The following is a 71,848-nucleotide window of genomic DNA, read 5'->3' as shown; positions in this document are numbered from 1 at the left end:
CTTTTTTTTTTTTTTTCGTTCTCTCCCTCTACTTTTACTAAACAAGATGTCCTTCTAGAGGGACTGGTCTCTATGGACAGCACAGCTGAAGTACGGACGGGAAAATCTGACCATCCTTCCCTCTGAGGACCACACTGGCTGTACTTCGTGAAAGGCAGATTGATCTGTCCCTTTCGCAGTCCGTGATATGTTCAATATTCTTGGTCAGCACACTTTGCATGCACTTACTCTTCTTTGGTTTCCAACTCAATGCCCAATTTTCACACGCATGTTAAGCAATTGAACATATCAGGAGTTGAGTCCGGCCCATCTGCGTCCTCAAAGTGACACCCTTGCTTTCGATACTCTAATGAGGAATTGTGCAGCACATTTACTTAATACAGCTCCCTTTTTGATCTCTTGACTAGTGCTTTCATCAGCAAGGGGATCTCAAGTGGCAGACAAATGGGCTTTGGGTCTGCACTGTGCACTACCCGCTCATTCACTATGGTAAGATTTTTTTTTCCTGATGATTCCTTTTATCTGATCCCTTCAACACCTCATGATTGCACAGGCTGGTGTGCTTCTTCCATGTGCGTTTTGTTGCTTCTGAGCTAGATGGCAGCTTGTTTACCTTCAAGTCTTTAAGACTGCAGATGCTATAACTTCTGATAGCCGGGAACCATCAGCGTTCTTCACCACATTTTCTTATGCACCCATTTGTTTTCAGCGATCGTATCATGGAGGTGTGCACCCAATGATATGATTTTTTGTTCTTTGATGCCTGATAACTGATTCCTTCAGCATCTTGTGATCACAAAGGCTTGTTTCGTCTTCCATGTAGACTTTGTTGCTTCTGAGCTAAATGACCGCTTGTTTACCCTCAAGCTTTTAAGACCCCAGATGCTATATCTTTTGATAGCCGGGCACCATCAGCTTTCTTCACCATATTTGCTTATTCCCCCGCTTTGTCTTCAGCAGTTGTGCTGGGGAGGTGAGCATCATAGAATGCCAATTTAATAGAAGAAAGTATTCTTGCACTGAGGGAGTATTTGAATGGAAGTCCAATGTCATTCTGCTACCTTAATACTAAACCTATAAATATAGACACATAGTTCTATTCCCCCATCTCATGTATAAATATATTTGCATATGTATATGTCTTTATCTAGACCTATATAAATGTCCTTTGCCTCCCATGTCTTTCCTCTATTCCCCCTGATTTTCCTCCTGCCCCACTATCATGCTCAGTCCCCACCTTGGTTTCAGCAATTCCTCTTGGTTAAATTACCCTTGATCATGCCCCTCCCCCCAGAAGTATTTATTTCAAATGACTGCATTGAATCTGAAGCTCCGGGAGAGGGAAATATCTGATTGGAGCACACGGGAGCAGATGAAGGGAGAGGAGGAAAGAGTGGAGCACATCCTGGCCCACCAGGCCTTGAGGACAATGACCCAAATTAGAGCAGCCAGTCCACAGAGAGGATCACATGGCCAGCTGCACTATGAGTTATGACGCCACTCACTGACCTATGGCCCTGCGGGGGACAGCATCGGAGACACTGTGTGGGAATTGTGCCCGATCTGAACCTGCCACACTGAAGCAAAACACTGGGGGAGTGCAGCAGAACAGCAAGGGAATGAAGTGGCGAGGTCCCCAGGGAATACTGAAGGTGGACTTTGCGGCCAGGGCGTGGTGCCCCAACAGACTGGACTGGAAAACATTCCTAAAGGCCAACAAATAATCTTTGAACTAACTACAAGCTTTTCTTTCTTGTTTTGTTTTTTGTCATTGGTTATGGTGTAGTTATTGTTGTTGTTGTTGTTGTATATTGTGGCTTGGTTTTGCTCTGTCTTGTTTTTGTGCATGTTATTATCTCCGCAGGTCTGTCTAATTGAGATAGGCTGGATGAACAATCTGGAAGAGAAGACAATGGGACCAACAGTTCCTGGGGGACATGGGAGAGGGGGAGCTGAGGGGAGAGGAAGTGGTGTTAATAAACCCAGGAACAAGGGAACAACAAGTGATTCTTGAAACATTTCTGAGGTTATTCCATAGATTCATGGAATCTTGTTTTGTTCCAAGACTCGCAGAGCAGCTTGTACTTCTTCCTTCAGCACCATTGTTGTTGTTGTTGTTTTTGCTCATATTCTACCTCCTGAAATGGAAGGAGTGTCACCTAGTACTTTTTTGTACTGTATGTTCTTTCCATCTTTTGTTATGCTTCGCTCATCATTCAATATTTTGCCCATATAATATTTCCACATTGCAAGTCAAGGCTTGACTTTTTTCTCAGTTCGTTCAGTTTAATATATCCTGAGCTTATTTTCCCATTTTAGTTTTCTAACTCTATATCTTTGCATATTTTATTATAATATTTCACCTTGCCTGCTTACCTGTCCTTTGAAATTTTCTGTTAAGTCCTTTAACTCTATCAGTTCTCCATTTGCTTTAGCTACTCTATAATTAAGAGGGAGCTTCAGAGTCTCATTTGACATCACTTGTTTTTTTCTTTCTTTCCTGTCTTTTCAATGGCCCTTTGATTTCTTAATGTGTAATGTTATTCATGTCATCCCACAGCTCCTCAGGTCTTCTGACATTAGTTTTCAACGTGTCAATTTGTTTTTGAGATGTTCTTGAAGTCCAGGTGGGATACACTCAGGGTCATAATTTGGCTCTAGTGAATAAATGTGAACTCATAGCAACCCCTTATGGGTTTCCAAGGCTGTAGCTGTTTATGGGCATGGAAGGCCAGGCTTTCTGCAACAGAGAGGCTGGTGGTTTTGAACTGCCAAACATGTGGATCACAGCACATTCTCCTCACTAAATGAAAAGCACAAAAGTTATCTGTGGAAAAAGATGGAGAGAATCAATAGAATTAGTTGGAACAAGGCCAGGGATCAACCACCAGACAGATTGCTAATTGTTTATATAAAATTTCAAATTGAAGCTAAGGAAAGTTATAGGTCAATAAGAGCAAAAGTATGACATGGAGAATTTACACATCATCTCAAGAAGAGAGTTTATACACTGAACAAAAATTTCTGAAGACCAAATTGGTAGGCAGGAAGCTGAGGGAAAGGGGAATTGCACCTCAAGGACCCAACAATCAGCAAAGAATAGCAAGGCAAGCGCATAAGGAGAAGAGAATTTCCTGAGATGTGACGTGTTCTAGAATGCTACAGAAATGACATGAACAAGAGGAGCCAATTATTTCATATACATATTTACACACAACCACTTGAATCTTGAAGGTTATATGTAGGTCCCTATAATGGGATCCCCCTTTGCACACCACCCTCCCTCCACCCTCCAGGTATTGCCATTCTCACCACTGGTACTGAAGGGATCTTCCGCCCTGGATTCAGAAATCCTGATTTTTCGTGGGTGAGTAGAGCAAAGAGTGGTCTGTGGCATATGTTCTGTACCTCAAAAACTTGAGCTAGTGAGGAAAATTGGTGTCATTTTTTTAATCAGCAGGTCAAATATACCCAGAAACCATTTTAACATTTTAGGCAACCAAATGTGTATTTTCCACCGTTATATTTATAAGTCTGGGTAGCCAAGAAGCTCCAGAGAGAAGCACTATTCCAATCTTGTGAAATTGTTCATTAGGTTGCTCTTGTTACGTGCCTTTGAGTTGGTTTCCAACTAATCACCACTGTGCAATAAACAGCAACAGAGGGGCCATATCTGACCTCCTGCCTTGCCTATGGCTATAAGGTAAGGGTCAGATAAGACTGTCTGGCAAATCCTGCATTACCTATTTTGACACCAACCCTTCTCCTATTCTACTCTAGGTCTATGCTGGGTTTGGGGCTGGGTCTGGACCAGGAAGCCCCTTGTATCAGCTTCTCCAGAAGACAAATAACCTGCTGAACTTCAAAGCACCTACCTCCAGCATTTCACAAAGCTTACCTCCCCGGGAAGAACACAGTCTCCTCTCCCTGGCATTCCAGGAAGCAAGTTTGCTGACAACTAAATGATTTACTGACAGGTCATCTCCTGACCCAAAACTTGCAACCGCAGCACAAAAATCCCCTTCCCCTTATGGGCCCATATGCCTTTAAGCTCATACCCTCTATATATCCTGTCGCCCAGTACCAAGTGGGACTTCCCTGACCTAACTCTTGGGTCTTGGAATCTGCCTGGGGGCTCAAGATGCCCCCATCCTTTTCTCTGCTCTCCCTTCCCTCCTGGGAGTTCTTTCCCTGCCTAAATAAAATCTTTCTCAACTTCACATAGAAATCAGTGGTAGTCACCTAATTTGATGTCAGTTTTAGGATTAAGAGTATATGGGGTGGTGTCTTGGCTCTCAATCTAGAGAAAGCCAATGAGATTTCTGTGGGCATGGCCTTCTCCTGAGAATTCTCAGAAATCTGGCACTTCCTCCTTGTAGGCAGAAGACACTTCTCTCTCTCTGCTACTCCTTGGAAGACCTTGCAGAAGACAAGCCACATGGACGCAACCAGACCTCGGAAGCCGGAGAAACCACAGAGAGACCCCTGCCAGCACTGGGATGTTCCAATGAGACCGGATCCAAAGACTTTCTACGCACTGGCCTGTGATTTTCTGCTTTTGGCATCATTGCATGTGTTTTGTGATTCTGAAAAGGAATTTATAGATTGATATTGGAAATATGGGCTAATATCAGATTTATGGATTTGATCTGGAGTAGCCTGGGATTTTTTTCTCAAAGTTCAATTGCTCTTGTATACAAATCCTTTCTTATACGCTTATGTGTCCATGGATATGTTTCTCTAGTGTACCCGGACTACAGAATCACAGACAATACTCACACTTAGGACTTACTAGAGAAGTTAGGAGGTTAGCACAAGTCAAAATCAGTAAATAGCCAAGATATAGTCATTGGTCTCCTCATCCATCAGTCAAATGTGTCTCTTGGTTCTTAGCCGTCCAGCCACGTGGTAGCCAAGTCTATCTCCAGTTCTTAATTTCTAAGCTACATGCCTTCCTGGGATTTACCTTCATGGACCAGTGAGCCAACCCACCTGTCATTCTGTTCCCCAGGTCCATAGTCTTGGGCCAGATAAGTAGAGGCAACCACAAAGTCTTGGCTCTAAACTCTGAGTCTCCATGCCATATTTGTCATGCATCTGGTCTCAGTGGCCTTTGCCATTCACATAGAGATCTTAAAGAGGGAATTGAAGCATGTTCTTCCAAGGTCTTAAGGATTCCTCTCTTCTCGTCTTTCAGAGATGTCTTGACCTTATAGCCAGTGGGTAACAGAAACTGACCAAGACTCTCTATTAGTGTTACACATGCCTCCTTTGCAGAGTGCCACCCAATCATTTGGTGGGAGTTACAGAATCTTCGGTAGAAGAATCCTTATTTAGAAACTTCACCACAAACCCCATGGGAAATTGGATCAGAGAGTTGTGATTCATAGAGTTCTCACTGGGTGAAATTTGAAAGTATATCAATAGATCTTTCTCTCTGGGCTGTTTTATTCTGGAAGCTCTGTGCAGTACGACAGCAACATGCAAGCGTCCATTGACAGAAAATTGTTGGCCTATCGGTTTATTGGCCAGGGATTGATGTAAGGGCTTGTGTACGGAAGGAAAGGATTCTATGACTGAGCCATCCCTACCCTCCTTCACTCCACAAACATCCTCAAACAGGTATCCCAGAATAAAAGCTGGCAATGTCTCTGCTCACAAGATATGTGGAAATGTGAGCTGCCCATAGAGAATGGTCGTCTTCCAGTGGACAGTTCTAGCTGGCTTCCATCTCAACATCTTCCTGTAAAAGAGGAAACGTCATTGTAAAATTGAAATAAGCTGGTCAGCACTGCCATCTTTAGCTGCAGATTTCATGGGTGTTGATAATGGCGCCAAAAAAATTTGTCATTTACAAATCAAAATCTTTTCTCAGTGTATCATGATGTTGATTGTTGGGCCAGTTATAAGGCTTCTTTTTTCCCTCCATTATGCTGAGATGTAATCCATAGTGAACTGTAAAATATAATCTCCATCAGAAAGTGCTTCAAGTCCTCTTCCCTGTAAGCAAGCAAGGTGGTGACACCTGTATGGAGAGGTTGTTAAAGAGCCTTCTTCCAGCTCTGATGCTGTATCCTTCTTCATCTGCTTTATCTGCTTTGCTTGCTTGCTGATCATACAGATTGCATAGTGGGGTGAAATGATATGAACCTGGCACAAAGCTCTCCTATTTTTAAAACATGCATTAGTCCCTTGCTCGTTAGGAACATCTGCCTATTTTGGTAAGTGTAGGTTCCTCATGAGTACAATGAAATGTTCTGGCCTTGTGATTTATCTCATTGTTATCTCTAATGAGTGCCGTGTTGTCAAATTCCACTATTAAGTCAATAACACACAGGTGAACATCTCTCTCTACTTTCAGCAAAGTAGTAGCATGCCTCAGTGAATCAGAATCTCCCAAAAGCACTAATCTCCTATAGTCAATCTTGACTTTTCCAGTTTTACACCCCCCTCAAAAAAATTCCAGAATAGCAGAAAAATCATTGGTGCTTTCTGGGAATGCCATTGAATGCTTGCCACCTATAAGTATTCCATGAATGTGTCACAAAACAAATAGATTCTCAGGCATTTCTGGAAAATTTGGTTATACAATTTTGGATAAGATGTGACAGAATTGATGTATATTAACAAGAGCCCCAGTTGGTTATTTTGATAAAGGCAAATTTAAGAAATGCTGCCTTAAGGCAGTGACTCTCAAAGGATTGTTCTCAGGACCATCAGCCACATGTCTCTTGGAATTTGTAGAAACCACAAATTATCAGGGCGAAACTCAGACCTTCTGGGACAGAAACTTGGAGATAAATACCAGCAATTTGTGTTCTAAGAAATTCTCAAGGTGATCTTGCTTCAGTCTAAAGGTTGGGCACCATTATCCTAGTTGATCCTGGAATGGTTTACAGCCACCTATCTGAATGAGAAACATGCAAATCAGAATAAACTGACACTTGTCCCCAGTAGGACATACAAGCAAAGCTGGAGTCTTTTCCCCCAGAGGAAAGGGGCCCAGAAGACAAAGGCCCAGGTGGACCCACAGCTGGCTCCAGGGATAAGAAATTAGCAGGTCAGGAAACCTTTTATCTCTACTATCTGCCCATTAGAAATCAAACTGATCAGGGATGGGAAGCTCCATTGACTAATTTCTCTAACAAGCTTCAAAGGGGATTCAGTCTCTGGTGCCTGAAAACTTGTAAGACAGCAACTTGCAATCACGGAAACCCTAATGTGTCAGGCCCAAGACACTCATGCCTTCTCCAGGAGAAATCAGCCAAGCCTCGTACCGCATGCATGGTTCTTCCTCCCTGATCGTCTGGAGGACATTATCTACCTACCGTCTTTATCATCCCGTGTCCATGAGAGCGCAAAATTCAGGGGGAGTTTTCCTCTGTGGTGGATCCGCGCTGAGTAAGTCTTGTGGAAACGGGACGGGAGAGGGTGTTTGCCTTGATGGAAATTGCATTGGCTTTTGTAAAGTATAAGGTGGGAGAAACCCCATTCCAAACACGAAGAAGGTATTTCGAGGCTATTTGTTTAGCACAGAGAATGGCTAGACTACTTACATGAAGTTACCATTGTCTAGAGAGCTCTCAATTTATTTTATATTGTTGTATGACTGCCAGAGGTTATGAAGGGGGGTGGCAGCCTCCCAATCACTCTTCGACACCATAGCACTGCTATGCACTTCACCATCTCGTGATACTGTTACCATGTTGTGTTGCCCTCAAATAAAAACCACTGCCAGACAGTTGATAGTGACTCATAGTGACCCCACCGCAGGGTCGCTGTGAGTTTCTGAGATTGTAACTCGAGTAGAACACCTTCTCTTTGTCCTTCAAAACATCAGGTGGCTTGTGGTTAGAAGCCTAATATGTACCCACTGAAGCATCCGGGCTCTTGACCCTCAAATACAGATAGAGAAGTCTAGTTCTCTTCTTCTATTACCGAGCAACAAGAATGCCAACACCTCTTTCTGATGTCATCTTTGAGATCCTCATTAGTTTAGGAATTTATCTTTGTTTTCTCAAAATTACCTTCCCCAACTGAATCTTTGTTCCTTCTTTCACTTTCTTCCTTTACTGTACCGGTGGTTCCAATTTGAGTTCGTTAAAGTTTATTGTGCCAACCTGGCCGATAAACACATGTGGGGTGAATGGAAGGGCGGAGAGATAATAGCTCCATGAGCCTCGCCTTCTAGTTCTCTGGTCTCTTGCTTCATGATAGTTGGACCAGGGTGTAGCTGCCTTAGCTGGTTCCCTGCTTAAACTGGAGAGGCTCACTTCCTGCAAGACATCCCCAAGGAGAAGCTGCATTGGACCACCCCAATGCAGCCCTGGGTGCTGGAACAGCTGTGTGGAGACCCCTGCCAGTGCTGAGGTGCTTACACATTCCCTGATTCGGCTTTCTTCCTGCAGTCAGTGTCAGAGAGTGTGTTTTGGGGGGGGGGGGGGGAGGAGATTTTGTGGACTGGTGTCAGACATATGGGCTAATGTTGGACTTGTGGGCATGGGCAGCACTGTGTTGGGATGTTTTCTTGATGTGCACTTACCCTTTATATAAAACTCTCTCTTATACATGAGTTTCTGTGGATTCATTTCTCTGGAGTACCCAGATTCACACACTATTACACATCTCTAAGAGTGTCCCTGGTAGCTGAGGATTGAGTGTCTAAAGACTGGAGCAAAGCCGGAAGAAGAGGGAAAGGCATAGAACATAGGCAAGCCCAACATTATCTCTCTAGGATTCTCTTATAACTTCCATACTGCTTATGCATTTTTTGGGGGGGGCCAGCTGATGCTGTGTTGATTCTGTCTCATGGTCAGCTCATGTGTGCAGAATAGAACTGCTCCTTATAACTTTCAGTGCTATGACCTTTCAACAAAGAAGGTTTGAGGAAAGGCTCAGGAATCTACTGTCTAACATCCAGTCTTTGAAAGTCTTGGAACACGTTTCTGCTTGGACACACCCTTGGCTGCTGTCAGAGTCAACAGTTTTCTTTGTGTCCAAAAAATAAGTATTGGGATCATGCAAAGTCAGGGGTCACTTAAAAGGTGTCATTGGTGCCAAATCTAAAATGATGTTAGGAGGTCAAGGAAGAAAACAGAGATTTTTAGGAAGCATCAACAACTCTTCAATAAGTATGGAGACAGAAGAAAATATGAACTATCAGGGGGAAAGGAAGATTTTCTGAATTATAAGAATTTGGATTTGAGATCAGACAATAACAGGTCAGGCTTGGTCTAGTTTATAGAAGGTTATCCTCAACACTGTAATAAATTTGCATTATATTGGAAGTTGGTAGGATACGACTGATGATTTTACTTAGTGGAGTGATAGGATTAGCTTTTCCTTTTTGAAATATCAACCAGGTAACTACGTTGGGAATTAAAGTGAGGCTTAAGACCAGGAATGAATCCATTTGAATGGACTAGCTAGGAAAATAAATGGTCATTTTCCCAACCCATCAATGATAGGAGCATGCATTTCATACTCCATGAGATACCCAAAGTCTTGGGTATTGGCCATGCAGTGCTTCATATTGTAGGGATCTGGGCAGTGCAAACATTTGCAGTTGACTATTAATCTAAGGCTTAATGGTCCAATGGGCCTGGTGATTGGCTTCTACAAATAATTCAGCCAGGAAAGCCCTATGGGGAAGTTCTACTCTATGATTCAGGTGGTGACAATGAGTTGGAATCAACTCTACAACAATACCTTTTGAGTTGGGTTTGGTCTCCTTAGCTACTTAATAAAACAAATTGGTAGTACAAGTGAGCAAGCTACAGCTATTAAAAGTGAAGGCATCTTTTACACGTTATCATACTTTTTTTAAATTATTCTTTTCAAGTTACTTTTAAGGTGTGTTGTAGTCATTTGCTCAAAACGTCTCTCCGCGGATCAGAAGTTGCCAAATCTGGCTGGAAATTGCGGATTACCATAAGTGTCTGAATGAAAATCTCCTTCTATGGAAAAGCAATATGGTCACAATACAGCCTTTCTTTGGTTTGTATTAAGGAGACATGATCTGCTTTATTTTCCAAGAAGACTGACAGGGATGGTAGCCTGTTATAGACTTTTCTCTGTTGTTTGGCCCACGACAGAATAGCAAGTGTGCAAACCACTTGCAACAAAGGAAAAAAGAATAGTGAGGAAGATTTTCTGATTTATTCTATTTATTAACAATAGTTGCTGATCCTTCTGCCTCTTGTTACAGGACTTCCGACACTTGGAGGTCAGAGAGTCAACAGATAGATAGGGCGGGGTTAGTAGCCTCTCTTTCTCAGGCATCACCCGTATTCTGTCCTAAGAATCACCTTTGTGAGAGTGCTCAGGTCTGGCCCTTCTCCTTCTGAGATGATCCATACCTACCCTGGTGTAACTTCTGTCTTCTGCAAGTATTTAAAGACCACTGTACAGAAAATCATTGAATATTCTGCTGATTATTTTTGCAATACTTTATTTTATGGTATGCTAATGGCCTGTGCCTATTGTACTTTCCCTGGGCCAATGAAGGTTTATCACATGGCAAAAGTTCAGGAAGCACTGGATCTTCCTCTTGCAGAATGTCAACAGTACCTGTAACATTAAACATTTCTCAACTTGGTTTATTTGCCGAAGCCAGGCAATCTGCTTCCAAAGATCTTTTGTCTTTACTTTCCTATCCATTGAACACTCACTCTTTTTCTCCCTCCTTCCCTTAATTCATGAATTCATTTCTTTCTCTCTCAGTATCTCCTTTTAACCCTCACTACCGTCAAGTCAATGCCAATTCATAATGACGCTGCAGGACAGAGTACATCTGCCTCTGTGATTTCCCAAGACTGTAAGTCTTTATGGGAGTAGAAAACCCAATCCTTTTCCTGGTGAGTGCTTGGTGGTTTCAAATGGTTGAACTTGCCTATTGCAGCGCAATGCACAACCCAGCAGTTCTCAATCTGTGGGTCGTGACCCCTTTGGGGTCGAACGACCCTATTGCAAGGGTCACCCGATTCATAACAGGAGCAATATTACACTTACAAAGTAACAACAAAAATCATTTTATGGTTGGGAGGATGCCACAACATGAGGAAATGTATTAAAGGCTCGCAGTATTAGGAAGGTTGAGAACCACTGCATAACCACTACACTACCTACAGCCTATTCATCCCACAATGCTTTGCTGAGATATTAACCCATATTTCAAGTACCTTGACCTCTCAGATAGGATTATTCGACCCTTTCTGAGTCATATTTCTGCCCCCAGGAAAAGCAGATTACCTTGCTTAAGCTACTAAGAATCATAAGGCCCCACACATATGTTACTGTTTTTAAAATTTTGGGTTTCTTTGTGTGTGTGTGTGTGTATGTGACCATTTTATATCCATGGTCCAAACTGCCCTTAAATATGTAGATCGGGTGATTCTAAATCTGAGTCAAATGGGATAGGTGAATATTCCAGACACTAAGGGAAAGGACTTGGTCACTATTATGAAATAATGCATATAACGAAAGACAGATTGCATGTTTCCTAAACGCTGTAACTTGTAGACTTATATACCCTATGCTTAGATTTAAAAAGTATTGTTGGGGAGAATCTAGATTCTTTCCAGTAGCTACTTCATGTTTTCTTTTGTTTGTTTTTTCGCTCCTCAATTAGCTGACTTATCAACATGGAAGCAGAAAATCAAACAAGCACTTTAGAATTTTTCCTCCTAGGATTTTCCCAGGACTCAGAGAATCAGTCCATCATATTTGCAATGTTCCTGTCCATGTACATGGTCACTGTTTTTGGAAACCTACTCATTACAATGGTCATCATCTCTGACTCACACCTCCATACCCCCATGTATTTCTTCCTCTCCAACCTGTCCTTGGCTGACATCTGTTTCACCTCTACCATCATCCCCAAGATGCTGGTGAACATCCAGACCCAGAGCATATCCATCACCTATGCAGGCTGCATCACCCAGATATATTTTTTCATGGTTTTTGGAGGCATGGACACATTTCTCCTGACAGTGATGGCTTATGACCGGTTTATTGCTATATGTCACCCCCTGCACTACCCAGCCATCATGAACCCCCGCCTCTGTGGTCTACTGGTTCTTGTGTCCTGGTTTATCAGCTTGATGTACTCTCTCGTGCAGAGTTTGCTGATGCTTCGGCTCTCTTTCTGCTCTAATTTGATAATACATCACTTTTACTGTGAACTTGCTCAGGCCCTCACAATATCGTGCTCCAATACACTTGTAAATTACATCCTGCTCTATATGGTAACTTGCCTTCTGGGTTTTGTTCCCTTCTCAGGAATCCTTTTCTCATACACTCAAATCATCTCCTCCATTTTGAGAATCCCATCGGCTGATGGGAAGTATAAAGCATTTTCTACCTGTGGATCTCATCTGTCTGTGGTTTCTTTATTCTATGGGACAGGCCTTGGGGTCTACCTTGGTTCCAGAGTATCACCTTCTTCTTTAAAGGGCTTGGTAGCCTCAGTGATGTACACTGTGGTCACCCCCATGCTGAATCCTTTCATCTACAGCCTGAGGAACAGGGACATCAAGAAGGCTCTACAAAGACTTTTTGAGAGAATGCTGTGGGTTCAATAATAGGAACAATGGATCTTGAAGTGTTTGAGCTGGCATTGGACTAAAGAATTCTTGCCTCCTGAACATATGAAAGTAGTCCCTGAGCAGTACAAATGGACTGGTGAAAAGCTTTGTGGTGCAACCATAATAGGAGGTGACTTGGAAAATGGAAGTTGACATGCTTCCAATGATCACACCTTGAAAACTCTTTGGAGCGCAGTCCGACCCTGAGCACACGGGTCAGTATGAGCCAGAATCAACTGAGCAGCAATCATCACCAACAACAATCACATCAAATTGCTCTCATTCATCTTTGATAAGCTTCTTGGGTAAGACATTGCCTTCTGATGGCTTCTCCTGGCCTTCTTAAGGTGACTCCCCTGTTCTCCTAAGTGAATTCCCTTGTAGATGCTTTGACATGTTTGTATTAGGAAATCTCAGACTAGCATTCACAATCCTGAATGTCAATACTAGCCACTTCAACTTGTAACTGTCAAATAAGGCTTCCTTTTATATTTGCTACCCACCACTGAGCTGATTCTGACTCATGCCATTCCTACACCCCTCTGCTATGCAGTTGATTCCACCTTATTTCAATCCTATATACTTATTCAGCTGTATTTGGATGTCAGTAGAATTAACCTGACTAACTCAGGGTCCCTAATTTAAGCTCACTGAGGGCACATATTCTTGTTTTGTTTTGTTTCACTTCACCCTCCCCCATCCAGACCCCCTCTCCCCATACACTTAGAGCAACTTGGCATTCTGTAGGTGCTTAGTATATGTTGTTCGGTGACCAGTGTGGCACTGTGGGGTAGGTATTGGGTTGGTAACTGCAAGGTTGGATGTTTGAGCCTGCTGGCCTCATAGTAGGAAAATGAGCCTGAAGAATTAAAATGCGGATGTGTCTAGCTCAGGGGATGGCAAACTGTGGCTTGAGAGCCATATAAGGCTGGCCCTTTTGGTACATACATGAAGCTCTGATGTAAAATTGAAAATAAAACTATCATAGTGTCACTTATAATATTACTTTAAATATATTTTTATTTGTATATTATTTGATATCACCCACTTTAAGAAATACAGGTCCACAGTGTTGGTTCTCAAACTTAAAATGCATTAAAATCACCTGGAGAACTTGCTAAAGTAGAGATAGAGGAGTTGCAGCCCTGGAAAATCTAATTCATTGTTCTGGAATCACACTTGAGAATATAAATTTGCAAGTGCTGGTGGTGGCTTCTGCCCAGAGACCAGTGAATAATGTATAAAGAGGTGTTGTTGGCTGATGATTTTGACTAATGAAGACCCTGCATGTACAACCGTGCTCCATAGGGTTTGAAAAGGTTTCAATAGCTTTGACCCTTTGGAAATGGATTGCTATGCTTTACTTTCTAAGGGACTTCTGGCCAAGACTGAACCACCAAGACTTTGGCCAGCAGCCCAGAATGTGTAGTCATTTGTGCCACCCAGAAACTCCTTCTAAATGAATCTCAAACTCCAAACTCACTCCCATCGAGTCCACTCCAGCTCATAGAGACCCAATAGGACAGAGTAGAATTGTCCCTGTGGCTTTCCAAGACTGTTGAGAGTAGAAAGCCTTGTCTTTCTCCCACAAAGTGGCTGGTGGTTTCAAACTGTTGACCTCTCAGTTAGCAGTCCAATGTGTAACCCAGTACGCCACCAGGGCATACAAGGAATTAAGTAATAAAGGACCTTAAAGACCCTAGCAAGGAGCTTAATTTTTATTCTAGAAGTAACAGAAAAATGTTTGAAGTGTTTCATTCAGAGTAGTAATTAGATGCTTAGATGGTTACACCAAAAATATATATTTATCTGACTGCTATGTATGAGGTCACTTCAAAAGGTTCATGGAAAAATTCCATCATTTTTAAATTCCTTTTAACCACATTAAAAAAAAATAAACCATCATTGTCTTCGTGTTGATTCCAATTCACTGTGACCCTACATGGGGTTTCTGAGGCTTTGTAAATATTATAGGAACACACAGGCTCATCTTTCTCCCAAAGATCAGCAGCTGGTGGGTTTGAACTATGGACCTTATAGTTAGCAGCAGGACTCCTTAGGGCTTTCCAGAGCATCTCATACTTAAAACCAAATGCAAGCCCGTTTGTGACTCATATTGGCCTTAAGCACAGAGTAGGATGACATCCATGTTTCCAAGGGTGAAAATCCTTACCGAAATAGCCTGTGATATTCTTCTCACCTGGAGTGGCTAGTGGCTCTGAACAACCAAACCAAAAACAAAATCAATGGCATAGAGTCAATTCTGACTCACAGCAACTACATAGGGTAGAGTAGAAGAGTTCCACAGGGTTCCCAAACTTGTACGGCCAGAGCTTCTGCTCTGTAGATAGGAACTTAATATCAAAAAGCCACTTAAAAATTCTCAAGAAACAGACAGAATTAAATGTTTAGGTAATTTTTTTCATTAAAAGGATGAAAAACAGGAAACTGCAGAGTAACAAATCAACAGGAACTCATGCATAAGAGGGAGTTTTATATCAAGGTTAAGTGCACAGCAAGAAAACATCCCAACCCAGTGTTGCCCAAGCCCACAAGTCCAACATTAACCCATATGTCCAACACCAATCCAAAAAGTTCTCCTCAAACTCACAAAACATACACTATGACAGCGACTTCAGGAGTAAAGCCAAGTCAGTGAATGTGTAAGCTTCTCAGCGCTGGCAGGGGTCTCCATATGGCTGCTCCAGCATCAGGGTAGGCCATGTGGCTTTTCCTTGGGTATGTCTTGCAGGAATTGAGCCTTGCAGGCTAAAGCAGGGAACTGGCTAAGGCAGCAGCACCCTGGTCCGACCATCACAAAGCAAGAGAACCGAGAACTAGAAAGGTGAGGCTCACTGAGCCATTTACCCCTCTGCCCTTCATTTAACCCCACATGTGTTTACCAGCCAGAGTAGCACAATAAACTAACTACCTCAGTATCCAAATATTCCTAGGTTTATGTATTTGAGTTGATCATCTGCATTTTCATTTCTCTCCCTGAGTTCCACCCCAGCCCCTTTTCTTTCTTTTTCTTTTTTTTCCTTTTTAGTAGTAAGTACCTACAATGTTGCAACATCTACAGGCACACCTTGTTTTGTTGTAATTTGCTTTATTATCCTTTGTATATACTGCATTTTTTTACAATGTGAACATTTTTGGCAACCCATGGCATTTTCCATTTCCTGGCATGCAAGTAAAACAGGACACTGAGTAAGAAAGACTGAAGAATTGATGTGCTTGAGATGTGGTGCAGGAGAACAATATTAAAAGTACCATGGATTGCTAAAAGGACAAGAAAACCTGTCTTGGAATAAGGACATCCAGACTTCTCCTTAAAGACAAGGATGGCGAGACTTTGTCATAAATGGTTTGGGCATGCTACCAGGAGAGACTAATCCCTGGAGAAGAACATCGTGCTTGGTAAAGTGGAGGGGCAGTGAAAAAAAAAAGAAAGCCCTCAAAGAGAAGATGGATTGACAAGGTAGCTTCAACCATGGGGACAGTCAGAACAATTGTGAGGAGACACAGGACTGAGATGTGCTGTTTTGTTGTACAATAGGTCACCATGGGCGGGAACCGACCCAGTGGAACTTAACAATAACATATTTTGCAAGTCAGTTTGTGCTATTTCCCCAACAGCATGTGCTCACTCATCCACTGCCATCAGGTCAAATCCAACCCGGAGTGATCCTACGATAAATGGAGACAGGATTGACATTGTTAAAGATTTCACTTGTTTGCATCCACCATCAATGCTTGTGGAAGCACCATACATCGCCTTGTAAATCTGCTACACAAGGTCTCTTTAAAGTGTTGAAAAGCAAAGATGTGACTTTGTGGACTAAGGTGTGCCTGACCCAAGCCATAATATTCCAGTCATCTCATACGCATATGAAAGTTAGATATTGAAGAAGAAAGACCAAGGAAGAATTGATGCATTTCAATGACGGTGATGACAAAGAATATTTGATAGTCCCTTGGACTGACGAAAAAACATATCTATCTTAGAAGAAAGAAAGCCAGAATTCTCCAAGAGGCAAGGATGGTGAGGCTTAGTCTCACATGTTTTGAATATCTTGTTAGGAGAGACAAGCCCCTGGAGAAGGACATCATGCTTGGTAAAACGGAGGGAAAGCAAAAATAAAGGAAGGCCCTGGATGAGACGGACTGACAGGGTGACTTCAACAAGGGCCTCAAACACATGAACAAATTGGAAGGATGGCACAGGACTGAGCAGTGTTTGGTTCTGTTGTACACAGTGTCACTATGAGTCAGAGATGACTTGATGGCACCTAACAGCAACATGTGCTCACTTACTGTCACTATCACATTTCCTCAATTCTCACAATATTTCGAACTTCTTCATAATACTATTGCTCCCTTAGTGACATCAGCATAAACACAACCTTCATATGTGCAAAAGTCCTATGATGTACTGTATTGAGGCATTCACTGTATTACAATGGTCTGAAACCAAACCTGTGATCTCTCTGAGGCACGCTGGAATTTTCTGATATTATTATCCAATGTTCATTTTCAGATGTGCAGTGTTATGATTTACGATTAAAAACATTGAGATATAGCAGTTTATGACCTGGCCTATGATGAGGCAGTTACTTATGTCTGAACTGATTTATGTACAATGAAGACTGCAATTGAGTGCTTGGGATAGAACCTGCCTAAGTCTGCCAGGGACTGCTTGTAACTGAGATAATCCAATGGAAAGGGCAACTTTGATGAATTTGAAGTGGGGGGACGAGGTATTTGGTTTATTGTGCCAAACTGGCCAGTAAACACATGTGGGCTTAATTGCAGGGCAGAGGGATAAATGGCTCAGTGAGCCTCGCCTTTCTAGTTCTTGGATCTCTTGCTTTGTGATGGTCGGACCAGGGTGCTGCTGCCAAAGCTAGTTCCCTGCTTTAGCTGGCAAAGCTCACTTCCTACAAGACATCCCCGAGGAGAAGCTGCATGGACTTACCCCAATGCAGCCCTGGGTGCTGGAGCAGCCATGTGGAGACCCCTGCCAGTGCTGAGATGCTTACATGCTCACTGATTCGGCTTTGCTCCTGCAGTTGGTGTTATAGTGTGTGTTTTGTGAGATGGAGGAGGACTTTGCGGATTGGCGTCTGACATCTGGGTTAATGTTGGACTTGTGGGCTTGGGCAGCACTGGATTGGGATGTTTCCTTGACGTACACTTAACCTTTATATAAAACTCTCTCTTATACATGAGTTTCTGGATTAGTTTCTCTAAAGTACCCAGATTAACACAGGAAAAAAAAGAGTGAAATATTTGTGAAATCTTAGTTAATTTGAAGGGATTATATCTGGCATTTGAAAATCTAAGGAGATAGCCAGTAGTAATGTTTTAAAAGTTTTGTTATTAAATGTCTCATTGTTTTAATATATGTATGTAATTTTTTTCATTTTAATAATTTTTAAATGTATAACTTAGATACACTAATTCCATTTGCCACTTCGTATAACTATCACTACCTACCTCCAAAGACTTTCATCGCCTCAAACAGAAATTTCATAATTTCAAGTCATAAGCCCTCTTCCCTCCTGCTCCCAGCACTGGATAGCACCTTACTACTTTCGTCTTGTTGCATTTGCCTATTCTAGATAATTTTTTATATCTGAGGTCAAATGAATTTGTCCTTTTGCAACTGTCTTACTTTATTCAGCATAATATTTTCTAGCTTTTATGTTCAAGAATTTATCAGAACTTCATTTATCTTAAGAGTTGAATACTATTCTCTTATATACTTACACCATATTTTATTTATCCACTCCTCTCTTGAGGAGTAGTGGAGCTATTTCCACGTTTTAACTGTGTGAAGAATTCCCCATTCAACATTGGTGCTCCAGCATCTGATGAGTTTTTGCTTTTAATTCTTTGGGGTACAATTGGAAATGAAAATGCTGGATCATGTGGGAATTTTATGTTGAAAGATTTGAGGCACCGTCAAACAGTTTTCCACAGGACTGTCATGTCTTATAGTCTTACTAACAATGTAAGAGAGTTCCATTTCCCCCACAAGTGCACAAGCTCCTATTATTTTCCATTTTGTTAATAGTCATGCTAGCAGGAGAAGGAAGTAGCTGATTGATTTATGTTTCCCTAGGGACTACTGGGGAGAAAAGAGATTTTCCACACTCAAGTGGAGTTACCATCTGGGAAACCCACAGGAGCAGTTCCAACCTGTCCTGTAGGGTCACTATGACTTGGAATCGACTGTATGGCAGTGCATTTGTGTGTGTGTGTGTGTGTGTGTGTGTGTGTGCATGCGTGCGTGTGATTTGTGAGCAGCACTGAGACTACAGGACCAGAAGGTAGAACACAAGGATGGCTTCCTGGCACATGGAGGCAAAGGCCCAAGGATCACATGGATGAGAGCCTGAGGACTGGAGAGATATTTGGCTTCTGACCGAGGAGCGGTATTGCCGTGGCCCTTAGTGGTTGCGTATCCTAACTTGTGATAATTGACTATCTTCCCTGATAAATGCCCTTAATTGTGAGCATTGTCTGTGAGTCCTGTGAAGCCACTATCATAAATTATTGAGTCCTGCATAAAAGGAAAGTGGCATCAGAGGAATGGTATCAGAATTGGGTAGAGAAGAATGCAGTGTGAAGGTGTGTCTGACCCTGTCTCATGGAAATAGAGAAACCAGGCAGATTGACACAGTGGCTGGAACAATGGGCTCATAATAACACTTGTGATGATGACACAGGACCAGGTGTTAGTTCATTCTGTTGTGATGAATCATAGGACCGTGATGGATTGGACCCAACTCGATAGAACCTAAGAATAAAGACAACCATCATCAATATTACACCCAAGTAATCTTCACTGGAGATACTTTAAAAAGCATTGTAGCCGTTCATGGATTGAAATTCAAGCTTTTTTTGTTCTTATGTTCTAGAAAGGATATGGAATGAGGGCTTATGTTGCTAATGTGAGACAGATCTTGACAGAAAGCAAAGAATACCATTATGTATTTACCTGTGTCTTATCAACAAGGCAAACTTATTTGCTTGGAAGGATCATAACACAATATGGATGACATAGTGAAGAATGGGAATTCCAGAACACTTGGCTCAAGCCATAGTGAGCCATTTGGGAAGAACTATTAATTCTATGACAAGAATTTGAAACTATTTCCACACATTTTCTAAGATTTGTCTCTAAGGAGAATATCCTACTTTCATTCTTATAACCTTTGCTTGGGATTTAGGATATTATGCACAAAAAATGTATGTTCGTTTGAAGATTTGAAAAGCAGTATCCATTCTAATTTTTCTCTTTAATTGATGCATCTTGGTGTATCAGAAGGTAAGTTTTAAAAGCAATTATTTTGTGACTTCATACTTTGTCTAAATGAGACAACGTTCTATTAGGATGAAACTAAGGTGCTGTCCAGAGCTTCAAACATTGCAAGGGGTGATTGGGGAAGAATTTACTGACAAAGTAAGGTGCATGGCTGCAGCAGAATTCAGCTCCTCACAATCTATTGACCAGAAGTCTTCCTAAATTCCTTGACACAGAGACCTCTCATGGGGTAGTTCTCAACATTTTCTCATTTTTCAATGGTTTACATCCAAATACATTATTAGAAGAAAAACATAATGCCAGGAAGATGAAAACCCGAATAGTTTGGCATCTAATCATGGTAGCCACATATATTGCTTTCACCAATGACATTATTTTATTTTAAGTGTGCCACTAAGTCTGGACTATACTAGCAGGAGGAGATTATACCAGAATTTAAACACCAGAAGGTCACTGGGACAATTTTAGGTTTTGCCACCTACAGACATCACCACCTATTAGGATGTTAGGCTTTAAGGCCAACATAGTCACACATCATCTTTTCAGTTTATTACATTTCATTTTCTCAACAAGAGTCGACTAGTTGAGAACTTGCATATAGGAAGATCTTTCTCTGTAGTGGGTATTTGAATAAAGAGAGGCCATAGATGACCTCTTTTGGCTACACAAGGGAGAAGGAGAATCTAATTCCAATTTGCCACAAGTCAGAGATCACCCTCCACCCTCCCTCCTTCTCTTACTATATTCTAACTATAGCTATTCCTCCCGTGTAATTCTACTTCTCTGCAGGGTTTTATAATCTGATGCAATGACCACACAGAATTCATAGTTAATTCTCAAAATGATGGGAGTTTATTTTTATGGGAGTTCATACAACTCTTATCTCAATCCATACATCCATCCATTGTGTCAAGCACATTTGTATATTTGTTGCCATTATCATACTTAAAACATTTGCTTTCTACTTTAGCCCTTGGCTGTTTTACCCTCCATCCCCCACACTTCCTCCATCAGAAACCCTTGATAATTTGTAAATTATTATTTTTCATGTCATATCTGTCTGGGGGTTTGATATAGATATTAACAGGTTATCTCAAATTAGGATATATAGTCTTTTGTCCAGAGCAGCGCCTCTCTTCAACCAATAACCAAATCTCTTTCTTTTTTTGTATTATTCCCCCCCACCCCCAAATTTCCCTCTTGGTCTCAGCCTTTCAGCTAGATGGTCCCTTGGCTTCTGCCTCCATGGACCAAGCAGTCCAACTGCTGCTCCACCTCCTTGTTTCATGGTCTCAGGTATCAGGGGCACAGGCCCTCTTCTCTGTCTGAGAGTGGTTGTTTTTCTCTACCCGATCGTCTCTTTCTTTGAAGAAGCACAGCCAGATTGTTCCTTCGCGGCAAGGATGGCAAGACTTCCTTTTAAATACTTGGCATATGTTGTTAGGGCAGACTAGTCCTTGGAGAAGGATATCATGCTCGCTATAGTGTGGGCAGTGGGGTGGGAAAGCCCCTCAAGAATATGGATTGACTCAGGGACTGCCACAATGGGTTCAGGCATTGGAACAATTGTGAAGATTGCGCAGGACCAGGCAGTGTTTCATTCTATTGTGCATGGGTTGCTCTGGGTCCAAAATGACGCAACAGCAGCACCTAAAAATAACAACATGGCCTCATTGTAGGGTTTCTGCTGCCTCTGGTCTTGCCTCAGCCACATTTGGCAGGGGTATCCAATGTGCCCTATTGGTGGTTCTTATTTCTTGGAAGCTCTGAGATTCTATGTCTGTTTCTGAGATAGCTCTCTTATACACAGGAGAATGGTGTGGATGGCTCTCAGAAAGTAGTGTATTTATCAGTGATGTGATACAGAAGCCACAGACAATAAAAAGGGTGTGGAATTGGATAGTGCACATCTAATCAGATCTTGGCGTAGAAAGGGTCCCGTTAGGAAATTCACTGCATCTCCCTGAACCTCAGAGTCCTCCTCATCAAATTGAGATTAACACTATTAATCTCAATTTCTATACCATATCTATGAAACGTACACTACTTTCTGATAGGACCTCTGAAATATCTCCTTATAGCATTTCCCCCAACTTGTAGGACTCTTTCAGCCCCTGAGGTTTAAAGAGAAAAACAGAAACCATTACCTTTGGGAGAGGCTACCATGAGACAAGTAGGGGAAACATTACTTTGAGTACACAAAAGGTTTTCTGGTCAGCTCCAGACTTGCGGAAAGGACATGTGATTTGGTTTTAAGGTCGATGGGATCCATAAAGTCACAAGCATAACTAAAAACACTAGAAAAGTATCCTCATGATTTTTATGGGAACTCCAGCTTCCCACAAACTAGAAGGGTCTCGTCTTCTGCTAAGTGTATTCTACTGTCCGGAATCAAAGTCCTCATTAGGAATGTGTAAGTGATTTAACTCATCATTAAAATCACATGGAATGTAGCTACTGATTAGGGAGACATTTAAAGACCTTCCACTGGAATTTACATCAATATCTCTCAGCAATATCTGCACACTAATGTAGTACAACACAGAAGGAGCCCATATCAAGGAAGTATGATAACAAAGTAAAGACTTATCCATGCTGTTACAAGTGATAAGCAAATGCTCCCCTTTGCCAAAGGCAAAAAAACAGCTAATCTAGAATAATGAAATCAAGATAAATTTTACTTTATTCATAATGAATTGATTAATTAATGGCCCTCAAGCAACAACAGAACCACAACAATCAGGAATATGGTACCGCCACCTTAGTCCTTACTTGTGCAACCTTGACCAAGAGATCGGTCAGCTCCCTGATACTCCTCTGAGCAATCTTGTTCCATTTGGATCTGAGACCCTTCACAAATACCTCTATTCTCCATGTAGAATTTACCAGGTAGGCTTGGATAAAGAAAAGTAAAGACACTGTGAAGAATATTTAATTCAGGAAATTTGTAAAGTAGTTGTGCAAGGAACAAAGAGCACAGTGGCATAAGGAGGGAATCTAAAGAGAGGAACTGCAGAAAGAAGTTATCCCACTAAGGTTTAAGGGCATAGATATAAGGAAAATATCCAACTTATTCGGGTGTAAGGACTTTATTGATCCTTATTAGGAGAACCTAACTATAAAGTTGTATGGGAAACCACAACAGTGGCTTAAAAACCTTCCCTCTCTAGTGCAAGTATCACAAAATTCAGAAGGATAAATATGGAGAAAGGAGAGAAGAGTTTATCAACAAGGATGCTTGCCCAACTTTAGGATGGGCAGAGCAAAGACAATGTTGATTCATTGGCTGAATGCTTCCCTTCCATGTGGAAAGCCTGATTAAATTTCCAACCAATGAGCCTTATGCACAGCCATCATCTGTAAGAGGAGGCTTGGGTGTTGCTAAAATGCTGAACAGGTATCCATAGATATGTCAGACTCAGATGGACCAGTCAAAACAAGTCTGCTAATTTACTTCCAAATATCATTTCATGAAATGAAAGCCATTGTTATCTTATCCACAATCAATGATGGAGAAGATACAAAACTGGACAGCATTTTATTCTGCTGTTCATGAGATCACCCTTGTGAGCTCAGATCACTTTCAGTATCGAATTAGGAGGGCTAAAATATTCACAGGCTACATGTTTTTTAAACAAGTATCTAAAAGATGAACAGTTCTCACCCTCACCACAACTGTAGTGTTTTAAAATATTCTTCTCAAGCCACATGTTGTTTCAATTAAATCAGAATATGGAGTTCTGGGACCAGTGAGATATATATATCTCCCAGATAATTCCAATGTTAAGTCAAAGGTTAGGACAAGTGACATGCATTCTCACATATAAGTTCCCTGGATAGTTCTATTATATTCAAAATTAGGCTGGGAAACAGAAATGTGTTATGGCAGAGAATGAAGACGCTGAGTACATAACACAGAGTTGTGAATCTTACCAGGAAGCGCATCATCCCTCTAGTTACAGAACCACACATAGCTAGTTGGTCCTAAAGCTTGGCATGTCACATAACATTCCCACTATTGTATTAAAGCTGTGACAGAGAATGAAGTGTTTTGATATAGAAAACTTGAAGCTGATACCTATGAGAGCTACAACAATTTTACAACCAAAGGAGCATGACCTTAGGTTTTTTTGTCCAACTCATTTTGTCCAACTCATGCATCGAGAAGTAGGCGAAAACACTGATATCAGGCTGTTCTGTTGAGCAGTCTCTTCAGGGCTCTCTTGATATCTCTATTTCTCAAACTGTAGATGAAGGGGTTCAGCATAGGGGTGACCACAGTGTAAAGCACTGAGGCCACTGCTCCTTTTCTGGCGGAAGAGGAGACAACTGAACTGATGTACACTCCCATACCCGTCCCATAAAATAAGCAAACGACTGACAGGTGAGAGCCACAGGTGGAAAAAACTTTGTACTTCCCTTCTGAAGATGAGTTTCTCAGAATGGAGAGAACAATCTGAGTGTAAGAAACACTAATCCCTGTGGCTGGGACACCGCAACAATGGCAGCTCTGCAGGATGTGAATACGGTGTGGGTGAAGGTTCGGAACAGGCCAGGGTAAAGAGTGGAGGGCGTCACAGAAGAAGTGGGGGACTTCCACATCTGTGCAGAAGGTAAGTTGTGACACCATTAAAAGATGCAGCTGGCAGTCAAAAAGGCTGATGAGAAAAGATGCCGATGCCAGTAAGCCGCAGTGGTGGGGGTTCATGACGACTGTGTAGTGCAGGGGGTGACAGATGGCCACAAACCTATCATAAGCCATGACAATGAGGAACAGACTGTCCAGACATCCAAAGAGATAAAAAAAAAAAAAGGATATTTGTGTCAGGCAGCCCACGTAGGAGATGGCTTTGTTCTGTGTCTGGATGTTCACCAGCATTTGGGGGACTGTGGTTGAGATAAAGCCCATGTCAGTCAAGGACAAGTTGGAGAGGAAGAAGTACATGGGTGTATGGAGATAGGGGTCAGAGCTGACAAGCAAGATGATGAACAGGTTCCCCGTCACCGTGATCATGAACATGAGCAGAAACAGCTCAAAGAGGAGCTGCTGCAGTTCGGGGTCCTCTGAAAGGCCCAAGAGGAAGATGTGTGAGCTGCCTGTTAGATTCTGGGGCTCCATGTACTTGAGACAACTTTTGGAAACAAAAGATAATCGAAACAAGGAAACAAGTGAATGGGAACCCAGCACTGTGGCTGTATTTTGAACACAAAAAATGCACAGATATAGCATGCGCATTCCCAAAGGTTCACAGTTGAACACCCAACAACTTATTATCCTCAGCCGTAGCTTCTTACACAGCCAGAGCCTCTGAGAACATTTTCTTTATGGTTCCTGCGCTGTTCAGATATTCCTGTGCTATTCATCAGAACACACTCACTCTAGAGACACTAGGCTCTGTTGGAATGACAAAGATATTTAAGGTAATATATCTGTGAAACCCAACCTACCATCATTGGGTTGATTCTGACTCATGGTGATCCTAAAGGACAGAGTAGGTAAAGTAAGTCCTAGGGTTTCTGATGCTGTACATGGTGGCAGGGAGCAAGCGAGGAACAGTGAAAGCCCAAATATCCTGAAATAACAGAACAGGTATTTAACAGACACATAAAGGGGTGTTGGGCAGCCTTCACCTCCTAACAGACACCACGACAGCTTTCAGAGAATGGACTCTTTCTCAATTGTTTATTGTTTGGGATGTTTGCTTTCTGGGCTTGGAAAGAAGCATAAATCAAAATCAAACCCACTGTTGTTGAATCAGTGTTAACTCATGTGACACTGTAGCATAGAGTAGAAGTTTCTATAGGGTCTTCAAGGCTGTAATCTCAGTGGGAGTAGATTGTCTCAGCTTCCCTGTGGAGTGGCTGATGGGTTCAAACTGCTGACCTTTGAAGTATCAGGTGAGTGTTTAGCTCCTACTCCATCAGGGCATGCATCAGCATAAATGCCTGGGAGAAGCTGGCCATCACAGAGCAAAGGACTTGATGGAATATAGCAGGTGCTCAGGGAAGACATCGATTCCTTGACTCATGGGCATCTTCATTGCATTAACTGAGCAGAATTACATAAAATCAGGATGGGGAGCTGAGAGCAGCTGGTACAGTATGTGGCACAAACTGAGTCCTATGGCCCTTTTCTTCTCTAGTGCAGAATGTCCCAGGTGCCTTGGCCTCTGGTCAAGGACCTTTCACTGTGTTTTATTCCTGGTGTTCAGCATCCTCCTCACTGAGAGACAAGGCTGACCATTCTTTTTCCCCTCTGGGAAAGAGCTCTACACTACTTCCTAGTGCTTCTGATTGTGAGCATTTTATTTCAATTTAGGATTCTTCTAATTTGGTCACTGGATACAACAAATTATTTCAGTTCTACTAACATAAAGATTGGTGGTTCAAACCCATTATTTGGCGCCATGAAAGTAAGGTCTGGTGAATTGTTTCTGTGAGGATTCAGGCCAAGAAAACAGCACACAACAATTCTATTCAGTAGCACATCCGGTTGCCATGCATCAGAATCAAATCAACAGCAACTTAAAAAAATTGTAATCCTATCCCTGATTGGCTGTTTTGTAGATATTCTATATCAACAGAATTTATTGCATTGTAGTACTTAGGGGAAATATATAAGTATAATATTTAATCTATATATGAATATATAGTCATATATATATATATGACTGCTCATTTGGGAAGTAGAAGAAGAAAAGGGAGGAGGAGGAGGAGAAGAGAAAACTAGTTACCTTGAGAAGATTTCAACTCATGGTGATGCCATTGATCTCAGAGGAAAATCCTATGGATTTTTCAGTGACTGACTTTCAATAAGTAGATTATCAACCCGGTCATTCTTCCCAGATATTTCTGGGTAGACTCTAAACTTTTGTTTAACAGACAAATCCATCACTGTGTGAGAGTTCATTTTCTTTGTTAATTTCTAATTATGATCATCATGATAAAATTCTTGCTCCACATTCCATATTAGACAATTGAGAATTTCTACATTTTATGTGCATGGAGCATAGTGTTTGAGATGTATAATTGATGCATGCCCAAATTTACTAATAATTGCCAGTATATATAGGAAGTCAGACACAACTACATTCTCTTAGGATCATGTTGTGGAATCACAAATGACTGTGATAATCACATGATATAATGGTCATTCCATGATAGACACAAACTAAAAGTACTATCTATAGGGGAAGTTTCCTGTGTATGTAGTGAAATGCACTGCTAGTCATAAAACACTACCATCCACAAGATTCATCCAATAAGATTTCCTTTAAAATTTTGACTCATTTTTCTTAAATTCCACATCAACTCACCAAGTTGAAAGAATAATCAAAGGTTCAATGTCCCTTTACTTATCTGACAAGAAGCACAACCCTTCAGTTCTGGTTGTGAAGACGGCATCCTGAAACAAGAATTGGGATAACAAGGTCCAAATCTTGTGTCTTTTACACATTAATTTAGGATGGCATGTAAATTGCTCAATCTCTTTTATAATTAGTTATGGAAAATAATACTCACTGGGAGGGTGATTTGGCAGCTAGCAAAACTTTGGCATTTAATATACTGGACATTGCTCTTAATAAGAATTTGAGTCAATTTAATCATAGTGGTGTTATTGTTGAAATACAATCTCAGTTTTACTTGACTATATAGAAAAGAAAGGATCCTATAATTCCTAGGGAATTTGAGCATAGAATATACTTAAAAGTGGGCCTAGGTCCACCCAATAACATTTATTTCTCCTTCTTATGTTTTTCCTTTTAGGTTTTCATTTTTATGAAAATATCCATAATTTAAAGAAACCTGAGTGTTGAGTCGATGCTGACTCTCTAGAAAGAGTAGAACTGCCCTGTGAGTTTCTGAGACTGTAACACTTTATGAGAGTAGAAAGCCCCATTAGTCTCCCAAGGAATGACTGGTGATTCCTAACTGCTGGACCCATGGTTAGCAGTCCAATATGTAATCACTACTCAACCAGGATGGAACACCCTCGCAGGGATGAAACACAAGCAGGAACACACTGTGTGGAAGCCACGCACCCTAGGCTCTGAACCTGTGAATCAAAAACAAATTAACAAAGAAGACAATTAACCAAGCCCATTGTTTTTGAGTTGATTGTGACTCATAAAGTTCTTGTAGGGCAGATTCCAATTGACCCCTGGGTTTTCTGAGGCTGTGAATTTCTAATGGCACATTGAGCTTCATCGTTCTCCCTCAGGATTCATGGGTTAGAACCTCTGACCTTTTGGTTATAGTTCCAATTTGTAATCCACTGTACAACTCGAGCACTCATGTGAATGAAGAAAGGGGCTTTTTCATATTCCATGTAGATTTAGTGTTGTCATTATTGTGCCATTCATGGAATAGGTTTTACGGACAGAAATGATAAAACCTCAGTTGTTTCATTCTGAACATGCATTATATCTACAAAACAATGAAAGAATGCAATTAATACGCTTTTACAGGAATCCACAAAAATAAACTTTTCAGATTATAGGTACTTGAATGGAATGAGCTGAAGGTTCATCTAATTATATTAATAATAATATGAAATACTAATTTGCCCTGATAATATGCAATTATCATATGAGAATAATATGAACAATTATTGTACCTTGACTTCTGGTTGACATTTGTTCATGTTTATTCCAAACAAAAATTGTAAATATTTCTCTGCTCTTATGGATGACTGTAGTCAGATTCTGTCAGGGGAGGCTTCAACAAGTTCTTGCAGAAATGGAATTAAATAATAATGGAATTAGTTCATGAACTTTTGCAGTCTCCCTCACACCCTTGTCATAGTCTTGTTAGGGTGCCTTCCGAAATAAGCATCCATTCAAAACCATGGCCTCCAAGGGGACCTGTGGGCTAATAAATTGAAGGTAGAGAGTTTAGCCTAAAAGATGATAATTATTTGCTTGATAGTTTTCCAAAGAATAATTTTGATAGATGTTTTTGATCAATACAGAACGGCCATGGGGGTCTTATTAGGAAAAGTTTTTAAGAAAATAGAAAATGGCACTAATAAGAAAAAGGCCAGGAAAACTGTGCCAAGGAATGTATATCTTTTCCATTATGACAATGTATCTCTTCATTTTTTTTAGGATCGCAAAGGCTATCTCATGAGATTTCCATTGGAAAATATTACTCTATCCACCTACAGCCCTGAGTTTATCTCTTAGGGTTTTCGGTTTCCCAAAGTCAACGAGCATTTCAAAGGAACACTACTAGAAGCTCTTGAGCAAGCACGAACTGCGGTTTGGATGCAGTTGTGTGGTAGAGCGTGGGATTCTCAAGCAAGACTTCGAGAACTGGAAACACCACCTAGGTGAAAGGTATTTCAAGAAATAACAGTTTAACCTGTGGCTATTTTTATTTAATAAGGGTTTCTCTTGTTTTCTGGCGATACTCTTTGACATATCTTCACACACATCACATACGCATTCATCTGTTCTATCCTTACAGATATGCAGATATTTCAAGCACACTCTCTCAGCTGAGAGTAAGCTCAGGCGATAACAGGGAGGTGGAGTGATATAAAGAACTTGCCCTGGGGCACAAAGATCATATAGAAAGAGAATTCATAATTAAATTCTAAGTCTCTGACAACCATTTTCACTGTTTTTCTCAAATTACAAAATCTCTACAGCAGAAGTCCGGGGAATTTAATCAAAGATCCATCTACTTTACACCTTTAAATGGACTCCAATTTGCTAACCATTCATTGGACATAACATCCTGGCTGTTAGTCTCTATGTAATCCAGTTGGGAAAAATCATAAGAATGAAGGGACACGTGGCAACTGAATCAAAATCTCAGAAGCAGGTGCGAAAGAAAGATCTAATCTGAATTCCCGCCCATGATTCTCACCTGAATTTGATCTCAGCCATCCCTCTTATAGTCAATAGAGCACAAACACCCACTACTATCCACAAGCAAGCGCTAACCCTCCCCCAATGACCACCACAAAAGGACTCAGGAAGCAGTACTTCTCAGTCTGGGGAGACCAGAGAAATGAGCATTCAGGATGGGTCAGCAGGGAGAATAAAATATAAAAAGGTGCCCTGCCTCTGCTGTCAACCTGCTCAAATTAAAACCTGATTTGAAATTTTTCTGAAACATGACATGGTACAAACTGAAGTGTGTGTGTGTGTGTGTGTGTGTGTGTGTGTGTGTGTCCCTTTTCTATTCTGTGAAATGGCAAGCATGTGTCCTGCTCTCTTCTGGGTGCGGTTGTACAAAAAAAAATTAGTTACACAGAAAACTTAGTGAAACTCAGATCAATCAGGTCATGAAACTGTGGTTATGGCATCTTCTTCCTCATTGATGTGATCGTCCGCACCTGTAGGATCATTTTGAAGTGTCTGAGAATAAGTGGTAGGAACTCTGCTTCTGCACTGTGGCTGTTAGATGTCATTGAGCAGCAGGTTTCAACTAATCATGACCCTATTTACAACAGAACAAAGCATTACCTGGTACCGCACCATTTTCTGTTGGATGGGTCCTTAGCTATGCAAAGTACAATCAAGGATGAAGAAACCAAAATGCTAAATGGGCCTCCTCAGGCATCTAACAGAACCAGAAACAGAAGCTTCACAGCCTTCTGAGTTGAAAATTAACACTTCAAAGCCTCCCATCTGACCACCCCAAGTGTGTTGCTTGCCCCGAGAAGAAGACAATAATGCTTCCCATGAACTCTGTGGTCACTGTCTCCCATCGCACTCACTGGATTACACTGATGTTCTGCTGATTCATGACCAAGGTCTGGGAGTCCACTGCCACTCTGTTGCCTGGTGCGTGCAGAGTGCTTTGGCTCCTTTCTCAAGACTGGCAGAAAGAGAGAGTCCGCCATGTGCCTTATAGCAAACACCTTTAGAGACGAGACACTGGTGTGGAGCTCTCTGGACTGCTATGGGCGAACTGAAGGTCTGGAGGACCCAGGCAGGTTATCTACAATTGTATAGCTCTGGGAACTCAATGCTCAGTGCACATAATAAGCCCAACTGGTATACATTATTCCAATCTCTGAGGACTCATTAATATTAATGATGACAAAGAGAAGAAAGTGAATGTTCCTGATTTCTGGGCCTTCTCATCCTAAAAAGGAATACTAGCTACATTCCTCACTTTTATCTTCCAAGTTGGACGTATTTTTAAAATCAAACATTTTCTTAGTCAAAAGTAAAAATCCGGGGAGGGAGGGGGAAAAAAAGAGGAGCAGATGCCAAGGGCTCAAGTGGAATGCAGGTGTTTTGAAAATGATGATGGCAATGAATGGATGAATGTTCTGGACACAGTTGATGTATGTATGGATTGTGATAAGAGTTGTATGAGCCCCTAATAAAATGATTTAAAAAAATAAAGTATATGTCCTCTAAAAAAATCATTATGTGAGTTGATAGTCCCAAATTCACTGAATTATTCATTTAGTAAAGGAGTCTGGGCTAATTTTTACTTACTGGAAAACATACTATTTCCATTTTCTGAGTTGGTTTCTATCACCAAAGAGAATTATTTACTTCCAGTTCTCTAGCTTTGATGTGGTTTCTGGTTTTATGTGTAGGCGCTTTATATTTTTGATCATTTGAATGACCATCAACTCTACATTAGTTTGTATGTTTAATGTCTGTTGGCACTTTAGGAAATCATTTTGTCATACCTATATTTTATAATCATTTTATTGAGGGATCATACAGCTCCTATCACAATCTATAGATCCTCCAACAAATATTCTTGGTACATCTGTCTTCTGCTTCTTCAGATACCATGTGTTCTCCAGATTAAATCTTCAGGCTACAAGTGTGTCTGAGGTAGAAAACAGTTCACCCAGTGGGCTTCCCATATGGGGTCTCCCTGAATCTGTTTCTGGAGCATGCTGTGAGTCACACCAGTGCAGGATTCATTGTCCCTGGCAGAACTGACACATAGGGCTTCCAAGGCTGTAATCTTCATGGAAGTGGGGAGTCACATCTTTCTCCTGAGGAGTAGGGGGTCCTTTTAAATCACCAAGGTTTGTGTTACCCACTGTGTTCTGAGCTGCCAAGCCACCAGCACCCCTTCCTTCAGGACTTGGGTGGTTTGAATTCCCCAGTGTGAAGCAATCTGCAATTCCAACTCCCACCACTGACCATGGAGGGTTCTGGCCAATCAATGACCAGTCAATGACAGCAAGCACGGGTTCCGCTACTGGAAACGGGATAGGATGGGTGTTGACTGAGTCCTTGTCAGCCCCAACCTGAAAGTCTGGAGCAGGAATCTGTGGGAGATTAGGATTAAGATGTATAGCTAGATGCTGTCAGCAACTGGGAAAGTGCAGGTGGGATGGAGTATATGAGGAGCACTCATCATGTTGCCTATATGGATCTATCACTGGACAAGGTGCACTGATCAGAGTACACTTAGCTCTCGGTGACAGATGGAGAGAGGTTGCTTCTGATGTTTAGTATCTGAATTTTGGCTGCTGCAGACAACTTTATTTCTTACATTTTGCTTCTTGTTCAAAGTCATCTGACACCATGTGAACTGCATGCTTGTGCCCCATGGGCTTCTCAGTGGCAAAGAGCTCTTAAAAACTCTTTGCCAGGCATTGCCTTTGAGGAGCCTCTGGGTGTATTTCGACTGCCACCCCTCTGATGAGTGACTGAGCACTTAACTATATGTACTACCTAGAGACTCCAAGAATCACGCACTAGCGGTAAATGCATGTGGTTATAGATGGTTTTTATTAGTCACTTGCCAAACTGATAGGAAGTGAAATACTGAATGTTCATTTCCTGTGATGATCCCAAAGTCAGTCCTTCAGACAAAGATCAGTAGACCCGAGGACAGGGCTGAAAAGGGGTCAAAAGTTGTCTTGCAGGCCACTCAAGGCATCACCAGCTACTTCCTTGACTTCTGCATGACCCTATTCCTTGAACACTAGGAGGAATTCCCAGGGGACCATGTGATGGACAGCCCCTGACTGTCCCGACACCACAATGCTCAACTCCTTGCAAGAAACATGATTGCAACAGGGTGGATGAACCCACAACCTGCGTGAGATGTGTCCTAGACACTTACTCTCCAGTAGGCCTGCTTGGATTCCTGGAGCCATTATAGAGTAAGGGGCTAAAATTTGTCTTTCTTTAGTAACATTATTCTATTTGTTGTTGCTGAGAAAAACACACATGAATTCATCAGCTTCCCCAATACAAGTCATTAGACACAATGGATGATACATTTTGAATTAAGAGACCGTCTAAACCATTTCCCAATATGATCCTGCCCATTCACATGAACTTACTGTCCCTCAAGTTTCCTGTGAAAAACTCATCAGAGCTCCTCCTCTGAATTTGATTCCACAGAGGTTCTTCAAAGAGCACCGCGCTCAAGGCCACCTGCTTGTCTAATTAACCTGAACTCTTGAGACCTTGTTTTTCAACCGTGTTTTTACACCATGGCCAGGTCTCAGATGTCGAGCCCCAGGGCAGGATGGGACCCAGGTGTTTCCCTGAGAAGTGAGCATTTGGGACTGGCCAGAGGGAGTGAGAGAAAGAGCAGGACACGGCACCTGGGGTCACAGTGGCACTGAGGGCAGACGAGTATATATCTGCAGTTCTCTGCGTCCAGCACTGCCCTCCTGCTGAGCAACTGCAGTCTTGTCTCCGTGGCTGAGGGAGAGAGCATCTCATCAGTGTCCTGCACAGCTACGGCTTTTCCCTGTGGAGGCGGATTGTCCAGTCTCCAGTTCTTCTCCCCGTTCACCGGGGACTCAGGGCTCTGCCTCAGGCGGTGAGTTGTTTATGGGATGTTCTTTTGGTTCCTTTTGCTTCTGCTCTGGCAGCTTCCTCCTCAGGAACCCACCATGAGCTTTGATGACTGCTTCGACTACATGCAGCCCAGTGTGTACAGGGACGGGGACCTGGTGCTCGGGGCCTTCTTCCCTCTCTACAGGCCGCAAGCCAACTCAGAAGAACAGTGGAAATATTTTGTGACCAGTCCAAGGCCTAATGTGACATTTGACATGTAAGTCTCTGTGTGTCTGTGTCTGAATGGGGTCATGAAAGCTACATAGAGATTCTCTCCAAGCGTTGACTCATACGTTCTTCCTTCCCTCGCTCGGATGACTTTGAGTCGGCTCTGGCTCTTTCCACAAACGCACATCACTAGACATTCCTCGAAGGCACCGCTTGGTAGATTTGAACCGCAAACTCTGCGTAGCCATTGAACGCAAACCTCTGAGTAAATCGAGAACATGACATCCCCGAGTAGTGACCCACAGACCCTGTCCTATTCTTGATTTGGGAGGTGGGAGGTATTAGACTCTGTGGGTTTAAATACATTAAAATCTCGGCTGGAGTCTAGTGCTAAGGGAAAGTCATTAAAATACAGATTTCAAATTGGGAGAAGCCATCAAGGTGCCCTCTCAGGGAGATCACTGTGCCTGTCTCATCAGCAAGGTCTACATGTCCTTCAGAGAGCTGTCCGAAAGAGTCAGAGGACAGGGGAAGAAGAGCACTGGTTGGCAGGTTTCTCTGTGTCTTTCAGACTGCTTTTCCCCACATGGCCAGGGACAGACTCCAAGTCAAGCAAGGCAACCTAGGCTTCCTGATGCTTCCTTATTAATCTGTAGTGGACAGATTCACGCAATTTTGCTTGCATATGAGTAAACAAGTGTCCGTGTGCATTATAGATCAGGAAGGAAACATAAAGAAGCCTGTGTTCCTGCTTACTGGGCAACGTGTCCCTAATAGAGAATGTAAACATGAAGGGGCTTTGAATCTGTAGGAGGATTCTGTGGGATTGGGAAGAAAACAGATGTCAGCTAAATGTGGAGGCAGAATCTTTGCTGTGGTGAAAACACATGAAATGCTTTCTTGTTTACTGTGTCATCAGCACTGCCGAAGGCCACGTTATGTCTTTTTGTGAAATTTCTCTGCATCTGGTGATCCGTCCCATAAGATTATGAAGCACACTGTGTCAGGAGTGCTTTTTTCATAAATTCTGAGGATGCTCTTTGAAGCTATGGAGGTGAGGTGGACTGCTCAAACCTGGAGGGCCTTGTGATAATCTTAACCTTTAAATATTAAAGCCAACAAAATAGAAAGAAATGGTTAACATTTATAATTAAAGAAAGTCTGTCTGGAGCAATATGCTCTTGTAAAGAACTGTGTACGTGAAATCAGATTGATAATGGCAATTGGAAGTGTAGTTGAGAAGTTTAGAGGGCACCGGATTTAAATCAAGAATGGTGGAACAATCTGGAAGATACGCAGAGTGTTTGCACAAGGGGAGGGAGATCATCAGAATCAGAGTGTTGCTTGTGCAGAGTTTGTTCCAATACTGTCTTATTGTGGACATCATCACCAAAAAAAAAAAAAATCCTGATGATTGGATGATTGCATCCTGAAGCTGTTCTTCCTCCAAGCTTCCACTGTTGGCTTCCGTGTCCTGCCTGGCTGCATCGTGTTGATCACAAACATGTGCTAGTTCTTTACTTCCCAGGTTCCTAACTCACTGCTTGTTGGGCAAACTCCAAAAAATCAGCCTTTGACATGTAAACACAAACACAAGTGAAAGACTTCCCTTGTCATCCCTTCTCCCCAATGAACTCATGTGATTTAATATTAAGTCCTTTCAGGAAATCTCTCTCTCTTCTCCAAATCTGGGAAGTTAGGTCTGAATCTGCTGATGCTTTAGGAAGGGTATGTACATCAGCTGAATTCCTAAAGCTATAAATCCAACAATTTCTGTGCCCTCACATCTCTGCCAAAACCTCTCAATATTTCCTCTTGGTTTGGGACAATCATTGCTTGTACATATTGCAGATTCTGAATCAAAATACTTCAATACAGACAGTCACACTATTGTTTTTCCTTTTTACTCCCGCTGCCTTACCAATTTGAGTTGATGCTCGACTGTCTCCGACTGAGAAAGTGATGCCACTGGGAACAGGTCAGAATGTGGTGAGACTTGCAACAAGGTGGCGCAGAGACACGCAGGGAGCACACGCATAGGACAAAGTTTGTTGTTGGATCCGATCAATTCAGGCTTGCAACAAACTTTCAATTTTGAAAAAATAAAGTTTTATCTGTGTAGCATACTAAATAGAAGCCTGTATAGTAGTTGAAGTGTATCCCTTTTATTTCTAAAATGCATTTATTTTTTTGGCCTCCTACAGGTTTAATGGCCAAAATTATGGGTATGCTCTGATATTTCATTTTGCCATTGAGGAAATTAACAGGAGCACTTTCCTGCTCCCCAACACATCCCTGGGCTTCAGGCTCTACAATGCCTTTCCTAGTGTTGTCAGAACACTGGAGAGCGTCCTCGGATGGCTGTCAGAAACAGAGCCCGCCATCCCTAATTACACCTGCCGGACACACAAAAAGAACATGGCGGTCATTGCAGGAATCCCCTCAGAGTTCTTGGAGCAAGCCGGGGCACTGCTGGAGCTCTACAGGACGCCACAGGTACGGGCGCTGGGGGAGTGGACCTTTCCTTCCTCTGTTCGGTTCTCCTGCTGCTTAAGTGGAAGAGAAGAGGGACATAGGTACTGCCCATTCCTTATCAATGAGTTGGAATAATTATTCAGAGTTGAAACTGGGACAAGAACCAATCTGCCAGAGACTGCTCTTGCTTCACAGACAAGCCAAAGTGCCTTCTAGAAATTCTCTTGCTCAAATCCTCTCAGATCTACAAACTAGCTGTCTGGAATAGATCAAATGGCATAAACAGGAGAATACAAGGATTCATTCCATGAGCCCTTCATTAAGTTACTTATTTCATCTTCCACTTAAAACAGTGACATCGGACCCCGTGCTGTGGTGCACGGCATTGCCTTCAGTACTTACCGCTGTGGTACCAGATACTGCAAAGGCATGCTTTTTAAAAGTAGATGTTTATTTCTCACGCTAGAGGCTAAAATCTGAACTCGGTGCACTGGATCTAAAGTGAGGTTCTTGCTCTGTCACTCGTTGGGGGCGGGGAGGGGGGGTGATCCTTGTCTCTCTTCAGTGTTTGCTCCCTGATTCCTGGGCTAGCCTCACCTGTGATCATCCATTTCTCCACATTTGTGTTTGGGCATCTGTGTCTCTGTTGGTCTTACAACACTGAGCAGTGACAGGCTTAGCACAGGCATGCAACGTTCGACTAATTAATATAACAGACAACCTGATTCCTGAAAGGATTGTGTCCACGGGTGTGTCAGGACACCCACACATATTATGAGAGAATACAAATTTATCCTTAGCACACTTCAAAATTTCTTTAATATACTATCACACTCCATCTCAATGATATGAAATTGACAGGGTGTGATGGTTAGGTTGACTATTAGAAATGTACAAACGATGATGCTCTGTAGTTATCTAACCTGCCTGAGGTCAATCAACTACACAAAATAGAGTCAGAATTTGAACCCAGTAAATCTAATTCTGAATATTGCTTCACACCCACAGGGTTCTGTTCACAGGGTAAGGTTGGCTAAAGGAAACCTGTTCATGCAGCTGCTAAGGGCTAAGCACCTAACTGAAAGGTCAGCAGTTTCACATTACTAGCTGCTCCATGGGAGAGAGACATTGTCATCTGTTCCCACAGAGATCCAGTCTGTAATGCCCTGTGCGGCAGTCCTACTCTATGTTACTCCAAGTCTAAGTTCACTCCCCCACTCACGCATCACCGATGGAGTCCCTGACACTCTGCTTCCAATGGTCACAGTGATGAAAAGTCAGTGGAGCACAGCTCTGCTTTGTGCACGTGAATCACTATGAGTCAGCATCATGTTTAACTACAGTTCCTTTTATGACTTTGCTTCTGAGAACTCACATGGACCATTTCTCTCTTTTGATCCAGATATCCTACGGCACTTTTGATCCTTTGTTGAAAACTAAGGACCAGACTTCCTCTCTCTATCAAATTTCCCTCAATCACAGTTGTCTGGCCTCGGGCCTGGTCTCCTTATTGATCCATTTTGGATGGACATGGGTTGGTATCTTCGTGCCAGATGACACACAAGGTGAAGAGTTCACTTGGTACCTTCGAAAAGAGATGACTATCAGAGGTGTCTGTGTGGCACTCATAGAAAAAATCCCCGTGACCAAGATAATATTCAGCCTAAGAGATGCGACCTACCTCCCCAAAGTCCTGGACTCATCTGCAAATGCATTCATCATTTATGGTGAGTTCAATACCTTACTAACTATGCTTTTTTTAGAGGACTATAATTTTATAACCCACAAGATATGGATCATTACATCCAAGTTGGATTTTTCTTGGGTATCAACGAATCATTTATTAGATATTTTCCATGGGACTCTTTTCTTTTCACACCAGAACTCTGAAATACCTGGTTTCCAAGACTTTCTCAGGACAGTGACTCCTTCCAAGTACCCAGAAGACTTTTTCCTCACCAAATACTGGCTCTACGCTTTTAATTGCTCACTTGCAGGAACTGTATGTGGAGAAATTTCTGAGTGCCCACCCAATGCCTCCTTTGAGTCAGTGATGGAGGAAAGAGTAGACACGACCATATTGAAGTCCATCAACGATCTGTATAATGCTGTCCACCTGGTGGCCCGTGCCCTGCACGACATGGTCTTAATGAGCGAGGAAAGTAGGTACCAGATGGAAGCAGAACACCCTGCGCTTCTCCCTTGGCAGGTAAAACTTCCTTTGCGAGTGATTCATCTTAAGGGCTGGGAAGTATTTGAGATTGAAGTTATTGAGTTAAAATTTTATGATTTTACCTTGGTGACATAGTCGTTACTGTTGGGCTGTGAAGCACCTGGTCAGCATTTGAAACCACCAGCAGGATAAAGACAGCTTTTTCCTCCTGTAAGCAGTACACTCATTATAGTTTATCATTGACACAATGGAGTGAGTTTGATTTTGGTAATCTAATGTAGTCTTCAAGACGATTAATATTTGCTCATTTGAAATCATACAAAAGAGATATGGAAACTAAGCATGAGTGGTCCAAATCCACCAGTCCCTCCATAGAAGGAATGCAAAGCTAGATGTTCTCATACAGATTTACCACCTCAGAAACCCTACAGAGGAGTGCTATGCATATGAACAAGGCCACTGAGGCATAGTGGGTTATGTGTTTCCCCGCTGACTACAAGGTCAGCAGTAGAAACCACTGGGTACCATGATGAAGAAAGATGCGCTTTAGACTCTTTTAACAAATTGTAACCAAGAAAATTCATAGGGGAAATTCTATGCTTCTCTCTAGGATCATTATAAGTCAGATTAGACTTGAAAAAGGTGAATATTCTGAGAATGCACTTGAATCACTGGCTGTCAGTGAGTTTCTTTTCTGCTAGTACAATAGTCCACATAGAGGCAAATGGGATGGAAGCCAACAGATATGATAATAGATACATCTCAAACTCACTACCATCGTGTCAATGCTGACTCAAATGATCCTCTGTGGGTTTATGAAACTGTAACTGTTTATGGGAGTGGAAAGCCCAGTCTTTCTTCCTCAGAGCTGCTGGTGGTTTTCAACTGCCGACCATGTGGACAGCAGCCTGATGCTTAACCATCACAGCACCTGGGTGCCATCATAGAGAGATAGACCAATGGAATTAAAACTCCAGAAAGGAATCCATGCATCTACAGTCAACTGTTTATTGACAAAGAATCTTTGTCTCTTCCTGCATTTGATGAATCGCTCAGGATCCCTAAGAAATCCAATGACTGTGGTTGATGGTCTTGACTCCTACTAAACTCACCAGAAGTGAAATTTTCTGGAAAGGTATAGAAATTACTCCTGAGGCAGAGGTAGCACAAATTATTTGATTTTCTATAGACTACTAGCCTCAAATTTGATGATACTATCTTACTCAGCCTCACTATGGAGAAGAACAAAAAATCCCCAAATAGTCTAGCAAGTATGAAAAAGAAAATCAGTTGATGCAATTCAATTCCCTTAACATATAGTGTTGTTGTGAGTCACAGTTGATGGACTGTTGTGGGTTGAATTTTTTTTTAATCTGGGACAGGTTAGAGTGCTCTTCCTGGAAGACACAGAACAGTCGGTGATCATCCTGAAATGACACCGGTTCAGAAAGGGACATAGACACACAGACGAGGAAAGCCTGTGTCACTGCTTGGCAACTACACATCCCTTTAGTTCACACCTGAGTTTTTGTCTCTAACGTCCATGTTCATCTCCTTTCTTAATGATTTCTCTCCTTTAGCTCCACCCGTTCTTAAAAAATGCTCAGCTGGAAAGCAGTGCTGGAGAACACGTCTCCCTGAATGAGAACAGAAACTGTGTGTCACAATATGACATTATGAATTTTCTGAATTTTCCTGCTGGTCTTCGCTTACCTATGAAAGTCGGAGAGTTCATCCCCCAGGGTCTACGTGGGCAAAGTTTGATGATCCAGGAGGAGCTGATAGAATGGGCTTTTGGATTCACAGAGGTTTGGATGAATTCTTCATTTATATGCCAAAGCAGAAACAAGACATGAGAATAATTCTTTTGCAAGCAAATGAACTTATTACAAAATCTGTATTGATTAATAGGGTCTAATTTTTTTGGTCTCTTGACTAAGGGATATGAGGGAACACTTTGAATTAAGGCATCCCCATGTGTTACAGTGTAGACTTGTTCCCTAGGATTTCTATGCTGTCATGTTAACAGAGGCAGGTGGTCAAACATTCTTCTTTGCCATCAGTGGTTGTGTTAATATTGAGTGCATGTGCCACCACTTGTCATACTAAAATTGAGGGATACACATATATATTCTATATAATAGAACATATACTACAAAAACATAGAAATGTTATATATATATATATATATATAAAACACAAACACAGTGAGATTAATGATATCAAAATGTGAACTGATTTATAAATCTAATTTACCTATAGCTCTGATAAGTTGAGAGACTAGTCATCACTTTGGGCTGAGTTTATTGTTTGACATCCGTGACCTCCAACCCCAATTATAAAAAGGAACAAAGCAAACCTCAAACCAATTGCTGTCCAGTTAATTCTGAGTCATGTCTATTCTGAATCCCATAGAGTTTCCTTGACTCTAATCTTTTTAGACGTAGATCTACTGCTTTCTGGGGTGATTCTAGGTGACTCCAGAAAAACCACCTTTCATTTAGTATTTATCTAAAAATACTTTGTGTCCCCATGGTCTTGTGGTTGTGGATAGGTACCATTGAGCTGGTTCCAACCCACAGCAAGCATGTAGACAATAGGAGGAAACACTGCTCTCTCAGTCCTGCTCCATCCTCACAATTGTTTCTGTGCTTGAGCCCATTCTTGTAAGGCCTTATGTTGACCTAACTAGTACAGAATATATTCTGGTGACCTCTACTCGTGATATCATGCATACAAAAATCAAATCAAATTTCCTCCTTTCCATTTTTAGTGGAAAAAATAATTTTATTCTATTTAACTTGCATCCATTTGTGATTTTGCTTGACCTTACTGTATGTACCAGGTAGGTTCAAAGTTTGCATGGTATCTAAAAATAATGTTTTATATATTCTAATGTTGGCTGGTGATGCAGCAGGTAACATCTTGGATGCTAACTGAAAGGGTGGTGAAAGGAGCCTACATTGCCTCCAACACAGGAAGCCCTGCTGATCCGCTTCCTTAAAGAATACAGACGTGGGTGCTGAAGGGGCTGTTCTACTGTGTGTTATAGGAGTGGTGTCGTTGTGGTTCAGGATCATTCAGGCCCTTATGAGTCAGGATCATGGAATAAAAGCAAAACCTTGTTATGCACTATGATCACATTCTAAGGAAATATGATCGATTCATGCAAGACTACTGAACCATTATCCTTGATTTCTTTCTTACAGACTCCTCACTCTGTGTGTAGCAATAGCTGTGGCCCAGGATTCATGAAAATAACTCAGGATTGGAAGTCTATTTGCTGTTTTGATTGTATTTCATGTCCAAAGGGAGAAATATCTAATCAAACAGGTAGGAATTCACAAAATACAAGAGTCAGCTTCTCTTATTTCTAACGAGCCTCCTGGAGTGCCGCGGTCCAGCCGCAGCGGGTTGGGGTCCCCCGCTAGGTGGGTAAGGCTTCGACGAGTGGGAGACAGAAATCACACAACTCTAAGGTTGCGGTGACTGTTCCAATTTTCTTCATGCAAAGCTTCAACTTATATATTCTTTTTCTTGGCTTAAAGTTTATGGCCTGAGATCCTACATTAGGAAATTCTCAGGCCACAAGACCGTAACAAGTTACATCAATCACATCATGATTCTTGGTTAAAAATTAGTACATCTTGAAACTAAAACCTTCTCATACAAGGGTGATAGACATAATCCTCCTAACAATAACTGAGCACACTTCATCCAACTAGAGCGCATTGTCCTAACTATGAAATCAATAAAGCATTAATACATTTCATCATCAAAAATTACTTGACAGGCTTTAGCTGTTCTTTCTGTTCTTTCTTAGGCTGTTCCTCTAGGGCTTTCATTTCTTGTTCTTACTTTTCCACTAAGTTCCCAAAAATTAAACTCCCCAAAGTCTTTCTGTAACAAAGTACGAGCTGCCTCACAATAGGTAGCTTTGCTTCAGTGGACTTCAAACATCACGGAGGCCCTCTTCTTGCTAACCGTTCCATAAAACTTAAACTACTAAAAGGAACTTGTACACCTTCTTTGTTAACTATTCTCATGGCATTTCCATTACAAAACCCTGTATAAGGTAAATCAGGGCCAGGAACTCTATTTCTCTTTGGTTTATTTCCTGGAGGGGGATGACGTGTTCTGCCCCCTAAGCGGTAACCAGGATAAGGAAAAGGAAAAACCGTGGGAAGAGGACGATAAACCTTTTTAGAATCTTGCACAAAAGCATTCCAAATAATTATGGCAAGGCCAATCAAACAAGTTCAAATACATATCAAGAGCGAGTTTGGGCAGCCAACTCCCACCATCCAGCTTCTTTGAAGCCGGGCCAGGCATGTTCGACTCTGTCTTCCACGTCACGCGGCAGGACTGGTCGCCTCACTGGAGCCCCTGAGCGGCACAAAGAGGTAAGCATCAAAGAATATTCTGCATTTTGTCAAAAAGTAGTGCAGAAGACAGATTTTCCAATCTATGTCTACGTGTTCAAAATTACAGAAAACCACCTGGAGTCCAGTTTTTGTTCTGCCTTCATGGGGGCACCATGAATGGAATCCACTCAAAGGCCACTAATAAGGACTATTTTGAAAGGTGACATATTCTTCATAGATTGTTGATATTTGGTTGATACAAAAAAATAGGGAGTTGCCAGATAAGGTGAAAATGACAATTTTAACACATAATACACTCTTCAAAGCACATCCTAAACTTTGAATCATGTTGTTTCTCTCTTTCTTTAAACTCCATCTCACTTCTCTCCCCAGAGAGTGACACATGTATGGAGTGTCCTCGCAGTCAGTATCCCAACATGGAGAGGAACCGCTGTCTGCCCAAAATAGTGGTCTTCCCGGCTTATGACGATCCCTTGGGGATGGCTCTGGCCTGTACAGCTCTGGTCTTCTCTGTCATCACTGCAGTGGTCTTGTGGGTCTTTGTGAAGCATCGAGACTCCCCCATAGTCAAGGCCAACAACCGGACCCTCAGCTATGTCCTGCTCCTCTCCCTCCTCCTCTGCTTCCTCTGCTCCTTACTCTTCATTGGCCGTCCCGACACAGCCACCTGCATCCTCCGGCAAATCACCTTCGGAGTTGTGTTCACTGTGGCTGTTTCCGCTGTGTTGGCCAAAACCATCACTGTGATCCTGGCATTCAAGGCTTTGACACCTGGAAGAACCATGAGGCGGTTGCTGCTGTCTGGGGCTTCTAATGCTGTGGTTCCCATCTGCTCCTTGATCCAACTGATTATCTGTGGGGTCTGGCTGGGCACCTCTCCCCCTTTTGTGGACAGAGACACACACTCAGAGCCCAGAAACATCATCATCGTGTGCAACAAGGGGTCAGTCACTGCTTTCTACTGTGTCCTGGGATTCCTGGGCTTCTTGGCCCTGGGGACATTTTTCTTGGCTTACCAGGCCAGGAACCTGCCTGATACCTTCAATGAGGCCAAGTTCCTGACCTTCAGCATGCTGGTGTTCTCCAGTGTCTGGGTGACCTTCCTCCCTGTCTACCACAGCAGCCAGGGCAAGGTCATGGTGGCTGTGGAGATCTTCTCCATCTTAGCCTCCAGTGTGGGGCTTCTAGGCTGCATCTTTGCCCCAAAGTGCTATGTCATCTTCCTACATCCAGAGAGGAACATCAAAAGAGTTAAGGAATAAAGCATGCTTTGAGGAAAATGACAAAATATTACTTGTTTGTGTTTACTTTCTGTGCAGTTGATTCCTATTCATAACAAGCCTTGTTACAACGGAACAGAACACTGACTGCTCTGTCCTGCACCATCCTCACAACTGTAGCGGCCACTGATTCATCTCATTCTGTGTCTCCCTGTTTTCAGACCTTTTGCTTTACAGAGCATTTACTCCTTCCCTAGAGACTGGTACTACTTGTTGGCAAGTCCAAAGTACAAGAGATTAAGGCTTTCCATCCTCAGTTCTAAAGAGCATGCTGGACGTACTTCTTTCAAACAGTTTTCTCTTTTCTATGGCTGTCCTTGTTTTATTCGCTATTCTTCACCAACAATATTATTTACATGTATCAATTATGTTGTTCTTTTTTATTCCTTCTCCAGTCTTTCCATGAAAATGAGGTGATTAACACTACTACAGCTCCCATCAAGTGCACCTTAGTTCTCAAAATGAACCTTTATCACATTTCAAAGAGATGGTTTGGAAAATGTCCTCTGTCTTATAGAGTTGCTATGGGTTTTAATCTATTGGATGGCAGAGCACATTGTTTGTTGCTATATTTTTGAAATTTTACCTTATGCAATATGTCTTGTGTTTCTATTTCTTTTTCTGGAATTGAACCTGTGTGCCAGTGAAGACTCCAAGTCCATTTCAATTTTCCTTTTATTTATTTATTTTCCACACTCAGCCTATTATTGCAGCTTAAGGGATTAGGAATCTGGTGGGGTACTTACCAATTGATTAATCATGTTTTATTTTTAAAAGAGCACACTGTATATATTTACACAGCGCATCTCAAGAAATGAAATCAACAGTAAGACCCTGTTAGCCCTCTCTCTATTTGCTTCTTTCCCCCTCTCCCCCTCTATCCTCCCTTCTCCTTCAGAGTAGCCTATCCCTCCCATCTTCCTGCTCTTTGTTTGTCCCTGGCCATCTCAGAGCCATCAAAGCCTTGTCTGTTCTTTTGTAATCCGCATTGCTTTATTTTTCCGTATATTAATGGTGTCATTATATCCTTCCCTATGTAAGATTGACCAAGTTATTGCAGCATAATGCTCTCTAGGTTTGTCCATGCCTTGCAGCATAGAAGAGAGTTTTCAATTAGTTGGTTTCTTTAAGCACAATAATCCCTTGCTCCTGTGTAACCCAGTTTGTTCATCCTTTCCTCTATGACAGTGATTTTGGTGGTTTTGAGACTTAGACATTATGGACAGTGCTGCAATAAACATAGGTGTGCACATGCCTGCTCATGTTGTATTCTTTATGTCTTCATGTATATGCCCAGTAGAGGAATGGCTGGGTCACAAGGCATTTGTCCTTGCATTTGTTTGAAGGAGCGCCATACTGCTTTCCTTAGTGGCGGTACAGTTCTCCAGCCCTACCAGCAATGCGACCGCACGTCGATTCCCATACCCTCTCCAGCACTTACTGTTCCTGCTTTCATCGACTTCCCACAAAAGCACGCTTTTAATTTGTATTTCTCTCATTGCTAATGAAAGTGACTGTTTCCTCATAAGGTAGTTGGTCACCTCGAAGTCCAATTTGGTAAATTTTCTATTCAGGTCATGTGTCCTCTTTTGCCTGTCTTAATTATATTTTTGTGGTTAAGATGTTGTAGTTTATCTGATGTATTATCACTGAGTATTTTTCCCAGTCTAGGGGTTCTCTGGTGACGGTTTTCATGAAATCATTTGATGTGTATACATAATGCATTTTCAGTAAGTCCCAGTTTTTTATGATCAATTTCCATGTATTATAATTTTTGTAGTTGATCATTCTATGGTAGATTTCTAAATGTATGGTCTTGAGATCTGACATGATGATTTGTACTGTCTCAATGTTTTTAAATTACAGATGCTTCTTTTGTAACCTAAAATATGATCTGTTGTAGAATAGCTACCATAAACGCTGGAGAAGAAAGTGAACGGACTTTGTTGGTGAGGAGGTCTAGATATACCTGAGAGCTGGTTGACTGTTCCGGCATTCCTTAGCTAAGTTTTCTCTTATGCTAACTGATGTTAAGGGCCTCCCACCTATGTGCTCCTAGGAGCTGAGCAACCAGATTTGGTTTTGAGTTTTATACCAATAATGTAAATATCAACCTTTTTAAAAATTATGCTTGTGATGTGCTCCTATTTGGACGCTGTCAGGCTGGTCACCGGAGGAGAAGATCCAGCTTATCAGGTGAGTTGTCTCCTTCTTGGCCAATTGAAACTAAATTTGCTCCCTGGATTCCCGACTTTCCGCCTATTTTCGCCCACACCGCAATCAACCTGAGGTAAATATCTGCTATTTCTTCTACTCTAAGTTATGGCTGCGCGCTGCCACCACTCCCCAGGCCGTGAGCTCAAAGCAGCCAACTGCGCAGAGAGCTCCATAGTGGAGTTCCACTCATGTCTGGGATTCTGCCCCCCTCGGGAAACCACCTGCAGAAATTGCTGTTCCAGGCAAGGGCACAGCCGGCGACCGCGGGCTCGCCAAAGCTAAAACACTTTAGAGCGTTCTTGATTTGTTTTGTGAGTGGAAATTCCACACAAAAAAAGGAGTTTGAGGAGAGACCCTGTTACCCTAGATCTAATTTCAGGACTCCACCTAACTTTTTCCCTCGCTTTACCTCCCAGTTTTCTGGTCTGGCAGCAGGAGCTCCGGATGGGCGAGTCCTTTCCGGTCTCCATTTTCCCCCAACTCCAAATACATAACTTTCTAATCAAGTGCCCACATACCTCAGATACCTGTGATAGAATGATATATACTACCTGCACTTCCTCTTAACTCCGTTTACTTCTGTCTCCTCAGAAAAAGTAAACCAACCATACAAAAGAGACTTAAAAAGCTGAGACTTCTGGGAAGATGGCACAGATATAGGATCACCCACAAAAAGAGCTCACTGTGTGATCACCAGGTTTATGGGGAAGGAGGCCAAGCTTGAAGACTGGAATGTGAAATGGGGTGTCTGAGCAACCCAGGGTCATTTTGTGGGTTTTCTTGTGGTGAGCATAGCTCTGCCAATCACATCTTCCCCCCTCCTGGCTTCATGTTTTACTCCTGAAACACCCTTTCCCTCTCGATCACCCATCCCCAACCATTGCATTCCGTAGAACACTTTGTATCAGTTATTATCTGTGTACATCCATTTGTCCTGTGTTGCACAGCTGAGAAACTCACCAGAAAACAATGAAAAAGAAACTCACTAAGGTGGTATGGGTAAGATCATATTAGGATAAAGACAAAAATAGATATAAACCATAGAGGGAGGAGACCCCCATTAACATTCAAAAGGCCAGGGAAGAAATTCCTATCATGGAACAACTAAGACACACTTGTATGCAGGACAAATTCAGGTCGTGTCGATAGGGAGATCAACTGGCCACGTATAGAGTTCCATCTAGCATAATCAAGATTACAAAGGCCTCTGCCTTCGGCTAGAGCAGATCTGTCAGCAGCTTGGTCTGATAAGATACTCTGCAGAGGGCTTTTGAGTTCCCACTCACCTCTGTAGTAATTAATCCACCTTGGTTATATAGTGGTTACCTTTGGGATGTGAACCACCTGGTCAGCAGTTTGAAACCATCAGCAAGACAAAGACGGAGCTTTCTCCTCCTGTAAACAGTGAAGTCATCATGACTTAGATTGACACGATGGCAGTGAGTGTGATTTTGGCCATCTAATGTACTCTGCAAGGTAGTTCTCTAGAGACTGGTACTTCTGTTAGCAAGGCCAAAGTACATGAGATAAAGGCTTTCCATCCTCACTTCTAAGGAGCATGCTGGCTGTACTTCTTTGAAATAATTTCCCCTTTTCTATGGCTGTCATTTGTTTATTTGCTATTCTTCCCCAACAACAAGATTCACATGGATCAATTATTTCTATCCTGTTTGATTGCTTCTCCAGTTGTTACATGCTTGCAAACATCATGGCTCGCATCGCGTGCACCTTAGTCCTCAGAATGAAACCTTTCCTCTTTCACATTTTAAAGAGTTCTTTGGGCAAATGTACTGTGTCTAGTAGTGTTGCTGTGGGTCTTAATGCCACTGGATGGCAGAGCACTTTATTTGTAAAGTTTGAAAGTTTGCCCCATGCAATATGTCGTTTAGTTTCCTTTTTGTTTGCTGGAAATGAACCTGTCACTAAAGACTCCAAGTCCATTGCAGTTTTCCTTTAATTTTATTTTTCCCTTCACTCAGACAATTTTTTGCAGTTGAAGGGATCAAGAATCCGGTGGGATTTTTACAAATTAGTTCATTATGTTTTGTGTTTTAAAGTAGCACATTGTATGTATTTACATAGCCCATCTCAAAAAATGAAATCAACAGTCATACCCTGTTAGCATTCTATCTCTTTGCTTCTTTCTCCCCCTCTACCCCAAACTCAGCCATCCTCCCTTGTTTTCATTATCCTATCCCTCCCCTCTCGCTGCTCTTCCCAGGCCCTTGTCTCTGCATCTCGTAGCCATCAAAGCTTTGTCTCTTCTTGTGTAAGCTACATTTCTTTGTTTTTCCTTATAATAATGGTGTTATTAGATATTTACCTATGTAAGATTGGCCAAGTTAGCTCAGCATAATGTTCTCTAGCTTTGTCCGTGTCTTGCAGCGGATAAGACCGTTCTCAGTTTACTTTGTTTTAAAACATAATCTTCAGTGTACGTATGAAATTTAGTTTGTTCATCATTTCCTCTATAATAGAGGATTTTGGTTGTTTTGAGACTTTGACATTATGGAAACTACTACCGTAAACATAGATGTGCATATGCCTGTTCTTATTGTATTCCTTATTTTTTTAAGGCATATATCCAGTAGAGAGCTTGCTGGGTCACAAGATATTTGTTTTTGCATTTGTTTAAAGATCTGCCATACTGATTACCTTAATGGTGGTACAATTCTACAGTCCTACCAGCAAGGTGATCGCTTCTTGATATCTCCACATACTCTCCAACACTTTTATTCCTTTCTTCATTGATTTTGCTAAAAGTGTGTTTTTATTTGTATTTCTCTTATTGCTAATGAATGTGAAGGTGTCTTCACATGGTTGCTGGCCACGTGGATGTCCCATTTGGTAAATTGTCTACTTGTGTCATGTGTCCATTTTTAACTGTCTTATTTATATATTTTTTGTTAAGCTAGTGTAGTTTTCTGTAAATTTTGGAGGTTATCCCTTTATGTGATATATTATCACTGAGTATTTTTTCCAATCTAGGGGTTGTCTGTTGACTGTTTTCATGAACTCTTTTGATGTGTATATACAATGCATCTTCCCTAGCTCCCAGTTTTTAATTTTCAATTTCCGTGTATTATGATTTTTGGAGTTAATCGTTCTATGGTTGATCTCTAAATTGATGGCATTGTGATCTGACATGCTGGTTTGTAATATATCAATGTTTTTAAATTTGTGGATGCTTCTTTTGTGATCTAAAATAAATGCTAGAGAAGTAAGTGAAAGGAATTTTTGTTGCTGAGGTGTTCTACATATATCTGAGATCAAGTTGACTCTTTTTTTCCGTATCTTTGTTGGTTTTTTTTAGAGTTGATCAATCTCTAGTTGAAATGGATGCCTTGAAGTCTCCCAGTATTGTATAACTTGATCTGTTTTTCTCTTCCTTTCTATAAGAATTTGATTTATATGCTTTCCTTCTTTTCCATTTGGTGCATTTATATTAATGAAAGTTATGATTTCTTGTTCAGTTAAAGCTTTCATAATGACATTAGTATATCCCACTTGTTGATTTCAGGTACATCTGTGTGTGTAGCCTTCCCTATTTCAGTTAGCCTGTGTATTCCCTGTGCTAAGATTCTTAGATTTGTCCTGATTCCTTAGTTGATGGTACTGATATTTTATGGCTTTTCATCTAATTGTGTGATCCACTTTGAGTTTGTTCATTTGCATGGGGTGAGGTAAGTGTCTTGTTTCATTTTTGTACATGTAGATATCCATTGTTTCCACTACCACTTGTTAAAGAGGGTATCCACACCCAACTTGATGCCCTTCTAGCCCTTGTGGAAGATCAGTTGTCTATATCCTGATGGTTTTATTTCTGCATTTCTGTTATTTTTCATTGGTCTGAGCATGTGTCATTGTGCCAGTAGCACACTGTTTTGGCCACTGTGGCTGTATCAGAGGTGTTAAAAGTCGGGTAAAGCAAGCACCCCAGCATTGTCTTTCTTGAGTTCTCTGCTAATTCTGGGCTCCTTCCCTCTCCATAGGAAATTGATGGTCAGTTTTTCCAATCCTTTGAAGAAGGTTCTTGGTATTTTAATTTTGATAATGTTAAATTTATATAGTTCCTTAGGTAAGATTTACATCTTTACTCGATGAGTCTTCCGATGCATGAGATATTCTTTCATTTGTGGAAGTCTCTTTTTGTTTCCTGTAGTAGAGTTCTATAGTTCTCCTTGTTTTTCTGGTTTGATTTATTCCATGATATTTCAATTTCTTATTGATTATTGTGAAGGGTACGGCTTTCTTGATGTCCTCTTCCGTGGTTTTGTCTAATGTATATAACAAACCAATAGCCTTCTGTTTGGTGATCTTATATCCTGCCACTCTTCCTTATTGCTCTATCACTGCCAGTACTCCTGTTGTGGCGCTTTGGGGGGGGGGGTGTTCAATATATATAATCATGATGTCTGCAAATAGAAATTATTTCATCTCCTCTTCTCCAGCCATATAACTGTAATTCCCTTCTGCTGCCTTATGTTGTTAGCTATGACCTCCAGAATAATGCTGAACGAAAATCGGAAGAAAGGGAAACTTTATCTGGTTCCTTTTTTCAGTTGGATTGTTTTTCTCTTCTCCATTGACTATGAGGTTGGTTATTGACTAAATCACTTGTATTAACTTGAGGAATTTTCTTTCCTTTCCTATCTTCTTGAGTGTCTTAATTAGGAATATTGTTGGATGTTATCATATGTTTTTCTTCATCTATCAATATTATCATGTGGTTCTTATACTTTTTCCTATCAATGTGATGGATTTTGTTGATGAACTTTTGAATGTTGAACCAGTCCTGCATTCCTGGAATGAATCCCACCTGATCATGATGTATGTTATGTTTTATATACTTTTGTATTCTATCGGCCCATTTTATGTTAAGGATTTTTGCATCTGTGTTCATTAGAGATTTCTGTCTGAGGTTCGCTATTCCTGTATTCCTGTGGGATACTTTCTCTGTTTGGGTATCAAAGATATACTGGCTTCATAGAATGGGTTTAGGAGCTTGCCATCTTTTTCTATGCTCTGGAATAATTTGTAGAAGATCGGTGTCAACTCTTCCCCAAATGTTTGGTAGAATTCTCCTGTGAAGCCATCTGGTCCAGGAACATTTTCCTTGGTAGTTTCTTGATAACCATATCTATTTTTAGTTCTGCTATGGGTCTGTTAAGGTTTTTGACATCTGTCTGGGATAATCTAGGGATAGATTGTTTTTCCAAGTATTTGCCCATGTCGTCCACATTGTTGAATTTATTACAATACAGGCTTTCATAATACTTTGTGATTATCCTTTTAATCTTGTTTGGGGTCTATTATGATTTCTCCAGTTTCACTACTCTTACTGCCTATTTATGTTTGCTCCTTCATTTCTTTGTGTTAATGTGCCAGTTGTCTTTTGATACTATTGATCCTTTCAAAGAACCACTTTTTTGTTGCATTGATATTTTGCATTGTCTCTTGCCTTCCCACTCCTTTAACTCTGATCTGATTGCTATTATTTATTTCCTTTTGCTAGTGGAAGTCTTCTCTTGACTCTGTTCTAGTTGATGGATGTTTTGTGATAGCATATCAGTCACAAGTCTCTCTTCCTTTTTCATATATGCATTAATTGCTGTCAAACTTCCTCTGATAAGGTTCTTGCTGTGTACCATAGGTTTTGGTACATTGTAACCTCAATCTCATTAGTTTCTAGAAACTGCCCAAACTTCTCTCTAATCTGGGTCAGTAAACATTTGAGTCACAGAAGATGTTTTTCATCCTTCAGTTGTTTACCCTTGTTTTTCTAGTCATCCTTTAGTTGACTTCTTGGCTTTGTGCTCTTGTTATATTGTTTTGTTGCTTTGTTTTTCTCTATCTTGTTTTCTGGGAACATTATTATCTCTGAAGGTCTATCTAGGTAAGATAGGTGGGATAAATGATCTGGAGGAAAAAATAACAGGACCGCTGGTTCCAGAGGGACATGGGAGAGGGGGAAGCAGGGGAAAGGAAGTGGGTGTTAACAAACCCAGGGACAGGGGGCCAACAAGTGATCCAAAATCAATGGTTGTTAGGGTGTAGGAGCCCTTGTAGTGTACAATCAAGGGCAATGTAAATGACAGGAATTACTGAAAGCCAAATGAAGGCTGAACATGATTGTGGGATGAGAGGAAAGGAAAAGGATATAGAGCAAAGAACTGTGGGGGGTAAAGGACATTTATAGAGGTCTAAGTACAGGCATGTACATATATGTAAATATCTTTATATATGATGATGGGGAAATAGATATATGTGCATATATTTATAGGTGTAGTATTAAGTTAGCAGATGAACATTGGGCCCCTACTCAAGTACTCCCTCAGTGCAAGAACACTTTGTACTATTAAACTGGAATTCCATGTTGTCTACCTTCCCCACACGGTTGCTGAAGACAAAGGCTGGTGCATAAGCAAATGTGGTGAAGAAAGCTGATGGTGCCTGGCTATCAAAAGATAAAGCATCTGGGCTCTTAAAAGAGTGAAGATAAACAAGTGACCATCTCGCTGAGAAACACCAAAGCCCACATAATAGAAGCACACCAGCCTGTGTGATCATGAGGTGTTGATAGGACCAGGTATCAGGCATCAAAGAACACCAAATCAATTATTGTGAATGAGGGGGAGTGGGGAGTGGAGACCCAAAGCACATCTGTAGGCAACTGGACACCACCTTACAGAAAGGTCGCAGGGAAGAGACGAGTCATGCAGGGTGCAGTATAGCACCAATGAAACTTACACCTTTCCTCTATTTCTTTAATGCTTCCTCCCCGCCTCTCTCACCCCCCTCCCCGGCCCTCCGCTCTTATGACCCCAATTCTACCTTACAAATACAGCTAGACCAGGGGATGTACACGGGTACAGATAAGAGCTGGAAACATAGGGAATCCAGGACAGAAAAACCCCCCAGGGCCAATAATGAGAGCAGGGGAAGGTGAAGGATAAAGGGGGAACCAATCACAATGATTTACATATAAGCCCTGCCTGGAGGACAAACAACAGAAAAGTGAATGAAGGGATACATCAGACAGTGTAAGAATGAAAAAAATTATAAATTATCAAGGATTTGTGTGGAAAGGAAGGTGGAAGAAAAAGAGAAAAAAATGAGGATCTGATACCAAGGACTCAAGTAGAAAGAAAATGATGATGGCAACAAATTTACAAATGTGCTTGACACAATGAATGGATGTATGCATGGTGATAAGAGTTGTGCTAAACCCCAATAAAATGATTTTATAAAACGGAACAAAGAAGGAAAAGGTGGCTATAGTGCTCTTGTGGGCCACTTTGGCCTGGCCAGCTACATCCTTGACTTCTGCAGGACCCTGTTCCTTGAGCGCTACAAGGAATCCTGAGGAGACCATGTGACTGAATTCCCCACTCATTGATACCACAACGCTCAGCTTCTGTCCAGAAACACCATTGTAGTCAGGTTGGATGAACCCAGACCTGCATGAGGTGCTTCCTAGATATTTGCTCTCCGTCATGCCTGATGGGATTCCTGGAGCCATCAGTAGAATAAGGAGATCAAATATGTCTTTCTTTAGTAGCATTATTTTATTTGTGATTGTTGAGAACACACACCGCAAAACACACATGCATTCAGCAGCTTCTCCACATACAAGTCAGTGAGTGTAATGGATGATACACTTTGAGTTGAGAGACCGTCCTAAACCATTTCCCATTACGATCCTCCCCATTCACATGAACGCACTGTCCCTCAAGTTTCCTGCGAAAAGTCCCCAGAGTTGCTCTTCTGAGTTTGATTCCATAGAGATGCTTCAAAGAACACCGCGCTCAAGGCCACATGCTTGTCTAATTAACCTGAACTCTTGAGACCTTGTTTTTCAACCCTGTTTTTACACTGTGGTCAGGTCTCAGATGTCGAGCCCCAGGGCAGGATGGGGCCCAGGTGTTCTTACCCTGAGAAGTGACCATTTGGGACTGTCCAGAGGGAGTGAGAGAAAGAGCAGGACACGGCACCTGGGGTCACAGAGGCACTGAGGGCAGACGAATATATATCTGGAGCTCTCTGCGTCCAGCACTGCCCTCCTGCTGAGCAACTGCCAGTCTTGTCTCCGTGGCTGAGGGAGAGAGCATCTCATCAGTGTCCTGCACAGCTACGGCCTTTCCCTGTGGAAGGCGGATTGTCCAGTCTCCAGTTCTCCCCGTTCACCAGGGACTCAGAGCTCTGCCTCAGGCGGTGAGTTGTGGCTGGGATGCTCTCTCTGCTCTTTCTGCTTCTGCTCTGCCAGTTTCCTCCTCAGGAACCCACCATGAGCTTTAATGACTGCTACCAGTGCATGCAGCCCAGTGTCTACACGGACGGGGATCTGGTGCTTGGGGGCTTTCTCCCTCTCTACACGGTGGTTCATGACTCAGAAGCCCAGTGGAAATATTTTGTGACCAGTCCAAGGGAAAATGTGACATTTGATGTGTAAGTCTCTGTGTGTCTGAGTGTGAATGGGGACATGAAAGCTGCATAGAGAGCCTCCCCGGGCTGTGATTCATAAGTTCTTCCCTCTCCTTGTTTGCATGACTTTGAGTCTGATATGGCCATGGGTGACCTCATGAGCAGCGGAATGAAATGCGGGGGGACCTGCACCTCATTCTTGGTCCTGAGTTGGTTTCTGCCCTTTGCTGCAGCCACTGACTCCCTGTCTCTGGAGGATGACCCTTATTGTCATTGACGCCACACTGCACTAAACCTGATGTTCTCTCTTTATTCTAGTCCCCATTTTGAATCTTTTTGCCCCTTTTTATCTCTGGATTATTTTTCTTCAGAGTAGAAACCATGACCCTCCCTGTACAAAACCCAAACTTGCTGCTGTGGAAACATTCTGACTTCTGCAAGCCCGTGCGCTGCAGAGTAGAACCCGCTCCTTGGGGGCATTTTCCAGAGAAGCGCATCCCCAGGCAGTCCTTCCATGGCTCTGCTTCGTAGATTTGTGCCTCACACTTTGCTTAGCTGTGTGTCAACCAAGGGCTTAACATCCCCACCACAGTGACCCATAGACCCTGTCCTATTCCCAACGTGGGATGTGGGAGGTGTTAGACTCCCTGGATTTCAAAATATTAAAATCTGGGCAGGAATTTAGTGCTAAAGGAAAGTCATTAAAATACAGATTTCTGGGAGAAGCCATCAAGGTGCCCTCTCAGGGAGATCTCTGTACCTGTCTCTGCAGCAAGGTCCTCATGTCCTCTATAGAGCTGTCAGAGAGAGTCAAAGGACGGGATGGAGAGCACCGGTTGGCAGGTTTCTCTGTGTTTTCAGACTGCTTTTCTCCACACGGCCAGGGACAGAGTCCCTGACAAGCAAGGCCGGCCTAGGCTTCCTGATGCTTCCTTACTGATCTGCAGTGGACTGATGCACGCAGGTCCCCGCATATGAAGAATGCAGTGTCAGTGAGCACCATAGATCAGGAAGGAAACATAAGGAAGCCTGTGTTCCCTGCTTACTGGGCAACGTGTCCCTGTCAGGGATGGAAACTTGAAGAGACTTTGAATCTGTAGGAGGATTCTGTGGGGTTGGGAAGAAAACAGATGTCAGCTAAATGTAGAAGCAGAACCTTTGCTAAGGTGAAAACACGTGAACTGCTCTCTTGCTTATTGTGTCATCAGCACTGACTATGACTATGTCATGTCTTTTGTTGAAATTTCTCTGATTCTGGTGACCTGTCCCTTAAGATTGTGAAGCAAACTGTATCAGATATGTGTTTGTCAAAAATTCTGAGGATGCTCTCTGGAGCCATGGAGGTGGAGTGAACCCCTCCAACTATTGCCTTGATAAAATCTTTAACCTTTAATTCTTAAACCTAAAATGTCCTCTGAATCCTCATTGAATGCAATAAAAGAAAAAGACATGATTAATCTTTATAATTAAAGAAAGTCTGTCTTGAGCAATGTGCTCTTGTAATGAGCTATGTTGTGAAATCAGATTGATAATGGCAACTCAGAGGTGTAGTGGAGAAGTTGAGGGGTCACCGAGTTGAAGTCAAGAATGGTGGAACAACCTGGAGGATAAGCAGAGTGTTTGCACAAGGGGCAGGAGGTCGTCAGAATCAAAGCGTTGTTCATGTAGAGCTGGTTCCAGTGCTGTCTGACGGTGGAAATCTTCAACAAGGAAATTCAGATGATTCCTTGCCGTCCTGAGGCTGTTCTTCCTCCAAGCTTTCTCTGTTGGCTTCCCTGCCCTGCCTTCCAGGCTGCATCGTGTGGATCACAAACCTTTGCTTCATAGAGTTCTTTACTTCCCAGGTTCCTAACCCACTGCTTGTTGGGTCAACTCCAAAAATCAGCCTTTGACATGTAAACACAAATGCAAGTGAATGACTTCCTTTGTCATCCCTTCTCCCCAATGAACTCATGTGTTTTTAATATTAACTCACCTAGGAAATCTTTCTCTCTGCTCCCAGGCTGGGATTTTAGGTCTGAACCTGCTGGTGCTTTAGGAACAGCATGCACATAAGCTGAGTTCCCAAAGCTAGAAGCACAACATTTTATGTGCACTGACATCTCAGGGAAAACCTCTCAATATGTCCTCTTGGTTCGTGACCATCATGCCTTGTAGATACTGCAGATTCTGAATCAAAACACCTCAATACAGCGAGTCACTCTATATTTTTCCTTTTTGCTTCCTAGTGCATAATCAATTTTGTGTTGACAACAGACTGTAACTTACTGAGAATGTCATGCCACCAGGAACAGGTTAGACTGTGGTGAGACTTATAACAAGGTGGCACAGAGAAATGAAATGAGCACACACTCTTGGAAAACCTTGTTGTTGGACCTGATCAATGCAGACTTGGTACAAACCTTTAATTTTTTAAAAAGAAATAACATCTGTGTAGCACAATAAATGTAAGCCTGTTTAAGATTTGAAGTGCATAGCTTTTATATCTAAAGTGCATTTATTTTTTGGCCTTGTCCAGGTTCAACTTCCAAAATTATGGTTACGCTCTGATATTTCGTTTTGCCATTGAGGAGATTAACAGGAATCCCCTCCTGCTCCCCAACATATCCCTGGGCGTCAGGCTCTACAATGCCTTTCCTAGTGTTGTCAGAACCCTGGAGAGCGTCCTCGGATGGCTGTCAGATAAGGAGCCCCCCATCCCTAATTACACCTGCCAGTCACACACCAAGAACATGGCGGTCATTGCAGGAATCCCCTCTGAGTTCTTGGAGCAAGCCGGGGCACTGCTGGAGCTCTACAGGACCCCACAGGTACGGGCGCTGTGGGAGTGGACCTTTCCTTCCTCAGTTTGGTTCTCTGGCCACGTAAGTGGAAGAGAAGAGGGACATAGGTACTGCCCATTGCTTTTAAATGAGTTGAAATAATTATTGTGAGATGAAAACTGGGACAGGAACGGATGTACCAGAGACTGCTCTTGCTACTGGGCCAAGTCAAACTGAATTCCAGAAATTCTGCTGCTCAGATCCTCTCAGACGTGCAAACTAGCTATCTGGACTAGGCCGAATGGTAACAACGGGGGAGTGGAAGGATTCATTCCATGAGCCCTTCATTAAGTTACTTATTTCATCTTCCACTTAAAATAGTGACATCCAACCCCGTGCTGTGGTGGGTGGGCATTGCCTTCGTTACTTGGTGCACTGGGAACAAATGCCGCCAAGGGGGGATTTTAAAATATAGATGTTTCTTTCTCACACTAGAGGCTCGAATCTGAATTGAGGTCCCTGAACCTAGAGTGAGGTTCTCGCTCTGTCACTCTGGGGGGTGGTCCTTGTCTCTCTTCAGTATTTGTTCCTTGATTCCTTTTCTGTCATTACATGGGATCATTTCCCCACATTTGTGTTTGTGCATGTGTGTCTGTGCTGGTTTTTACAACACTGAGCAGTGACAGGCTTAGGACAAGGCCTGCAGATTTGGGCTAATTAACATAGGAGACAACCTGATTTCTAAAACCGATTGGGTCCACAGGTGTGTCAGGACCCACACATATTATGAGAGAATACAATTTTATCCTTAGCACACTTCAAAATGTGATTCATATACTAACACACTCAGTCCCAATATTAAGGAAATGACAAGGCACGATGGTTAGGTTAGCTATTAGAAATGTGCAAACTGTGATGCACACTAGATATTGAACTTGTCTGATGTCATTCAGCTACACATAATAGAGTCAGAACCCAGTAAATCTAATTCTGAATATTGCTTCACACCCACAGAGTTCTATTCAGCTGTGTAAGGTTGGCTAAAGGAGCCCTGCTTGTTCATGCAGCTGCTAGGGCCTAAGCTGCTAACTGAAAGGTCAGCAGTTTCAACGTATTAGCTCCTTCCTGGGAGAAAGACATTGTCATCTGCTCCCATTAAGATACAGCCTAGAAAACCCTGTGCGGCTGTCCTGCTCTGTGTTACTCCAAGTCTAAGTTCATTTCCCCACTCACACGACCTATGGAGTCCCTGACTCTCTGCTTCCGATGGTCACAGTGATGCACAGTCAGTGGAGTGCAGCTCTGCTTTGTGCACGTGAATCACTATGAGTCAGCATCATGCTTAACTACAGTTCTGTTTTAACTTTGCTTCTGAGAACTCACATGGACTATTTCTCTCTTTTGATCCAGATATCCTACAGCACTTTTGATCCTTTGTTGAAAACTAAGGACCAGTTTTCCTCTCTCTATCAAATTTCCCTCAATCACAGTTGTCTGGCCTCGGGCATTGTCTCCTTATTGATCCATTTTGGATGGACATGGGTTAGTATATTAGTGCCAGATGACCCAAAAGGGGAACAGTTCCTTTGGGACCTTCGAAAAGAGATGACCATCAGAGGTGTCTGTGTGGCACTCATAGAAAAAATCCCTGTGACCAAGATAATATACAGCCCAAGAGATGCGAACTACCTCCCAAGAGTCCTGGACTCATCTGCAAATGCATTCATCATTTATGGTGAGATCAGTACATTACTAACTATGGCTTTGATAGATGACTATAATTTTATGACCCACAAGATATGGATCATTACATCCCAGTTGGATTTTTCTTTGATTTCAATTTTTCATTTGTTAGATATTTTCCATGGGACTCTTTTCTTTTCACACCCGAACGCTGAGATACCTGGTTTCAAACACTTTCTTAGGACAGTGACTCCTTTCAAGTACCCAGAAGACATTTTCCTTACCAAATACTGGCTCTCCGCTTCTCGGTGCTCACTTGCAGGAACTGTTCATGGGGAAATTCATGAGTGCCCACCCAATGCCTCCTTGGAGTCAGTGACTGAGCATAAAATAGACACGACCGTCATGAAATCCACCAATGATCTATATAACGCTGTCCACCTGGTGGCCCGTGCCCTGCATGACATGGTTTTCATGGGCAAGGAAACTAGCTCCCAGATGGAAGCAGAACACCCTGCGCTTCTCCCTTGGCAGGTAAAACGTCTTCTGGAAGTGATTCATATTAAGGGCTGATAAGTGTATGAGATTTAATTTATTGAGTTAAAATTTTATGATTCTACCTTGGCGGCATAGTGGATACTGTTGGGCTGCAAACCACATGGTCAGCAATTTGAAACCAGCAGCATGATAAAGACTGAGATTTCTCCTCCTGTAAACAGTACCGTCATTATGATTTAGCATTGACATGATGGCAGTGAGTTTGATTTTGGTCATCTATTGCAATATTCAAGATTAAGGGATGATTAATATTTCCTAATTTGAAATCATGCAATAGAGGTATGGAACCAAGCACAGGTGGTTCAAATCCACCTGTCCGTGCATAGAAGGAATGCAAAGGTACATGTTCTTATACAGATTTGCCACCTCGCAAACCCTATATGGGATTGCCATGGATGTGAGCAGGAACCCAGAGGCATAGTGGGTTATGTGTTTCGCTGCTAACTACAAGGTCAGCAATAGAAACCACTACGCTGCCTGATAGAGAAAGATGAGCTTTGGACTTCTTTAATCAGTTATAGCATCAACAATTCAGAGGTGCAATTCTATGCTGATTTCTAGGGTCACTGTGAGTCAGATTTGACTTGACAACACTGGATTTTCTGAGAATGCACTTGAATCACTGGCTGGCAATGAATTTCTTTTCTGGTGGGTGGGAGAAAGTCTGTCAGTACAATAATCCACATGGAGGTGAATGGGATGCAAGCCACCAAATATGATAATAGATACATCTCAACTCACTACCATTGAGTCAATGCTGACTCAAGTGACCCTCTGTGGGTTTATGAAACTGTAAGTATTTATGGAAGTAGAAAGTCCAGTCTTTCTTGCTCAGAGCTGCTAGTGGATTTGAACTGCCAACCATGGGGATAGCAGCCCGGTGCTGAACCATCACAGCAGCCAGGACCATAATAGACATAGAGACGAATGGAATTAAAACTCCAGAAAGGAATCATGTATCTACGGTCAACTGTTTATTGACAAGGAACCTTTGTCTCTTCCTGCATTTGATGAATCTCTTCAGGAGCCCTAGGAAAACCCATGACTGTGGTTGATGCTCTTAATTCCCAATAGAGTCAATGGAAGTGACATTTTCTGGAATGGTTACATAAATTACTCCTGAGGCCCAGGTAACACAAATTGTTTGATTTTCTGTAGACTACTAGCCTAAAAGTTGGTGATTCTAACTTCCTCCGCCGCACTGTGGTAAGACCAAACCCCCCTAACAGCCTGGCAAGCGTGAACAAGAAAAGCAGATGTTGCTGTTCAAGTCCCTTAGCGCATAGGGTTGTTGGGGGTCACACTTGCGTAATTGTTATGGGTTGAAGTTTGTATTGATCTGGGGCAGGTAGAGTGCTCTTCCTGGAACACGCAGAACAGTCAGTGAACATCCTGGGATGATACCTGTTCAGAAAGGGACATGGACACACGGATGAGGAAACCTGTGTCACTGCTTAGCCATTCCACATATCTTTAGTTCACACCTGAGTTTGTTGTCTCTGATGTCCATGTGCATCTCTATTAATGATTTTGCTCCTTTAGCTCCACCCCTTCTTAAAAGACGCTTATCTGGAAAACAGTGCTGGAGAACATGTGTCCCTGAATGAGAACAGAAACTGTGTGTCACGATATGAGATTATGAACTTTCTGAATTTTCCTGGTGGTCTTTGCCTATCCATGAAAGTCGGAGAGTTCACCCCCCAGCATCGAAGTGGGCCAGGTTTGATGATCCAGGAGGAGCTGATAGAATGGCCCTTTGGATTCACAGAGGTTTGGATGAATTCTTCATTTATATCCCAAAGCAGAAACAAGACATGAGAATAATTCTGTGGCCACTTAACTGATTATAAAATTTGTATTGAGTAATATAGTCTAAGTTTTTTGTTTGCTTTCTAAGGGCTATGAAGGAACACTTTGAATTAAGGCAAACCCATGTGCTACAGTGTAGAATTGCTCCCTGGGGTTTCTGGGCTGTGATGTGAACAGAGGCAGGTGGTCCAACGTTCTTCTTTGTCATCATTGGTTTTGTTAGTATTGAGTGCTTGTGCCACCACTTGTCAGAATAAAATTGAGGTATACATATAATATAGAAATGTTATATATATATATAAAACTTGAACACAGTGAGACTAATGATAGAGCAATATGAACGGCTTTATAGATTCAATTTACCTATAGCTCAGATAAGTTGAGAGAGTATTCATCGCTTTTGGTTTATTGTTTGACAGCCATGACCTCCTACCGAATTACAAAAAACAAACCTCAAAGCCATTACTGAACAGTTAATTCTGAGTCATGTCTATTCTGAATCCCATAGAGTTTCCTTGACTCTAATCTTTAAGGAAGTAGATCTCCTGCTTTCTGGGGTGATTCTAGGTGGCTTCATTCAGACATCCCACCTTTCAGTGAGTAGTTGACTAAAAATACTTTGTGTCCCCATGGCCTAGTTGTCATTGACAGGTACCATTGAGTCTGTTCCAACCCACAGCAACCACGTGTACAATAGAAGGAAACCTGCTCTCTCGGTCCTGTGCATCCTCACAGTTGTTTCTATGCTTGTGCCCATTGTTGTAGGGCCTTACGTGAACCTGACTAGGACAGAATGTATCCTGGTGACCTTGACATATGATGGCATGTATATAAAAATCAAATAAAATGTCCTCATTTCCTTTTTCCTTGGAAAAATAAATTTTATTCTATTGAACTTGTATCCGATTGTGATTGTGCTTGACCTCACTGTTTGCTCTCAGCAGGCTCAAAGTTTGTAGGGAATCTCAAAAATAAGTTTTTATGTATTATAATGCTGGGGATGCAACAGTTAGCATCTTGGATGCTAACGGAAAGGATGGTGATAGGAACCTACATTGGCTCCAACACAGGAAGCCCTGTTGATTGGCTTTCTTAAAGAATACAGACGTGGATCCTGAAGGGGCTGTTCTACTGTGTGTTATAGGAGTAGTGTCATTGTGATGCAGGATCATTCGAGCCCTTATGAGTCAGGTTTATGAAATAACAACAAACCCTTGTTATGCTCTTTGATCACATTGTAAGGTAATATGATCAATTCACACAAGACTAGTGAACTATTATACTTGATTTCTTTCTTACAGACCCCTCACTCGGTGTGTAGCAATAGCTGTGACCCGGGATTCATGAAAATAACTCAGGATTGGAAGCCTATTTGTTGCTTTGATTGTATTGCATGTCCAGAGGGAGAAATAGCTAATCAAACAGGTAGGAATTGACACAATACAACAGTCAGCTTCTCTCACTTCTAAGCAGCCTCCTGGAGCCCCTGGGCGGCACAAAGAGGGAAGCACCAGAGTCCATTCTGAGTTTTCCCAAAAGGTAGCTCAGAAGACAGATTTGCCAATCTATGTCCACGTGTTCAAAGTTACAGAAAACCACCTGGAGTTCACTTTTGTTCTGCCCTCATGGGGCACCATGAATGAAGTCCACTCAAAAGCCACTGACAAAGTCTATTTTGAAAGGTGACATATTCTTCATAGAGTGCTGCTATTTGGTTGATACAAAGAAATAGGGAGTTGCCAGATAAGGTGAAGATGACAATTTCAACACCCAATTCTTTTTACCCAGCACAATCTAAGCTTTGAATCATGTCGTTTCTTTCTTTCTTTAAACTCCATATCACTTTTCTCACCAGATAGTGACACATGTATGGAGTGTCCTCAAAGTGAGTATCCCAACATGGAGAGGAACCGCTGTCTGCCCAAAATAGTGGTCTTCCTGGCTTATGACGATCCCTTGGGGATGGCTCTGGCCTGTACAGCCCTGGGCTTCTCTGTCATCACAGCAGTGGTCTTGTGGGTCTTTGTGAAGCATCGAGACTCCGCCATAGTCAAGGCCAACAACCGGACCCTCAGCTATGTCCTGCTCCTCTCCCTCCTCCTCTGCTTCCTCTGCTCCTTACTCTTCATTGGCCGTCCCGACACAGCCACCTGCATCCTCCGGCAAATCACCTTCGGAGTTGTGTTCACTGTGGCTGTTTCCGCTGTTTTGGCCAAAACCATCACTGTGATCCTGGCATTCAAGGCCTTGACCCCTGGAAGAACCGTGAGGCGGTTGCTGCTGTCTGGGGCTTCTAATGCTGTGGTTCCTATCTGCTCCATGATTCAACTGATTATCTGTGGGGTCTGGCTGGGAACCTCTCCCCCTTTTATGGACACAGACACACACTCAGAGCCCAGACACATCATCATCGTGTGTGACAAGGGTTCAGTCACTGCTTTCTACTGTGTCCTGGGATTCCTGGGCTTCTTGGCCCTGGGGACATTTTTCTTGGCTTACCAGGCCAGGAATCTGCCTGACACCTTCAATGAGGCCAAGTTCCTGACCTTCAGCATGCTGGTGTTCTGCAGTGTCTGGGTGACCTTCCTCCCTGTCTACCACAGCAGCCAGGGTAAAGTCATGGTGGCTGTGGAGATCTTCTCCATCTTAGCCTCCAGTGTGGGGCTTCTAGGCTGCATCTTTGCCCCAAAGTGCTATGTCATTTTCCTACATCCAGATAGGAACACATCCAAATGGTTATGGAATAAAACATGCTTTGAGGAAAAGTGACCAAAGATTACTTTTTTCTGTTTAGTTTCTATGTGATTGGTTCCTATTCATAGAGACCCTTGGTACAATGGAACAGAACACTTCTCTCTCCTGCACCATCACAACTGTAGCAGCCACTGATTCATCTCATTCTGGGTCTCCCTCTGTTTTTGCAGAACTTTTGCTCTATGGAACACCTAGTCCTTCTCTAGAGACTGGTACTTCTTGTGAACAAGTCCAAAGTACATGTGATAAAGGCTTTCCATCCTCACTTAAAAAAATCATTTTATTCTTGGCTCGTACAATTCTTATCACAATCCATACATATATCCACTGTGTCAAACACATTTGTACATTTGTTACCATCATCATTCTCAAAACATTTGCTTTCTACTTGAGCCCTTAATATCAGCTCCTCATTTTCCCCCTCCTCCCTACTCCTCCGCACTCATGAATCCCTGATAGCTTATAAATTATTATTATTTTGTCATATCTTACACTCTCCAACATCTCCCTTCATCCACTTTTCTGTTGTCCATCCCCCAGGGAGGAGAATATACGTAGATGCTTGTAATCGGTTCCCCCTTTCTAACCCACATTCTCTCCACCCTCCATGTATTGCTACTCTCACCATTGGTCCCAAAGGGGTCATCTGTCCTGGATTCCCTGTGGTTCCAGTTCCTTTCTGTACCAATGGACATCCTCTGGTCTAGCGAGATTTTAAGGTAGAATTGGGATCATAATAGTAGGCGGAGGAAGCATATAAGAAGTAAAGGAAAGTGTTAAGTTTCATCGTTGCTACACTGTAACCTGACTGCCTCATTTCCCAGTGACCCATCAGTAAGGAGGTGTCCAGTTCCCTTCAGATGGGCTTTGAGTCTCCACTCTGCACTCTCCCTAGCCTCACTTCTAAAGAACATTCTGGCTCTACTTCTTTAAAATAAATTCCTCTTTTCTATATCTGTGCTTTGTTTATTTGCTATTCTTCACCACCATTATAACTTACATGCATTAATTATTTTTTCTTGTTTTATTTTATTGTACTCAATATTTTTATTTCAACCTTATATCAGAGCGTTTTTAGTTCTACTTGTCATTGGCAATGTTTGACTTCATAAGAAAGACTTGTATTTTTTTGTTTGATCACCAAGGTAAAATCTATTTTCATGGAGTTCTTCCCAAGTTATGAGTTGTAGTAGAACTGTCATATAGTATTTTTAAAATCAATTTATTCGGGCCTCATACAGCTCTTATCATCATCCATCCATGCATGAGTAGTGTAAAGTTCATTTGTGCATTCATTGTCCTCATTATTCTCAAAACATTTGCTCTCCACTTAAGCCCCTGCCATCAGTTCCGCATTTTCCCCTCCCTTCTGTTCACCCCTCCATCATGAACCCCATATAGTTCATAAATTATTGTTTTGTTATATCTTGCACTGTCCAACATCTCCCTTCACCCATTCTTCTGTTGTCTGTCCCCCAGGGAAGAGATTATATGTAGATCCTTGTAATCGGTTCTCCCTTTCCACCCAACCCACCCTCCACCCTCCCAGTATCATCACTCATCCTGAGGGATCATTTGCCCTGCATGCCCAGTGTTTCCAGTTCCTATCTGTACCAGTGTATTTTCTCTGGTTTAGCCAGATTTGTAAGGTAAAATTGGATCATGATAGTAGGTGGACAAGGGGGTGGGTGGTGGTGGAAGAAGAATTTAAGAACTAGAGGAAAGTTGTATGTTTCATCGTTGCTACACTGCACCCTGACTGGTTTGTCTCCTCCCCACAACTCTTCCGTAAGGGGATGTCCAATTGCCTATGAGGGGCTTTGAGTCTCCACTCCACACTTCCCCTTATTCACAATGATATGATTTTTTGTTCTAATGATGCCTGATACCTGATCCCTTCAACACCTCATGATCTCACAGGCTGATGTACTTATATCAGTCCAGTGAAGTTATGTTTGTTGAGCTTGTATCCTGTCACTCTGCCAAACTCCTCTATTGTGTCTAGTACTCCCCTTTTGGAGCCTTTGGAATTTTCCATATATAAAATCATATTATGTGCAAATAACGATAGTTTCTCATCTACCTTCCCAAAACGAATACTTGATGGCTTTTCTTTGCCTTATGCTGTTAGCTAAAACTTCCAATACGATATTAAATAAAAGTGGAGAAAAGGCCATCTTTGTCTGGTCCCTTTTTCAGTGGGATTGCATTAGTCTTTTCTCCATTGACTACCATGTTGGCTCTTGGTTTTTCATATATAGCTTGTATTGTCTTGAGAAATTTTCCTTCCATTCCTATCTTCTCAAGTGCCCTATTTTTTTGCATCTATCGATATTATCATGTGTTTCTTATAGTTTTTCATGTCAATGTGGCGAATGATACTAACAATCTTTCGTATGTTGTACTATCTCTGCATTCCTAGTATGAATCCCACTTGGTCGTGGTGAATTATTTTTTTAATACACTTTGTGTTCTACTGGCCAATATTTTGTTAAGGATTTTTGCATTGATGTTCATTAGGGATATTGGTCTATGTTATCAATTCTTATGGGATCCTTGCCCAGTTTTGGTATCAGAGCTATACTAGCTGCATAGGAGTTCTGGAGGTTGGCGTCTTTTTCTATGTTCTGGAAAAGCTTGTGTAGGATTGGTGTTAGTTCTTCCCTAAATGCTTGGTGAAATTCTCGCGTGAAGCCATTTGGTCCAGGGGATTTTTGTTGGCAATCCCTTGATAACCTGGTCTGTTTCTTCCATTGCTATGGGTCTGCTGAGATTCTTGACTCCCTTTAGGAATAGGCTAGGGAGGAATTGCTTTCCCAAGAGTTTTTCCAAGTCTTCCAAGTTGTTGAGTCTTTGGAGTACAATCCTTCGTAGTATTGGGTAATTATCATTTTGATTTCATTAGGGTCTGTTTTATTGTCCCTCTTTCATCTCTCATTCATGCTATTGGAATTTGTTCCCTCCTTTCTTTGGTTAGGTTTGCCAGTGGTCTGTCGATTCTGTTTATCCTTTCAAAGAACCAACATTTAGCAGCAATATTTTTTACATGATTTTCTTATTTTCCCTCTCCTGATTCTCAGCCCTGATTTTTATTATGTCTTTTCTAAAGCTATTAGTGGATTTGTCGTGCTGACTCTGCTCTAGTTGTTGTAAAATGTGTGCCAGCATATCAATCACGAGTCTCTCTTCCTTTTTCAGGTATGCATGCATTGCTATGAAACTTCCTCTGATAACTGCCTTGGTTGTGTCCCATAAATTTTCATACTGCGTGTTCTCATTTTCTTTGGTTTGGAGAAATTCCTAATTTCACCTCTGATCTGTGCCAGTGTGCACGCCTTTTGCAATAGAGAATTATTCATTCTCCAATTGTTAGCTCTTGTTTTTTTTGTCTTCCTTCTGTTGATGTCCAGTCTTATGGCACAGTGGTCAGAGAAAGTGGTCTGTGTGATATCAATGTGCTTAAATTTATGTAGATTCTCCTTATACTTGGGCATGTGTTCTATATTCAAATATGTACCCAGCGGGCTTGAAAAAATGTGAATTATTTTATATTTGGATGAAAATCTCTGTAAATGTCTATCAGGTCAAATTGTCTAACTGTATAATTTAGATCACGCTCCTCATTGTTGAGTTTCTTTCCCTGTGATCTATTTTTCTCAGAGAGTGGTGTTTTCAAGTCACCCAATATAACTGTTGAGGCTGTGATTTCTTTTTTCATCTTTTGGAGTGTTTGGTTGACATATTCAATGGGTCTCTCATTCAGGGAATATATGTTTACAATGCTTAGTGGTTCTTTGTCTATCATTCCCTTGAGCATTATATAGTGTCCCAGCTTATATCTGTTTTTATGGTTTGCACTTTGAGGTCAATTTCATCCGACATTAGGATTGCAACTCCTGCATTTTTGAATTGCTGTTTGCTTTGTATACCTTCCTCTAGCCTTTCATTCTCAGCCTATTTTTGTTTTTAGCCTTGTGATGTGTCTCCTGTTGTCAGCAGATTGATGGATGGTGTTTGTTAAGCAAGTCTGCTAGCCTCAGTCTTTTAATGCCTGAGTTCAGGTCATTGATATTCTGGGTTATTATATCCATCTGCGGACTTTGTGATGCTATCTTATACCTTTTGTGTTGGGTGTTTTCCTACCTTCCTATCTTATTGGTGTGTTGTGCATGTGTATGTGGAGGTCTCTTATTTATGCTTGGTGAATGCTGTTATTCTTCCCATACTGGGTCGGCAAGGATCTTTTGTAGGTCAGGGTTTCTTCTACCGTATTCTTTGAGTTTTTCCTTGTCTGGGAAGACTCTTATTTCTCCATCTATCTTGATCGATAATTTGGCTGGGTAAAGTATTCTTCGGTTTGCATTGTTTTCCTTCAATTTTTGGAATATGTTACTCCAATCTCTCCTCTTCTTCATACATTCTGCTGATAGGTCTGAGCATATTTTTATTTGGGAATCTTTATATGTGATTGTTTTTTTCCCTAGTTGCTCTCACGATTTTCTCCTTTTCCTCAAAATTGGATAGTTTAACTATTATGTGCCCTGGTGTCTTCTTCTTGGGATTCAGTCTAGCTGGTGTTATTTCAGCCTCCTGAATGATTGCCTGGTTTTCATTCATTAAACAGGGGATGTTTTCCTATAAGAATCCTCTCACTATTGTTGCAGATAACTTCTTTGCTGTGTATTCCTTCAGTAAACCAGTAATTCTAATGTTGTTCCTCTTCATAGCATCAGACATAGCTCTTAGGTTTTCTTCCATTTCTCTAATGATCTTATTCAATTTTTGGTTGTGTTTGTTAAAGTATGGTTGGCTGTCCTCCAAGTCATTGGTGCGGTTCTCTGCTTCTTCCGTCGATTCTCAAGGTCCATGTATCTGCTACTGGATTTTGTTATCTCCTCCCTAAGCTCTTTTTATTTCCCTTTGGTATGTGGACTTTATCTCCTCTGTCATTTCGTCCTTTTCTGTATTGTTTCCCTCATATCCTTTATGACTCCAAGCAGCATTCTGAAATTTTCTTTCTGTGGCATCTCAATGCCTGCTTCTTCTATAGATGTCGTTATGTCCAGGACATCTTCTACCATTGCCTTTTGTTTCTCCGGTTTTTTCGTTGAGGTCATTGGGGCTGATGGCTGTTTGTGTTGCTTTGTTTTAGAGGAGTCAGATACCATTTTCTAGGGAGTGGAAGAGCACTGTCTCTCTGGGATACTTTCATAAATGCTTCTTCGATCTGCCTACTGTTAATTTCACTATGGAATTAGCCTACCTCTTTATGCTCCTGTGACTTCCCTGTCAGAAGGCTGGTGAGTTGCCTGCTCTGTTGTAGAGCACAGCGAATGGTGGGTGGAATTGCCTTGGCCAGGCAGATCACTGCAGAGGTTGGGCAGAGGTTCCTGCAGCATCTTGGAACATTGATGAGTGTTGGACGAGCTGCCTTAGGCCATGTGAGTCACTATGTTAGGCTGGAGGTAGTTCCCTCATTCACATGGTCCCAGAGAGGAAAAATAGAATCTCCCCCAACCCCACAGGCAGGAATTTCCAAGTAAGAAGTTGGGCGGAGTATCCCATAGTGGAGGTATTCCTGGCTTTCCCATACCAGGGCAACCCTGCACCGGGTGGAGCTCACCTAACTGGGTGTGGGGAAGTTGTAAATGCCCTTGCTCAGGGTACCTCAAACTTTTTAAACAAGGCATCAGTTCACTCTCCCTCAGACCCATTCGAGAGCCTGACTAGAGTTTTTTTTTTTAATTATGAAAAAATTCATATGTACCCTGCCCATAGCTTATTTTGAAGTAAAAGGCCAAACGGGGCAAAAACACCCAGAGGGCCAGATAAATGTCCATGGCAGTCTTCACGAGGCCCACGGGTCATACTTTATGGACCCCTGCCCTAGGCTAAGTCAGTGGAGTGTGAGAGAACAGGGAAGAGACAAAGAGGAGAAAAATAACTAAGCCCGCAGAGACTGTGGAGGGATAGAGAGAAGAGAGGGAAATAAAAGTAACAATATAGCTGAGCCCTGATCATTACCCGAGGGGCTGCAAAGGTTTATTACCTGCACCAAGGCCGTGACAAGCTGTGGCTGTGTTGAGATAAAACTCCTGCGCCAGCTCCAAATGATGCCGGCTCCTTCCGGGAATAAGGTCAAACCCAAGCCTGCCTCCACTGTGGTAAGCCAAAACCCCAGTCCCTCAAAACCTTGTGGAACTGTGCCTACTTATCTTTATGATGCTCCTCCTGCACTCCAACAGTGTTGAATTTGCCTCTTAGCAACTTTTCTGGGCTGATTTCTGCACAGTCCCTCTGGTATGTGTTACTCAGTCACTATCTTCCCGGAAGTCATCTATTTTGTTCTTTGTTATTCCTTCTACAGTGTTTACATGCATATGAGGTGATTGAAAATACCATGACCGCCATCAAGTGTGCCTTAGTTCTCAAAATGAAACTTTTTATCTTTCACATTTTAAAGAGATCTTTAGACAAATGGACACTATCCAATAGCATCCACTGGATGGCAGAGCACATTATTTCTATATTTTGCAAATTCATCCCATGGAATATGTCTTTTTGTTTCTTTTTCTGTAACTGGACCTGTTTGTCACTAAAGACTCCAAGACCATTTCAAATTGGTGCTGGTCATCTTTGGATCACACAACCCGATGTGCTTTTCTTGTGTGGACTCAGTTGATTCCTCACTGAAGATGACCACTTGTTGATTAAAAGCCTTAAAGACCCCGGGCGCTATTTTAATAGACAGCCAATCACCATCTACTTTCTTCACCACATGTTTCTCTAGCACCCTTACCTTCAGTGATTATTTCTTGAAGGCAAGTATTGAGTAGGACCATTTTGTAAGAACTAATTGTTCTAAAGATGGAGCTGCAATTTAATAAGATTCCAGAATTCATTCTTGTCTCTATGTTTCTTTGTTTTAAGTTGCTGTAACAAATGTGTTAGGGTTCTCTAGAGAGACAAAATCAGATTGCTAGTAATTATATATATATATATATATAAAGATAGATATATAACACAGTTGCTCAACAGGAGGGCAGTACTGGACACAACGAGCTCCAGATATATACTTGTCTGCCCTCAGTGCCAGTGCCACTGTGACCCCAGGTGCTGTGTTCTGCTCTTTCTCTCACTCCCTCTGGCCAGTCCCAAATGATCACTTCTGAGGTCAAGAACACCTGGGCCCCATCCTGCCCTGGGGTTCCCCATCTGAGACCTGGCCACTGTGTGAAAACACGGTTGAAAAACAAGTTCGCAACAGTTCAGGTTAATTAAAGAAGCATGTGCTCTTGAGCGCAGTGCTCTTTGAAGAATCTCTATGGAATCAAACTCAAAAGAGCAGCTCTGGCAATTTTGGGACTGGAAACTTGAGGGACAGTGAGTTCATGTCAATGGGGGAGGATCATATTGGGAAATGGTTTAGGATGTTCTCTTAACTCAAAGTGTA

At 42.0% G+C, this 71,848-nt stretch overlaps 4 protein-coding genes across 4 annotated transcripts; 3 read left to right on the top strand and 1 right to left on the bottom strand.

Annotated features, from left to right (window-relative positions):
* Positions 1-11,642: 11,642 nt before the first annotated feature.
* Positions 11,643-12,581, top strand: LOC142430800 (olfactory receptor 7D4-like). The gene has a single exon (XM_075535813.1). The coding sequence runs from the start codon at positions 11,643-11,645 to the stop codon at positions 12,579-12,581; it is 939 nt and encodes a 312-aa protein (XP_075391928.1).
* Positions 12,582-24,103: 11,522 nt separating this feature from the next.
* On the bottom strand, positions 24,104-25,036 carry LOC142430791 (olfactory receptor 7E178-like). The gene has a single exon (XM_075535803.1). The coding sequence runs from the start codon at positions 25,034-25,036 to the stop codon at positions 24,104-24,106; it is 933 nt and encodes a 310-aa protein (XP_075391918.1).
* Positions 25,037-33,763: 8,727 nt separating this feature from the next.
* LOC142447968 (vomeronasal type-2 receptor 116-like) lies at positions 33,764-44,170 on the top strand. Its single transcript, XM_075549797.1, has 6 exons — positions 33,764-33,924; positions 36,080-36,371; positions 37,753-38,559; positions 40,104-40,331; positions 41,733-41,856; positions 43,281-44,170. The coding sequence occupies exons 1-6, from the start codon at positions 33,764-33,766 to the stop codon at positions 44,168-44,170; spliced, it is 2,502 nt and encodes an 833-aa protein (XP_075405912.1).
* A 10,522-nt stretch (positions 44,171-54,692) lies between these two features.
* On the top strand, positions 54,693-64,410 carry LOC142446931 (vomeronasal type-2 receptor 116-like). Its single transcript, XM_075548937.1, has 5 exons — positions 54,693-54,853; positions 57,348-57,639; positions 61,375-61,602; positions 62,943-63,066; positions 63,497-64,410. The coding sequence occupies exons 1-5, from the start codon at positions 54,693-54,695 to the stop codon at positions 64,408-64,410; spliced, it is 1,719 nt and encodes a 572-aa protein (XP_075405052.1).
* Positions 64,411-71,848: the final 7,438 nt, after the last annotated feature.

The sequence above is a fragment of the Tenrec ecaudatus genome, chromosome 1 (assembly GCF_050624435.1).
Source record: "Tenrec ecaudatus isolate mTenEca1 chromosome 1, mTenEca1.hap1, whole genome shotgun sequence".
Taxonomy (NCBI): Eukaryota; Metazoa; Chordata; class Mammalia; order Afrosoricida; family Tenrecidae; genus Tenrec; species Tenrec ecaudatus.
Note: the sequence above shows the minus strand (reverse complement) of the source record. Positions and strands in the feature narration are given on the sequence as shown.

What these genes read in the sequence shown, in the direction of transcription:
- LOC142430800 (XM_075535813.1), top strand. Translation starts at nt 11,643, where the DNA reads ATGGAAGCAGAAAATCAAACAAGCACTTTAGAATTTTTCCTCCTAGGA.
- LOC142430791 (XM_075535803.1), bottom strand. Translation starts at nt 25,036, where the DNA reads ATGGAGCCCCAGAATCTAACAGGCAGCTCACACATCTTCCTCTTGGGC.
- LOC142447968 (XM_075549797.1), top strand. Translation starts at nt 33,764, where the DNA reads ATGAGCTTTGATGACTGCTTCGACTACATGCAGCCCAGTGTGTACAGG. An exon ending in CCTAATGTGACATTTGACAT is followed by an intron (nt 33,925 to 36,079) that starts GTAAGTCTCTGT and finishes GGCCTCCTACAG; the next exon opens with GTTTAATGGCCAAAATTATG. An exon ending in AGAAATATCTAATCAAACAG is followed by an intron (nt 41,857 to 43,280) that starts GTAGGAATTCAC and finishes TTCTCTCCCCAG; the next exon opens with AGAGTGACACATGTATGGAG.
- LOC142446931 (XM_075548937.1), top strand. Translation starts at nt 54,693, where the DNA reads ATGAGCTTTAATGACTGCTACCAGTGCATGCAGCCCAGTGTCTACACG. An exon ending in GAAAATGTGACATTTGATGT is followed by an intron (nt 54,854 to 57,347) that starts GTAAGTCTCTGT and finishes GGCCTTGTCCAG; the next exon opens with GTTCAACTTCCAAAATTATG. An exon ending in AGAAATAGCTAATCAAACAG is followed by an intron (nt 63,067 to 63,496) that starts GTAGGAATTGAC and finishes TTTTCTCACCAG; the next exon opens with ATAGTGACACATGTATGGAG.